The 72,089-nt window shown below is 43.5% G+C and overlaps 1 protein-coding gene across 2 annotated transcripts; it reads right to left on the bottom strand.

The window, feature by feature from the left end:
- Positions 1-25,430: 25,430 nt before the first annotated feature.
- Positions 25,431-62,847, bottom strand: MSR1 (macrophage scavenger receptor 1). Of its 2 annotated transcripts, XM_083169904.1 has the most exons (10): positions 62,710-62,847; positions 62,356-62,472; positions 59,705-59,812; positions 56,585-56,916; positions 45,371-45,557; positions 38,888-38,959; positions 31,765-31,800; positions 29,306-29,422; positions 28,589-28,771; positions 25,431-25,828 (listed from the first exon to the last, which is right to left on the bottom strand). In XM_083169904.1, the coding sequence occupies exons 2-10, from the start codon at positions 62,462-62,464 to the stop codon at positions 25,695-25,697; spliced, it is 1,278 nt and encodes a 425-aa protein (XP_083026030.1). In that variant the 5' UTR covers positions 62,465-62,472; positions 62,710-62,847; the 3' UTR covers positions 25,431-25,694. The 2 variants fall into 2 exon arrangements, with proteins under 2 accessions (XP_083026030.1, XP_083026040.1); XM_083169914.1 differs by lacking the exon at positions 28,589-28,771.
- Between the last annotated feature and the right edge of the window lie 9,242 nt (positions 62,848-72,089).

Raw genomic sequence — 72,089 nt, 5'->3', positions numbered from 1 at the left:
TTATGAATGTTGTGTGATAGATCTGCTGCTCAATCTTAGTATTGATCATCAGTTTGTCACACATTAGTTTTCATTTGATGCACAATATCATCATTGGTGTGGTGACCAGTGTGACCATAGGCAACACAAATACATAAGCAATCCCCTGTGTGGTATCCTTAGGAAAAATCTATCGTTTTTAAGGCACACTAAACACAATCTTTGTAGGGGCTAAAAGAAAAAGCATAAATATATATATATATATATATTTAGTACACCTACCCCCCCCCCCCCCCCCCCCCCTGCGGAAGGAGTCCAAACCGGCACACGAGTAGTGAAGAAAAAATATGTGGTTTATTCCATAAGTACAAGAGTTATAACAGCGGTCCCGACAGCTGTTTCAACTGGGTCCTACCAGTCTTCATCAGGGGCCAGTTGAAACAGCTGTCGGGACCGCTGTGCCGGTTTGGACTCCTTCCGCAGTGGGGGGGGTAAGTGTACTGTATTACTATTATGGACCAGGCACCTAATTCTACTGTTTAAATGATTGGAGTGCCGCCCTGTTACCCAATCCCTTATATATATATATATATATATATATATATATATAGTGCAGCAGAGATGGAGATTCCGCGGCCATTCACTGCAGCACACAGGAGACTGTGTAGCTGCTGACACCTGCTGGGCTGGGGGTCAGGGTGCATTGTGCCCCCCACTGTCATTTATTTATTTAAGCTCCGTCGCAGCCGCCCGCCCACCCACCAAGAGAATGGCAGAGAGGTGACAGCCAGGTAGCCATGCTACATTATAATAGCGGCCAGGAAGACGGCACTAGCTGTATCATTAGTATCATGCTCTTCCCATCCACTTCTGGATGTAGCCGTCATTGGTCTGAGCAAATTTGCTCTAGTACTGAGTGAAAGAGACTGGACTGAAAATAGACAGCTGTTTGCATTCGCTCACCACTGAATAACCGACAATTGAACCTGTGCGTCCACCACAACATGCCACTGGGACACTTATCCTATGCCCATCTGCCTGCCAGTGACATCCACTCAGAAAGAAATAGAAATGCAGCTGAGATGCATGAACTGGCAAATCTAAAAATATGGTAATGGGTAGTTCCAGATTCAACTACTCCTGTAGTAGGGGGTACGACCTCACAAAAAGGGGGTGTGGCTTAGCAGGGATGACGCTCCTGCAAACCACTACCCCGATTGAAGCCTCAGAGTCTTAATCCTGTGTAGATATATATATTGAGACACTATATATAGATGTATATTAATGTGCATAATGTGCATGTTTAGCGTCCCAAGAGTAATTCAGGGTCTATTTCTCCACACTGTCTGTGTATAACATAGAAATAGACCCTGGATAGACTCCAGGTCATTAAACCAAAGGTCCTATCATTGCAAATGACAGCTCTTACCACAAGAGCTGTCCTTTGGGATTTTCTTCAATCATATGGCGATAGCAAATGAAGAGTTACGGGATGCAATGTAAAAAACGTAATGCTTGATGCATCCCGTCCCAGTGAGGTCACTGATTTATGCTAATACAAATGGAGATTTTTAGCAATGTGCTCTTTCCATTGACTATACACATCTGAAATCTCTGTAGCTACCTTGCTACAGTGGGGAAAAAAATATGTTTAGCATTTGCAATTTTTTGTAAAAATATTAATTATGGTTTTTGGAGATATGGGGAAAAAAATGAAAATATGAAGCAGAAGTCTACTCCAGAACTGCAGGCACTGTAAGTGTTAAAACATAAAATATGCAATGTCCAATGAGATGGTGGAATGGGTAGTGTTACTGCACTGAGGGTTTTGAGTTTGATTACTATCATGGCCCTAAAATGTGTAAATTAGGTTCGTTGCATGGTTTTCCACTTGCTGCTCCAGTTGTTTCCCAAAATATATCGGTCCAGAAAAAAATTAGCCCTATTGTGTATCTATGTGTATATGTGTCACTGATTTAGATAAACGTTACTGGGACTAATAGGAATGCCCAAATATTCTCTGTAAAATGCTCTCAGTAAAAAAAAAAAAATATTTACAGTATAGTATAAATAACTATTTATAAATAAATGTCCACAGATATCAGAATTATAATAAAAAGTACTTCAGTAACGGTTTTCAGGCTACTTCAAGTTCCAGGTAAACAATAATCAAACATTTTCAGATCAATCTCAATCATAAGAGGTACTAAATCTTTTGTTTAATATAAAAGTGGTGGTATTGGGGCTAAAAAACAGTGGTTCCCAAACAGATTGTCCCGGTGTGAGAGGGGTGTTGTAGCAGTGCAGTGTGGTGCCTGCTGCTGTGCAGGTGTCGTCGGACCACTTACCTGGCACTGCACCCTCTCACCTTCAGGCCATGACAAACGACGGTCCTGGAATTCTCCGGCACTCGGACACGAACACCTAGGAGGAAGGAGAGTAGGTGAGAGCTGTTCCTCCTGGATGAAGACCCATGCGCCCTTCGTCCCGCGACGTTGCTACAGAGGCACCCTCCGGGCTCCGGGAAACATCATCATCGGCACACAGCCTCAGAGCCCGGAGTGTCACCTATTGGCACTCGTGCACCTACAGAGGGATTCATCTTTGCAGGTGATGGCGATGGCGTTGCCAACCCCTGCCCCGCCGCCATCTGTATGCCGGAAGGGGACGCGCGTGCACTAGTGCCTGTTGGTGGCCACAGGCCTAGTGTCTGACTGGGGAACAGGCTTAGAGGTCTGAATGGGGGCACAGGCCTGGGGCCTGGCTAATGGAGTCCCCTCACCTAGTGCCTGGCTATTTGGGCCTCGGGCCTCATGCCTGGGGCCTGGAGGGCCCAACACTTAGGAAGCCCCCGGGCCTAATGCCCGACCTACTGTGGAAGGGGCCACGGGGAGGAGGGCCTGAAAATGAAGTGGCCATGGGCAGAGAGGGCCCGACTGAAATACCCACAGGCCGGAAGGGCCTGACAGTGCCCACGGGCCTAGTGCCCGACACCCGGTGGTCTCGGGTAGGAGGTAGGTGGCCTGGTGCCGCCTACCTGGTGTTGGGACAGGCCATCAGCTCTAGTGCTTTCTACCCCCGCTGGCCTCTCCGGAAGCCGCTTTGCTTCCTCCTCCAGAAGGCGCTGGAGATCTTCTTTCTTGATCCCCGCATCTTCTGGCCTCTTCCTTGGCCACCAGAACCCTTGTCTCCGCTGCCGCCATCTTCTGCTCTCTCCGGTGTCTTCTCTCCGCCAGCGTGGGACCCTCCTCCTCCTTCGCCTCCCGGCGGCGTCTGATGTCACGGCTCAAGGATGGCGCAGCAAGCTGTCAGCGCTGGGATCAGACATTTGATCCCAGCGCTGCCTGGAGCTTGGTCCCGCTGGGGACGCCACTCTCTCTCCCCCTGACACTGCTGCTCCGGTGCTGGGAGCAGGGGAGCACTCCCAGCACCGGGACACATCATTACATTGGCACCCTAGTCCCAAGCATGTTGGATATGGGAGACTCAACCTATTTACTTTATGCTTATAGTTTTATATCACAAATAATTTTAAAATTTTAATTAAAAAATGTTTCCTTAACATACTGTAACAATATCGTAAACAGAATCTATATATATTTTTCTCCCTTCGTCGTTAACCAAAATCAATAAATGAGGTACTATTTTAACGATTAAGTTCTCCACTTCTGACAAATTATTAATTTATAATTGCACATTGTATTGTTTTTATAAAAATTAATGTAAAAAATTGACTTTTGGGCCTAGAGTTCTTTCCCTGGATGCGTTGATACGGCACAGCTAAGATGATCAGTTTTGCTTGGCTACTCGAAATAGCTACAAATGACCCGGTTCTTCTTTCATCCTACTACAAACCGCCAAACTCTCTAATAAAATGAATCGTATTTTATTTGCATGCTAAATTTTCGCACAGGCCATCTAGTAATATAAATTCAGAATTGAACATTACAACAAAAAAAGTATGTATTTTCAATATTTAAATGGTATTTATACACATAAATGGTAAGACTAGTAATGGACATAATAAAAAATATCTAAGAACATTTGTAAATCTAGCAGAAATTCTCTACTACTATAATACCAATATAAATTTCAATATAAACATAAGTATTTGAGGAAAGGTACAGTTCCTAAAGCTTGATCAGTTGTAATAGATATGATGCACAGGAGACAGGAGAATGACTAATGTTGATCTTTATACAGAACAATCTGATAAAACCAATTCCATTACAGGGAATGTGATGGATAACACAAGAGGACACATTTTTCCTCGGAGAAATTATAAACAAACATGTGAAGAAGAGATACTTAGACCAACTTAGATAATGATTTGATTGATGGCAAAACACACAACTGTTCCTTTGAGCTAAAGTAAAATCTACTAAGAATTATAGACTCAACAAACAATGTTTGTTGTTTATAGAAAGCTTAAAACTTCACGTATTGCTGCTGACAAGATCTGGTAGTATTAGATCTCGTACTCATGGGTGCTGAATAATCAACGCCTGATAAAAGTGCATACTGTACAAAGCCTTGTAAGTTGTGCTTTTATTTAATAGAGTATTCAAACTATTTTCTCCAAGGTTCCCAATAGCATAGTATCATACGTACTTATGAGTCATCCAATGGAACTGTATTGTTGAGATTGAATACTTGCATATGCTGCATGGAATGTGGAAATTAAAGCAAAGTAGTTACTAGTCGGATATTGGGTCTGATTCAGATGTGGGCTGAGGTGCTATCGCTGCTGCTTACATGCAAGACCGGAGTAAGTCTTCGGGGGGCCCTGGTCACTTTAGACAGGTAGGCCCCCTTGCACTGGTCATTACTGGCCGCAAACTGCATGAGAGAATATTACACTGTCGATACACATGGAGTAAAGGCAGTATAAACTTGGTCAATGGGTAACTGCAGGGGGGGATGTTAATTATATATATATATATATATATATATATACAATTGAGGGTTTGGACTCTGTATTGCGCTAAATACTGATGCAGCACCTCCAAAATTCCTCCTGTTAGTGAGGAATAGCAAGAAATACAGACAAAGGGGGTGATTGGAGTGCGCAACCTAATGTCCTTATGGTCACATGTATATCATGTACCACCCAGTTCATCCAATCAATCAATCAATGTACTCAGAAGTCCTTTCTGAAGATGATTTCTGTAAGTCCAATATTGAATATGTTCGCAATAATCATGCAATTTTCATTTTTGAAAAATCTTTTTATTTCAAAACAACCTGACGCGTTTCGTCTTTACGACTTCATCAGGGGTACAACCGATGTATGATCATATGAATGATGATCCATACAGTAAGTATTGCCGATTAAAGTCGATTTTAATATATCAATATGGTATTGTGGGTATAGCCAACCTTTTACAAAAAGTTGGATATTCAATTGTTGGTGGGTGATCAATCGGTCACCAGCTTGGATCAGGGACTTCCAAATGAATGCCTCCTCCTTGCTCACTCTGGTGATATACATACCACATGAAAATCCTGTGTTTGTCCCTCTGTACCTTACTCTGTAGGACTGTAAGAGACCTCACAGGCTGAGTGCTGCCCCCATGAAAACCCTCCCATGATGAGGCTGCTGCTGTCCTCCATGGGCCTGAGAAGCATATAATGAGCTCCACCAATCAGAATTTAGCACAAACCTCTCAGCCTCTGCCCTCTTGTGCAAAGTGTCAACTTCCAGTAATGCACTGCACACTTGTGCAGTCAGTGTGCCTTGGCCCCCGATGCTCAGCACCATTAATCATTGTCACATTGGCAGATAGGTGAAGCTGCAGCACTAAAAAAATAAATAATAATAATAATAATAATAAAAAAACATATCGACCACAGGGGGTGCCTAGATAGAGGGGGGCCCAAGGTTACTGACCCCCTGTGCCCCCCCCTCCCCCTTAATCCGGTCCTGCTTACAGTACATGGACTTTAAGGAATTCAAACATATAATTATTTCCTGTTTATTTAGTGGAGTTTTGAACCATTGAGCAATATTAGTAAATACCTCCCCTTTTAAATCAAAAAGTGAAACCACTGAACATGCTTTATAGGGAGACACGTTTCTATTTTACCTACAGACATGCACAAATCCTGTAATTATGCTCAGGATAGATTAGACAAAACCACTGTTTTCAAAAAATCTGTAATTTTATTCTGTGAAGGGGCATGCTATTTTTAGTCATGCTCCCTCCACAGCGCCCCTGCCAGCTCTCCGGGGGGGGGGGGGGGGCAGTTTGTGCTGCCTGTGTCCCTGGGAGCCCCCCCCCCCACATTCCGGCACGGGCAGGGAGGCTTCCAACTCCCTGTCTGCCGCCGTCCCCCAGCTTCACGTGACATTCACTGCAGGGGTTGAAAAACGCTGTCAGGGGCAGCAAGCCCCTGCTGCGTTGAATAGGGTGAGAGGGAGGGCAGGCAGCGAATGCTCCAGCCCTCCCGAACGCGGCGAATGTGCACCGAATCCTAAACAGGATTTGCTGCACATGCTGATAATGATCAATGAATACTGCCCATACTGTATATGCTAGTTTAAAAAATGTGATTATTATTAATTGAGGTGTTATATGGTCAGCATATAAAAACATTGATAAGGTATAAAGACACAATCATTAATTAGAAAAAGTGTTTTACTAGTAAAATTACATTTTCTTTATGTTTTACAGGTTGAGTATCCTTATCCAAATATCCATTATCCAAATTACTCCAAAAACCATGGTCTCCAAAATGTACTTTTTTCTTATTTACTAAAAACCTGCTGGGTACATCTGCAACTGGCATTACTGGGAAATGATATGTAACTGGCACTAATGGGTACATCTGTGACTGGCACTACTGGGACATGATATGTAACTGGCACTACTGGGTACATCTGTGACTGGCACTACTGGGACATGATATGTAACTGGCACTACCGGGAAATGATATGTAACTGGCACTACTGGGGAAATGAGATGTAACTGGCACTACTGAGGACATGATATGTAACTGGCACTAAATATGTGCAAGAACATGATTGCTTGGCATTCACATTCAGGGCCAAATGTAATAGGTTGAGAGTTTCAGAAAGTGAGAGATTTTGGGAGAGTTTTCCCATGTTTTTTAAAGCAGCAATCATCTACGTGGCAAAATCAACCTGGTTTTGCAAGGTAATTGATTGCTGCTTTGAAAAAAAGGGGCAAACTCTCCCAAAATCTCTCACTTTCTGAAACCTTAACCCTATTACATTTGGCCCTCAGTGTCTGAGATAGAACACAAACTTTATTTGATGTTTTAAATCCTTTTTCATGCACAAATAAAATATATTTGTGTGTATTTCATGTGTTTGATGTGTTTATACAACATACATGCAAGATATCTCATTCAAATATAAAAATGTTCCAAAATAAAATAATCCGTTATACAAAATGCTGCTGGTCCCCAGCATTTTGAATAAGGGATACTCAACCTGCATAAACAAACAGACTTTCCATTGGACATCAGCTAGACACTAATAAATGTGTATACATTATTGATTCTTTGGGGATTACCTACTACTGTATGCTCTAGAGACAGGGCCTGATTAAAGGTTCCAGGTGCCCTAGGCTAATGCACATGTAGCTCCCTTGTCATGCTGCTAAACACACATCTATGGGTGATTAGGGAGTCACCATTCAAACTGCCCATGTGTGTGTAATGAACGTTATACAACTGGCATGTAGGATATAATGCTTGTGGTGTGTGGAGACTTTGGCTTTAGGCTGCCCAGCTGGTGCTGTAGCACAATGTGCATAAAGCAGTGGTTCTATTAGTAAAATTCTTTAGGTGACAGCCATCTGGCAGTTACCTTAAGACTGTTTCCCCCTAGAGTACATCGAGACAGGTGATGGCTAAGAAGATGTCACGCACAAGGCGCCCCCCACCCCCATTCCTGGAGCCCTAGGCTACAGTATGATCAGCCTATTGGTTAATTAGGCACTGCCTAGAGATGTTGTTAATGCCACTAATTTCTACAAGTGGAGAAATGCGTTAAGGGACCAGTGCAACCTTTTGGATCCTGCAATTTTGATTTTTGATAACTGTGAAACTCTACTAGTATTTTCTACAGCTGGTGTTTTATCAAAATTTGAATTATTAGCACATAATCCAAAGCAATGCTGAGCTGTACAATCAGTATATTAGATGGACATGTTATTTTTTATCGTATAGGACATCAGTTTCTAATTGTTTACAGTATGGTTTTTGCCATTGTCTACAATATATGGAAACGAACATGAGTTTTCATATTCAGTACTAGGTACTGTAACTGGGATCACATGGTTTCTGTGAGACTCCACCATTGCTTCAGTTATAATTGAACATAATGAAATTGGAGCGATATCAAGCAACCATGATTTCAAGAAGTATATCTCATCTATTTAAAATTAATACCATACAAAATAAGACAAGTCATTTTCCACAATGCAAGGTCATTATTGGGCTAAAATTACAGGATGAACTGAACGGTACACTTTAATATTTGCAATCCTTTATACTTTGTACTCTATGAAAGTGAAAGCTGATTAATGACTACCCTCAGGAACTGGACTTTTCAACTTTTCTCCTCTCAACGTCACTTATTCTCTTATCCTGATGGCTGCTCTATCAGCAAAGCAGACTTCACAGTGCCACTTTCACAATGCTGCCAGGAGCATATTATGTGCCAGGAGCAGGGTGCATAATGAGGAAGCTGGGGCAATGGAGATGACCCTTCTGGGCTGGCCTCCATTGTTTTCAGTAGTTCAATCATTGCTACCAAGTAGCAATTTGTGATGTTTCTTGGCCATTTTGCACTTTGCAATTGACTGCCTCAGTCTGAGGATATAAACACAAAGGAAGTTAAAAAAGAATAACAATGCTGTTAGCAAACGCTGAATGAGGGCATGTTCAAATCAATAAATTAGTCCTAGAAATGTGAATCCCTTTTAAGCAAGATATTACAGTACTTGGCAGTGAGCAACCTCCCTTACTTACTGCCTACAGTGTAGGAACTATCACTCTTCTTGCTGCTTAATCCAAACATGATTTAACTGCTGCAATTCTGGAGAGCATTATTAAATGCTGACTTTACTTTCACCTATTGTAATGAATTTCATACAGTACATTCTTCTTAGAAATCATAGAAAACAATGTGTGTGTTATGATTCTGGTGTAACCCCACAGCCGTGACCGCTTTTTAGAATGGTCACAGCAAACCCTACTCTGACTCTGTTGTCTTCTCCAAAAGATGGCTGGTACCTATGGGGCTAGATCTTCACCTACAATAGCCACGCTTGGAGGGGAGAATAAATTCCACCCCAACTCTGGTGCCACCAGGTCATAAATGGGACAAAGTACCAGAGATCCATGAGAGTAACAAAAGGAGAGAGGACTAAGGGAACCTGACTGGAACTGATATGAAACTAATGGCTATCCAGCTTAAAAAAACAAGATCAGAAACTAATAGCATAAGCACCACAGGTGACCTAGTCACATACATAAGAATATTACACCACACAATAAGCACACCACATGAAAGCACAAAAACCACACGAACAGGAACAGAACAAAGGCGTTAAGGGCTAACTACCCTTATGGTACAAAAATTAAGATAAGCACAATACTGCAGTAATCTCTGGCAACACCAGAGTTTAATATACAAACGAGAACTGCTCTATATAAAGAGCGTACAGACCATAAAATACAGAAATAAAGGTACAAAACTGAGGTTAACCCGGTCTCCAGAACGGACAACTTATGGCACCGGAACTGGAACAGAGCTGCTGGGAAGGCACTTCAGGAACAGGGGACCAAAGCAAGCAGGAGTCAGAACAAAGCTGCAAAATGGCAGGAGGATTGCTTAAACAGAAGCTATCACTGGCTGGGCTGTGTTGAGCTGACTCCTTTAAAAAGGCCAGTGTGGCCAATCTCCATGGGAGCAGCCCATCCAGCCACCCAGCCCTGATTGCCAGCTGCGAGCAGGCGCTCTGGCCTGGCAACTGCCAAGCAAGGGAAGTGCGTACTCGGTTGCCGGGCAACTGCAGGGGCCTCTGGCGGAAGGTGCACCTGGCCGCTCCATCCCCCAGCATCCCTGGTTGCCGAACGACCGGCCCATCATTCTTTTGATTTTGGCTACAGTTGGGGCTATACTGGCAATCCAATGTGTCCAAATCCTTTTCTTTGCGGGAGTAAAAAGTATATTCAGCATTGGTATAAAAACTTGAAATTCTCTAGTCATGGCATATTGGGAAAAATTGATACATAAGCAAAATAGCGGGTCAAGTTTGAGGGTTAGAGAAAAATAAGAATTAAAGAAAGAGAAAATCTTGTTCCAAAAATCACGAATCTTACAACAGTACCAAAGGCAATGGAAGAAAGTTTCTTCGAGAACTAGGGGGCATATACTCTATATGAATAGATTCAATATGAACCTCCTGTAAATATGCTGAGACCAATAGTTTCATGGAGGATATATGATGGGTTATGAAAGAGTTGTACGTGGAGACATTAGTGATATTCTGTTTCCATCTATTGTTACGTTTTGTTGAGCAAGATTGAGAAGGGAGATTAACCACAATCCCATATATATCTTTGAGTTTGCAAGGGTGAGAGTCCCATTTTTTTGTGAACTTTAGCTAAGGTTGACGAGGGAATTGGAGCGAGTTACAATGGCGAGTCTGTAGGTACATGAAAAAATTAGGATTTGGAAGGGAGTATTTGTCTCTGATAGATGCAAATTTTAGAACTTTGCCACCCGGGTCAAAAACTTGTGAAGCTGCAAATAACACCATCTCCCGCCAAGCCAAGTATCCAGCATTTTGTAAGGAAGAAATGGAAGCATTGCTTCAAAAAATGTTGGTACTTATGTACTAACTGGGCTGCCGATTTTGAAATCGGGTCCATCGCATCGCATCGCATCCGACCATATCGCATGCGATGCGATGCGATGGACCCGATTTTTCCATAGGATTCAATGTTAAAATGGACTGAGTCCATTTTAACATGGAATTCAATGGGAAAAGGGGTCATTTTCATACCCCTACTATACAAGTGGGCATGGAGTTGGATGCCGTCCCCTCGCGGGGCTCGCTTCGCTCGCCACGCTTCGGGCTCGGTGGCTCGCTACGCTCGCCACAGGTTTATATCCAACTCCATGCCCACTTGGATAGTAGGGGTATGAAAAGGACCCCTTTTTCCCATTGAATTCCATGTTAAAATGGACTCAATCCATTTTAACATTGAATCCTATAGAAAAATCGGGTCATCGCATCGCATCGCATGCGATATGGTCGTATGCGATGCGATGCGATATCGCATCGCATCTGATTGTATGCCTTAAGTTAAGGTATACAATCAAAAAATCGGCAGCCCAGATAATACATAAGTACCAAAATTTTTATAGTGAGTAGACTTATGTTCGCTACCCAGTTTTTTATGTATAGCTTTCCACTTGAAATAGGGTGAAGCAGGGCTATTTTTCAGCAGGCTCCAGCAGGAACTGAGGCCCTTATTCTAGTTCACTTTCTGACAAAATATTTCTTAGATGGTCAAACCCATGTGCATTGCAGGTGAGGCAGGTGTTACTTGTGCAGAGATAATTAGATTTGGGTGGGGTTTTACACCTGCCTCACCTGCAGTGCACATGGTTTTGTGCATCTTAAGGTGCGTACACACGGGGCAATATGATTGCTGGCAATATATTGCTGGCAATATATTGCTCAGCAATCATATTGCCCCGTGTCCCGTTTTCATCTGCGACCAGAGATGGTCGCAGATGAAAATTTAAACACTGCTGGGTGAAGAGGCAGGGGATGTCGCTGGTCGGAGGAGCATGTTCCTCCGACCAGCGACCATTCGGGGGCTGAAAACGGGAGCGCGCACCCGGCGATTTATCGCTGGTGCACACTCCAATCACTGGCAATATGGTCGCTCAGCGACCATATTGCCAGCGATTTCAGCCCCTATCGCCCCCGTGTGTACACAGCATAAGAAATATTTTGTCAGAAAGAGTGAACTAGAATAAGGGCCTCAGTTCCTGCTGAAGCCTGCTGAAAAATAACCCTGGGGTGAAGTACACTAAGATGTTGGGGGGCACAGCAGCTTTATTAGTACTGTATGTAGAAGAGCACATAATGAGAGAGACTGAAACATGGTTGAATCCAGAGCTATATTTATTTATTTATTATTTATTTACAGTTTCTTATATAGAAACCAACCAATAAGTGTTCATGTACTATTATAAAAACTGGATGTTCCTAACAAAAATGTACAATGAACAAGCTAGGGGCATATTTATATACTTGTAACTAGAACTTGCACAAACAACACATTTTAATCAATGCCTTCAATCCTTCAGCATACTGTACTCTGGGTTTTATCCAGAGTACATTATCCTTTGCTATTACTTCTTACAGAACCCAATGATTCTATTTCTGGATATACAGAAGTAGGTGACAGTGAGATGAGGTTGTACCGTAGATGTAGAAGGGAGAGAAGAACATAAGAAATAGAATTGTATGTAAGCAGCGGGGGAACTCCTGTAGGCAACGGAGTCATCTGCCGCTGAGCACCAGCTTTAAAGAGGGCATTGGCTACATTGCCCATTGCACTGCGGCTACTCTTTTACTAGAACCAGGAGCTAAAAGTCCCCATGGACAGTGTGCAGTGACCTGCCGCCAGGATCAGCATGTCCGTGTATGAGCTGTACTCCCGGGTGAGTGGCTGTACCTGTTGTAACTCCCAGTCCAATATCATCCCTGGGAGCACTGGTCACACACTGGGGACAATACTGACACAGCACCTACCGTACTAATCACACTAATAAGTCTTTTTCATTGTCTGATCCGCAAAATATTGTAAGTTGGGTCAGGGAAGGGGGGGAATCAGGACTGGGAAGGGATTGAAACCTTTAAATCAGGCATGGGGAGGGGGGCACTAACATGTATCTTACATCTTGGCAACTGTTATGAACTTACGCCACTGTATGTAAGGGTAGTCATTTTAAATTCAACACTTCTAGGGTGCCAGTGGAAGGCTTAGCAGAGAGGAAAGAATGGGAAGAGAGACAAATCTGTCTTGTAGAAGTAGTATTAAGATAGATAGAAGATAAGAGAAGTGAGTGAGATGGAGATCTGAGATAATAATGTTGGTATGGTTGATGTAAGAGATTGTAATGGGGCAGTGTCATTCCATGGTCTTACTGTTCACTGTTGCCAAGAAAGCCTCCAACAGATTCATCTTGCTTTTTATGCAATGCTTACTGGCATATTTGAGTCTGGGTCCTACTAACCTCGACCGGATATTGGTGCTATGTCATTGCTATGACACTATAAAGCCTAGTTGGGTCATGGATTAGATTAAATTCAAGGAGGACAACAAGCTCTGCTTGAGCAGTGATTCTCATTCACTATGAACATGTTTCCTCTCCCACACTTAAAGAATGTTATTAGTATACCTCTATATAACTATGGATAATCTCCTCTTATGTGTAGACAGAAATGATGAGCTCTGTGCTGTCTGGAGGCCGTGGTTAGAGTTCAACACGTCTGTGACCTATACCACTGTCAAATTACCAGTCTTGGTCAAAGCCGCTGTTTTTATATAGAACATAAAAACATATCTTGCAGGGAAAAAAAATAATAATGTAGTGGGAAAGTTTTTGGGTGGTACAGGGGAGAGGTTGACTCTTAGTGATGTTCTAGAGTTGGAACCATCAAAAGCGGTTTAGTAACTGCATGTGAAGGACTGAAGAGATGGTGGTGTAGAGGTCTCAACTACACAAAAGTCACAAAGTTTTCTACTAGATTCCTATAAGTGCTCGCTAAGCACTGTATGGTATAATGTGAACTGGGGACACTGTGTGGCATGCTTGCTGGTGGCAGTACAACGTGGTATTTTTTTAAATTTAGGACCCTATAATACGGCATAATAAAGCATGCATTTGTGCATTTTATGGTATAATGTGAAATAGGGCACTACTATGAGTCACAACATAAATAGGGCACTTGCTCTCTTCATAAAATTAACTAGGACACTGCTGTGCTATAAAACATAAAATTAACAACTACTGTGGAGATAAGCATCCCCCTAAAAAAGGGTGGAGGCCTTTTCAAAATGTTGCTTTGTGGCCCACAATCTGTATATACCCTTGTATTGATCTCAAAAAAAGAAAACTTAGCTAATTCAAAAATGACTCTGCTCTTGAATATTCTCCACTTTAATCGCATAAATACAGTAGAAAGTATCTAATTGTCTCACAATTCAATCTATAACATGACACAAGGCACAATAGGGGAAAGTAATGCTGCTTTCAGACCGCATAACTGGCTTTGACCCTGTATTTGGAAACGTTTCCAAAAACGGGTCTGCCAGATAAAACCCCTTTCACACCGCAGCACTTAAACGGTATATTACCGTTTAAGTGCCGATTTTTTGACACTGGCAGACCCGTTTTTGGAAACTTTCCAAATACAGGGTCAAAGCCAGTGCAGCCTTCAGCCCTCCCCTCCGTGCAGCTCCCCCCCCCCTCGCGTGTCGACCGAGAGCATGTCGACGCCCCCCGCGCATGTCGACGCCCCCCGCGCGTGTCGACGCCCCCCCCCCCACCCCGCGTGTCGGCGCGCCCCCCCCCCCCGTGTCGACTTACCCCGTGCCGGTACCTCCGTTGTGGACTGCAGCTCAGTATGCTCGGAAAGCACTTATGAAAAAAGTGTCTTCCAGAAAATGGCTGCCCCATAGGAAACCCTGTTTAAAAAAACTGTCTTCCGTATGGGGGGCAGCCATTTTCTGAAAGACACTTTTTTCATAAGTGCTTTCCGAGCATACTGAGCTGCAGTGCCGGGAACCACAACGGAGATACCGGCACGGGGTAAGTCGACACGGGGGGGGCGCCGACACGCGCGGGGGGGTCGACACGCGGGGGCGTCGACACGCGCGGGGGGCGTCGACACGCGCGCGGGGGGTGTCGACACGCGCGGGGGGGGCTCCAGTGCTGTGAATACTTAATGAGCGCTCATTAAGTATTCACTGTGCTGAATTTAGGACCCAGCTCATTGGCTGGGTCCTAAATACCGTTTCTGAGCCGATTTTTGCGCTAAAATACCGGTTCAGAAACGGGTAGGACCCTGCATTTTAACCGGTTAGAAAAAACGGCATTTTCTAACCGGTTAAGTGGGACTGGACCTTTCAGACCGCACACATTACCGTTTTAAAACGGTAAAAAAACGGCAATTTACCGTTTTAAAAGTGCGGTCTGAAAGGGGCATAAGTGAGGTACTGTATGTACTCCTGGCAGAAATCCTCTGCATGCACAATAGACAAACCAAACTACATTTACCATATCATGTTTTATAATAACACATCTTTAGATGTATTTTTATGCTATGCTCGTAGCAGCAGAAATTCTGCATTGTGCCCACTTACATTTCTCCTTACACAGCATTGTTTACCTTTGCTAAGATGGAAACACAAAATAATTTCAAGGTCAGAACCTTTACGGTTATCTACTATATTCCTAGGGGGATGATGGTTCTGCATTAAGAAACAGTGTTAATGTTATCTAGAAAAGTTTGTGTGGGAGAATTGGTTTTACCCATTCTAGGAAACAACTTTTATACAATTGTATAGACAGTAAAACAGAAGGGATCCTTGGGAGCAATGTTATATTTTGAATGCATTCAGAAAGCTTGCATTTAGGTCTGTTCTTCAATCTGGTTTTATTTCTGGATCACTGCATTGTTGTCAGGATGAAATATCTTGCATTTTTAGCATGAAATGTCAAGTTACTTTTCTGACAGAATCTCATATTTTTCAATATACCTTCTCTATTTTCTAACAGGTTTTTGCGCTGACATACAAATGTACCTGGAATTACTTGCAATCTTCCGTACAGCATTCACAACATGGAGAACCATTTGCCTATTTACTCTATGCGCCTCTCCTTAAGAAACAAAAAGACCCCTGTAGATGTTGTATCTCAAAATAAAATAACGCCGCACAATAACTCAGCAGTAACATATTCAGGAATGTTTGTGGTATACAAAAAAAAAAGAAAAATATCAGAAATACTGAAAGAATTTGTACCTGAGACATTTTTACAATGGAAATTAAATACTTATTTGTCGTGCTGCATAAACTAAATATTTGTTAAGCTGCATAAACTGAAATTTAGTTTAATGGCAACTACAAAGAAACTGGCAATCACAAAGTACCCATGAATTCTATGATAAGTGTTATAATAAATGATGTATTAGCAAACTCAAGGCCTGATTCAGAAATGGATGCAATGTTGATTGTGTACGCATGTGCTGCTATGGCGGTGAGGATTTATTTGGTAAATTATTGAAAGGAAGGGAGCAGTTGTGGAAGGTAATGGAGAAGTAGAAACTGAAACGCAGGTATGTTACGACCATTTCAGGGGTGCCAGTGTCGGCACCATGGTTGTGGACACTCAATGCAGCAAACTATACTTCTGGCGTGCTCAAAATGGTGACATAGCCATAAGGAAGGGAGCATGGCCTACTGATAGCCCCCTTTACATTAACCCAGGGTAGGGATGCCGATCCTGGGGCATTTTTCAATTTCTGGTTTCGGGATTGAAAAATGCTCACTCCCAGGATTTCTGGGATTCTGGGATTGGCCTCCCTAATTTAGACTTTCTTTTTAACTCCCATATATATTTTGTACAGTTGCCTCACTATTAACCATTATTCATTTTGCTACCTTCCATTGCCTCTCTATTGATATTATATCATATCACCTATTGCCGCATCTAATCATACTTGTGATGGGTTATTAACACTGGACTGTTGCAATATAAATTTCATGCTTAGAATGTAAGCTCTCACAAGCAGGGCCCTTCTCTTAACAATGTACTTTTCTCAGAAAATATATATATAATTTATGTTTTTACTCCTTACTCCATTTAATGACACCTTAAGGTGGCCATAAACACGCAGATTTATCTGCAGATCTGTCTGGTTGGAACAAAAACATGGTTATGGATGAGAGCAAATGACAGTTGACCATTTGCTTGGAAATGCTGGAAAACTGCCAAACTGTCACTCATCCATAACCATATTTTTGTTCCAACCAACCAGATCTGAAGATAAATCTTACTAGTGTATGGGCACCTTTACTCTAGGTCTCTACCCCCCTATCTGTGTCCAGTCCCCTAATGCCTCTATATTTACCATGTACTTGTTCAAAATTGCCTTGTACTGTAAGTCATTGCTTTCTTCGCTCATTTGTGTACTGCTAGGTGCTGCAGAACCATTGTGGCGCCATATAAATAAACAGTAAGAACAATAATAATAATAATAATAATAATAATAATAATGATATAATCAAATGAATCTATTTCCTATTCCCTTTCTCATCCTCTCCAAGGGAATAACAATAACATTAGGTACTCCAAATCTTGTAGTTGCAGCATTAATCCATACCCTCCAACATGACCCATTCCATTAGGTACAAAATGCTCTGTTCCTGGACTTCCCTGCCAGTGTCAGTTACAGATGTGAGCCTGCAGCACAGTTCAATATTCAAAAAGGGGAGCCACACCTACTGCCACCTCAAACATCACTGTCCTGGACAGTTGATGTGACCCCCCCCCCCCCCCCCTTCCCCTTTGAATATTGTCCTGTGCTGGAGCCCCACCTCTGTAACTGCCACTGGCAGAGAAGTCCAGGAACAGATCATTTTGTACCTAATGGAATGGGTCATGTTGGAGGGTATATTAATCTTGTCTCTGAGGTAAGCCCTTGGCAGAAGGTTCTGGGGTGGTGGAGCTATACAGCTCATAGCAGTATGGAGTCTGCCTCCCTTGCATCCTGATAGAGGCTGTATGTGTGCTGTATTTGTAGACACTCAGCATATTCAATACACTGGATTTCAATACAGACCAGACTGTACTAGACGCACCAGATCAGACTGCGGCACTCCAGGCAAATGGATTAATCCTGCATTTGTATAAACTGTTCAGACTGATAGTGGTGCGTTAATACCAGGGACAGATTAATAATGGGGATGTGGCTACAGCTGCAGGGCTCCACACAGTCAGCCTTAAACATATTATATAGTAGTTCTAGTTTTCTAGCAAAATGATGACATTTCTTTTTTTTTTTATGTATTTTGGGCCAGATGCACAAAGCTTCAAAAGTGATAACATGGAGAGTGATAAAAACAACAACCAATCAGCTCCTAGCTGACATTTTTCAAACACAGTCTGGGAGATGACATATAGGAGTTGATTGGCTGGCTGTTTATCACTCTGCATTTTATCACTTTTGAAGCTTAGTGCATATGGCCCATAGTGAGACATTGGGGCTGAGGCAGGGTGTAGGGGTGTACACTCCCATGTCATTGACCACACCCACACAGTTTTGCTCCCAGCTCCTCCCCTTCTCAGTGAAGACTCTTGAACATTTCCAGCCCCAGGCCCCTGAGGCATATTTAACACAAAATATTCCTCTTATTAATCTAAATGGCACACTGCACAGCCTACAGTTTTGTTTCTGGAAATATGCATCCCATCATGGCCACAGTATACCCATTTTCTAATGACTACTTCACTCTTCATAAAGCACACGTCATATTAAGCTGGTTCCAGGAACATAGCAATGAGGTAATAAATTCAGTGTAGTCCAATAGATAGATATATAGATCTAAGGTTAACGCTCTGTACAGTGTGACAGGATTCAAATAGAGTGGGTTAAACCTAAGAGGCTGGGGGTGGGCCTGTGAAGGGCATCAGGTTTGTCCTATGGATATGGAGGGTGTTGGTTTTGCTGTACTTGAGGGCCTGTTAGGGGGCTGGGTCAGCCTCTTTTGTTTGTGTCTTCCCACCATGCTTCCCTATTTTGTCTGAAGTTATTTTTCTATGTAGTTTATTGTTGGTTAAGTCTGGTTTGAGATTGGTTGTTAGCTTTAAGTTACACCCACCTTCATTTTTGTGGTTTTAGTTTGGTTTGTTCATTGTTTTGTTAGCGTGGTATTAGTGTTTTTGTTTGGGCTGATTTTAGCTGTCTGGTCTTTGCCCACCTTACTTTAATTTACTTCTTGGAGTTATTAAAGTTCATACCTCATTTAAATAAATAGGTGACAATTTCTACCAAACTAATGTCTCTGTGTTTGTATTTTAATAATGTATCTGTTACAGGTTGAGTATCCCTTATCCAAATATCCGTTATCCATATTATTCCGAAAACTATACATTCCAGAAAGTGGGAAAAAATGTATTGGTAAAACCACTACTGGGGACATCTGTAACTTGCACTACTGGGGACATCTGTAACTTGCACTACTGGGGACATCTACAACAGCACTACTGGGGACATCTGTAACAGCACTACTGGGGACATCTGTAACTTGCACTACTGGGGACATCTACAACAGCACTACTGGGGACGTGATATATAACTGGCACTAAATATGTGCAAGAAAATGATTGCTTGGCATTCAAATTAAGTATCGGAGATAGTACACAAACTTTGTTTCATGTTTTGAAACCTTGTTTTATGCACAAATAAAATAGATGTGTGTGTGTATTTCATGTGTTTGATGTGTTTATACAACATAAATGCAAGATACCTCAAGATACATCATTGAAATATAAAAATATTCCGAAATACAGAATAATCCGTTATCCAAGATTCTTCTGGTCCCGAGCATTTTGGATAAGGGATACTCAACTTGTACTTATCACTGATGCATACACAGGGCAATTCTTAGCCATTAGTAGATTAATGTACAGCACTGTATACTATATAGACCACAGACAGACTGTCTGTACAATAAGACAACAGCTTCTTGCACAGCCTTGCTGTAGTATAAATATATACTGCACCAGTGTGATATATTGTACGCTTTCCTAAATCACTGCTTTCCAATTACTTCAGTCCATATAACTGCTGTGTTTTGTAATCCCAGTTAACTTTAAACAGCGATTGCTTCACTAATGATTTTAAATAGCTTAATTATTTCAAATCGCTATTAAACTATTAGCTCAGTATGCTCACTAAATAATTGGAAATTACAATAAGTTAGTGAACCTTGAATAAATAACAATTTTTTTCAACGTCACTGAAATCAAAAATGAGCTTCCTTCGGCAGGTGCTGTAAAGACCGCACTGGCAACAACAGTGCTGTGTAAGCTCATTTTCTGCATTGGAAAATGCAGCTGAGGTATGAAAAACCTACAGTATGCAGACACTGATATTCATATGTTTCCTATATGGGAGTCCATTTGATTGGTTTCTAATATAAACCTTTTGCTTTCTCTGCTGACACCAGCAGTATAAAAGTCCTCTTTGTAAAAATCATCAGGATGTGACCACCTGGCAGTGAAGGATCAAGAGATTTCTAGATTTTTGTTATTAGAATTATTAACCCTTTGAGTGCCAACTGAATTTGTCCAAATAGGTGTTAACAATGCCAAGCAAACACTTATATTCCTCATAATGAGCTGTAAGGTTTACCTATTATCAGGGCCGATGCAAGGCACAGGAGTGCCCCAGGCGAGTCGGGGTGGGGGCGCCCCGGTGCCCGGGGGTGGGGGTTACCTGGTAACTGTTATAAAGCTGGCGGCGGTTGGCGCCCCTGCAGTGCTGGAGCGGGCAGGTGCTGGAGCGGGCAGGGATGTCCGTGCCGCGGGGGTACCTGCGGCGCTGTCACTGTGTATAAAGCTGGCGGCGGGGTCCCTGCAGTGAATAGAAAATAACTAGCGCTATGCGCGCGGCGGCGATGGGAAGCGCTTCTGATTTTGAAAACACTTGCCGCACGCTGATTGGCTGAATCTCAGCCAATCAGCGTGTGGCAAGTGTTTTCAAACCCAGAAGCTCTTCCCGCGCCGCCGTATAGCGCTAGTTATTTTCTATTCACTGCAGGGACCCCGCCGCCAGCTTTATACACAGTGACAGCGCCGCAGGTACCCCCGCGGCACGGACACCCCTGCCCGCTCCAGCACCTGCCCGCTCCAGCACTGCAGGGACGCCGACGCCGCCAGTTTTTTGCACAGTGCGCTAACCCTCCATGCTGGGGGTGAGGGGCGAACAGCCGCCCTCCGGCGTCCTAGGCAAATGCCTAGAGCTGCCTAGTGGTGGCGCCGGCCCTGCCTATTATAGGAAATATAATCTTTTTGTACGCAATATTTTTTGATATTTGAATTTATATAACAAATGTGAGCGACGGTGGCAGTTTTAGTGGATATTTTGAACATCTCTGGCAGAGCTGTTGGCACTCAAAGGGTTAATATCTATCATGCAAAGTGAGTAGTATTTTCATGGATGTGGTTCATTATTTAGACATAATAATGTAACCTTGGTGGTTGTAATGTCAGTATTGAATATATCAGCATGCTCATTAATCTCTTATGCCATGTTGACATTGTTGACATGTCAACACCGTGTTTTGTGTCTATTTCTATCCCTAACCCTAATACCAATTTTATCACTAACCTTAATAGTAACTGTAACACTAACCCAAACACTAATTGAAATTTTGACATTATGACAGTCGACATTCTGTCAACATTTTGCAGCTGTTGACATCAATGTCGACCTTCTGCTGTAGCGATCATGAATGTCAATATTCTGATCCTATTCAGCTTTATCCTTGCAGAAAAACAACATGTCTGAGAAAAGAAGCATGGTTGGCTAACTGGCGCATGTAACAAGGGAGCGCATGTACGGAGGAGAGATAGTGGTTGGTGTCCCACCCCTCGCATTCCCTACTGACTCCCCGTCCCAGGGCATCCAGACACACACCATCTCCAGGGGCACCAAGATAAGGCTTGGGGATAGGAGGACCGTGGAGAGGTTCGTGATATTTTGTATCATAAAAAATGACAAAAAAAAGAAGACGGGGTGCTGGGAAGGGGTGGCATCTCTGGCGGTAGACAGTAGAAAAGTAACTGTGTGACCAATTTGGCATAATCATGCCCCACAGCATCTCCCAGTGTTTGCCAGTGACACGTTACAATGTAGACAGCCCCCAATGGTGTATTGTCTTGCAACCATATTTAGCCACATTCCCCACAGTCAGGGGCGTAACTAGAGCTTTGTGGGCCCCATAGCAAAATCTTGAAAGCCCCCCCCCCTCCCCCCATGAAAAAAACCTTTACCCTTTTACCACCATAATTTGGTGCAGTACAATCATCTGCTGGAGGGGAACGATAGATTCAGGGCAATAGGGAGGAGATAGATGAAAGATGGTAGGGAGGGAGTAGATACACAGTAGGTGGTAGGGAGGTGACAGTGAGATGCAGGGCAGTAGGGAGGTGACAGTGAGATGCAGGGTGGTAGGGGGGTGACAGTGAGACACAGGGCGGTAGGGAGGGGATAGAGCGATGCAGGGAGGTAGGGAGGGGATAGATGAAAGATGGTAGGGAGGGAGTAGATACACAGTAGGTGGTAGGGAGGTGACAGTGAGACGCAGGGCAGTAGGGGGGTGACAGTGAGATGCAGGGTGGTAGGGGGGTGACAGTGAGACACAGGGCGGTAGGGTGGGGATAGAGCGATGCAGGGAGGTAGGGAGGGGATAGATGAAAGATGGTAGGGAGGGAGTAGATACACAGTAGGTGGTAGGGAGGTGACAGTGAGACGCAGGGCAGTAGGGGGGTGACAGTGAGATGCAGGGTGGTAGGGGGGTGACAGTGAGACACAGGGCGGTAGGGAGGAGAAATATGAAAGATGGTAGGGAGGGAGTAGATACACAGTAGGTGGTAGGGAGGTGACAGTGAGACGCAGGGCAGTAGGGGGTGACAGTGAGATGCAGGGCAGTAGGGAGGTGACAGTGAGATGCAGGGTGGTAGGGAGGTGATAGTGAGACACAGAGCGGGAGGGAGGGGATAGAGTGATGCAGGGAGGTAGGGAGAGGATAGATAGACCCTAGGTGGTGGGGAGAGGATAGTGAGATGCTAGGTGGGGGGGAAATAGAGAGATGCTAGGCGGTGGGGCAAGGATAGAGAGACGCTAGGCCCACAGTATTGCAGCACATCTGAAGTCTTGGTCGCCCTTCAAAGAAGTAGGTTTAATAAAAGCTGTGAAATAGTTATGTTACAGGTGTTTTAATTGAATGCAATATTTGTCAGACCATGAAGGATGCAAAAATAGAATGTTACAAGATACAACAAAGTGCAGTGTATGTTACACAGTGGGCGGTATTCAATGAGGCTGATTCGCCATGTTTTTATGGCGATTTTGTGCTGTAAGGCGAATTTTTGACAAAAACGGTGAATCACCCTATTCAATGACCAGATGGCGAATACATTTCAAGGTTTTTTTTGCCATGATTCACCGAGTAGCAATCGCTATCTTTTTATGGTGAAGTGGAATGTGAACTTTTAAAATAAAGTGTTTTGTTTTTTACATTTGGTGTCAAAAAATCAGGAATTTTATTCTGAGGAGGGGCATGCTATTTTTATTCATGTGCTGTATATATTTAATTTAAAAAAAATATATATATATTTTTTTTTTTACACTGACCAGCCAGCAGGGGGCGCCGGAGCCGAGCCGCTCATTAGATATTCATATATTCACTGCACCCGATCGTTACATATGCATGATGTAGTGTAGTGAATATACCTGGTCCCCTGCTGGCACCCCCGAGGGGCAGCCTGTGCTGCCTGGCACCCGGGGAGCCCACCTCCCCCCCACATACGCTCTGGGGCAGGCAGGGAGACTTCCATTTACCTGCCTGCCACCGTCCTCAGGCTCCCTGCGGCGTTCGCCGCAGGAGCTCATATTCGCCGGTCAGGGGCAGTGACCCGTTGAATACCGGAGCCGGCGACCAGTGGCGAATGTGCAGCGAATCCTAAACAGGATTCGCTGCACGTCGCCGGTATTCACATTGAATACCGCCCACTATGTCAGACCTAAGCAGGCGCTATGATCACTGGAGCTCTAGCAATTCACTGTGGGTTCCAGTTCCTATACACACACCACAATGTTTTTAAGGGGGGCGCCAAATTCGAACTTGCCTCCAGGTGACTGGTATAAACTTATATACCCCTGGTTGGAAGTGTAGTATTATTTATTCCCAGGCTTAACGTCTTAAAATACACCATTCGTGATATGCCTGTGATTCCCCATAAACCATTGCTGTGGATAAACACCAACCAATCGGCTCCTAGCTGCCATGTCACAGGCTGTGTTTGAAATATGACAGGTATGAGCTGATTGGTTGGTGGTTTATCACTCTCCATTTTATCACTTTTCGAGGCATAATACAGTACATCTCGCCCTCTGTCTTTTATGCTGTAGTTTGCCTGTAAAGTTTCCTACATTCCAATAGGGAGCGCTGAGCATAACGCTTTCTTATTCTTCACAAGGAGATGCAGTGAGGCCCTTATTCTGGTTCACTCACAAATGCAATTTCCTTCTCAAATGGACAAAACCATGTGCACTGCAGGTGGGGCAGATATATAACGTGCAGATTTGGGTGGGGTTTTACTTCAAAGTGAAATCTATATTGCAGTGTAAAAATAATGCAGCCAGTATTTACCCTGCACAGAAACAAAATAACTCTCTCTATACGTGTAACATCTGCCCCACCTGTAGTGCACCTGGTTTTGCCCATTTTAAGAACAAATTTGTACTGAGCTCAGATCAGAATAAGGCCCTCAGTTTTTTCCCTGCACAGAAGCAAAACAACGCACCCAAATCTAATTCTCTCTGCACAAGTTACATCTGCCCCACCTTCAGTGCACATGGGGCCTTATTCTGGTTCACTCTCAGAGGCAAATTCCTTCTCAATGGACAAAACCGTGTGCACTGCAAAAAAAGTTATTTTGTTTCTGTGCAAAGAAAATACTGGCTGCTTTATTTCTACACTGCAATATAGATCTCATTGTGAAGAAAAACCCCACCCAAATCAAACTCTGAGTGCTCTAGACCACTTGGACATTTTTCCGTTTGAAAGCAGGGATATGGGTTGCAGCTAACAGCCGTCCTACCCCCACACGTGAGTCACGGCTGCATTACCATACGTACGCCCAGCGTTTTCATGGAAACGCCCATGAAACGCGGGGGCCTACGCATATGTTAATGAGCCCAAGCAGCCCTTCACGCCCCTCTCCACCCCCTGCTCAGATGGGTCTGCACGATCCTTTTCTGCACGGAATTCACGACATGTTCGGACGTGCAAGGCGTTCACACATGCGCAGAAACGCATCTGCACATGCGCAAACACCAACCATCGGCTGTCCGTCCGCACTCGGAGCCATCAGACTCAGTCAGAATAAGGGCCATGGTTTTATCCATTTGAGAAGGAATTTGCCCCTGAGGGTGAACCAGAATAAGGCCCATGGTTTTGTCCATTTGAGAAGGAATTTGCCTTTGCGAGTGAACCAGACTAACCCCCTAAGTTCAGTACCGCACTCCTCTTTCAGTAAGGAAAGCATATCAGTTTGTCATGTACAAAATACTGCAACAAAAAAAAAATCACCCAAAAAAACTGTAAATATTTATTTTGCAATTATGTTTAGATCTTAAAATTATGTCATTACCATATTATCATCATATTCATCTTTACTTGTAGATTTCAAATTTGTTTCAAATCTTGTCAGATTTTGATGATATCAGGATTCTGTGTTAATGTTGGTGAGTAATCCTGAACTAGGGTTTTGAATAGTTTTTGTTAAGATTTAGATTTCTAGATTGAATGCAAGATTAGTAAAATGATCATTAATGGAAAAGGGAAGAAAATAAAACATTTTAGTCATAACAGCGCACCCCAGCATCCTCAGAATGGCTGCAATTCGTAATCCCCCAACCTTTGAATTTACATTGTGTGATAGAAGTTTCAGATCCAAGGCACTGAACATCGTCCATCCATATTCGATTTCTTCCTGAAAAGAAATTGTTAAATATTATTTGAGGGATGGAATGTAGAACACGATGCATTTTATAATATAAGTAGAGGGTATGTTGTCATCTGCTGAGGTTCCGCTACTGGCAGAGTTACAGTTTAATTTTTAAAATATGCATGTAGTGCCAGCCTAGTGTTCTAGAAATACTGTTTCTTTAAATACTTAAGGCCCCCATACACTAGGCGATTTGGGCACGATTTCACCCGATTCGACGGCAGACACCCCGTCCGATCCGATGCGCGGTCCCGTGCGCATCGGATCGGGGTCGGGAGGTCGGACGGGATGCACATAAGATTTGCTAAATCTTATGTGCAGCCCAGCCCCGGAGCCGTGCGGGGGATGACAGCGGGCGGGGGATGCCGGCTATAGAGAGCCGAGCAGGGGGAGGCTGCATAGGGAGCCGGGCAGGAGGAGGGTGACAGCGGGAGCAGCGCGCCAGGCAGGGAGGATGACGCTGGCTGCCGGGCAGCGGCGGGAGCCGGGAGGAACACACTAACTTGAAAAAAAAAAAAAGCCCATACAGATGACTAGCAAGCCATTGATTGGCTGAGACCTCTCTCAGCCAATCAGCGATTGGCTGAGAGAAGTCTCAGCCAATCAATGGCTTGCTAGTCTTTCTGTATGGGCTTTTTTTTTTTTCAAGTTATCTGTGTTCCTCCCGGCTCCCTCTACTGCCCGACAGCCAGCGTCATCCTCCCTGCCCGGCGCGCTGCTCCCGCTGTCACCCTCCTCCTGCCCGGCTCCCTATGCAGCTTCCCCCTGCTCTGCTCTCTATTAGCCGGCATCCCCCGCCCGCTGATGACCCCCCCGCACGGCTCCCTCCTCCTGCAGCTCCCCGGGGACCGCATATGATAAATCCATGCGATTTATCATATGCAAACCTTGGCACATCAAGTGCCTAATCGTGTGTCCCCCTCCCGGGGAGCTGCAGGGTGAAATCAGGTCCGACTTGTCCTTAGGACAAGTCGGACTAATGTATGGGGGCCTTTAGTGTAGCTTTGCAAATAAGATATTCTGTGTAAGAGAATTTAGCTTTTAAAGGATACTGTATTTGCCTCTGGTTCAGGTTTTTTAGGGCCTCACCCTGGGATCACCTTTTTCTGCAGTGTAAATGAAGACTTTTCAAGGGTCACTGGCATAACTATAAGGAGTCCTTGGGGCCACTGGGCCACACACCGCACACCTTGCACCGGTTAATTATACTGACTGCCCTGTTGGCCCAGCCTTAGCTGCAAAGCTGCAAACATCACTGGAAAATGGCTGCCATGGCTATTTTCCGGTGATTTGCACATGCACAATAGACACTTCCATTGGTATGTTTCTGGAGACCTAAGCATGCACTGCCAGACAGGAGTGGGTCCAAATTCCAATCAGCTCTTAAAGTGCCTCTTTCTGGGGGGACCAATCTGTACCATAAGCCACTGATAAGTAAAATGTCAAATACAGGGATGCTGAGTGTGTGGTGCTTGTCTGTTAAGGGGGCACAGGTACACCACCAAGGTGGGGTGGCTTAATCCATTCCCTCTTTGAGTTGGTGCACAGCTAAGCAAGGGGTAGAAAAAACACAGCTACCAATTTGTATGCCAGCCACACTTCTGTAAGTAATGGTGACCTTGGTCATGTGTACCCTCACCACATCATTATGCTACTTCTGAGCACAAATAATATGGTATATAGGAGTCCAAGGGAACATTTATTATATGTCAGTTTGGTATTTTTGGCAGCTATCCAGTGGTTTATTGGATGATTAACTAAGACCAAACCGTCAAGAAAATCAATGACGTTAGTAATAACTACAACATTTGTGTACAATTAATGATTTTTTTTTTTTTTAAAGGAATGTCTCCTTCTCAATTAATAACCTGCACCAAGATATGAAATAAAATAATTGTTGGAAAAGAATGGGAGTCCCCAACATTTTTCACTGAACCAGCTGAGAAGATGCCTGTTTCTGATGGATCTCCGGCAAGCAAAATGGGTTAGGTGTATATATCAATACTGATGATTCTGTTAAATACTGCAGATGGAAACACAGTGGGTGGCACCGTTATACACACTTTAGAAACAAAAAAAGATCCCCAATTCTTCACCACTACAAATATACATATAACCAGATTTACTAAGCAACACATCAAAAGAGCTATTCCTGTCCTCTATTTATGCCACCAGCAAGGCTGCCACTAGGAATTTTGGGGCCCGGGACAGATTTCCAGTCCGGGCCCCTCTCCTCCCCCCTCCCACCCTTCACTTACCGCCAGACTCAGCAGGTCCCGAAGCACTGGCTTCTTCAATGCAGGATGCCGGCTGCCAATTAAAATGCAGCACCGGCTGGTGAGCCAATCAGAGCTCATGTACTGGCAACTTCTCTGATTGGCTAATGGTACACAAGCTCTGATTGGCTCAAAAGCAGGTGCAGCATTTTAATTGGCCACCAGCGTTCCTGAATTGAAGAAGCCTGTGCTTGGTTCAGGGCACCGCAGGCAGCACAGCGGAGGGTTGCGGTGGGCAAAGTGAGCTGTTTGGACCCAAAGCACCCCCCTGTTGGCGGCCCTTGCCACCAGCCATGGTTAGTAAAGCCTAGTGCTGTTAAAAGGGGGGGGCTCTTTGTCCCCCCTATATTTACACTATATTGGAACGATATATAGTTGTATTTTTTCTGAAATTAAAGTACTGTAATACATTTAAAAAATGGCAAATGTTTGAAATATTCCACATAAGATTGTTACATAAGATTGTTACCTTGCCCAAAGTAGGCATTGCTATAAATCATAACAAGACCAAAAAATCCCAGCATCCTGCACACCACTTTTCCATCTCTCACATCCCAACGATGGTCACACACAGTACCCCATTCTCCATTGTGAAAAACCTCAACTCTTCCTCCATTACGTTCAATCCTGCCAGCAAGACGGACAATAGATTCTGTGTTCGAGAAGAACAGGTGAAGATACAATGATTTATATTTCTTATGAATGTGCATTTTTTTTTAAATCAATTTTTTATCAACATAAAAATGCAATAACGTGCTAATGTAAAGAAAAGCCTGATATAGTTACATACAGGGCCCTCCTACATTTTGACTGTCTGTAAATACCCTGTTTTGTTGTTTCACTGTCTGCTATTGTAAAGCGCAACGGAATATGCTGCGCTATATAAGAAACTGTCAATAAATAAATAAATAAATATGAGTGATTAAAGACATAAAGAAACAGCACTCAGGGCCTGATTCAGCTTCAGTGGTAAATTTGCCTACTTTCTGAAAATTACAACTGCTGGCAGTTACATAGTAACATGGGGCCTTCATTCCGAGCTGTTAGCAAGGTTGCAATTTTTGCAGATGACAAACCATGCTGCACTGTAGGTGGGGCAGATGTAACATGTGCAGAGAGAGTTAGATTTGGGTGAGGTGTGTTATCAACATTAAAAAGTTGGAAAATGTTGCAGAATATCACATACCATTTCCAGGGGCAGAAGAAGCAAAATGAGCAGAAGGAGTAGAAGAAACCAAAGTAGGTTCAAATAACATTCCTCTTTCTCCTTTTTCTCCCTTTTCGCCTTTACTGCCTTGTAAACCTTTAAAAAAAAGTATCATAATCTAGTAAACATTATTGTGTCAGAAATGTGTATTATACACAGTATACTCTTATGTACATCCAATACCCTGAAAAGCATACTTTATCATACTTACTAATCCTTGGATACAGATAAAGTGGATGAAGCCAAACAGCTCTTGTCATTTTTCAAACACAACCTGCCACATGGCTGATTGGCTGGTACTTTGTCTCTATACTTTATCTCCATCCAAGGTTTAGTACATAGATCCCTAAATACTGTACAATTGTACAGAAGACTCTGTGGCCAGTAATACATGGACATATGGTACTTATATGTTAGTTGGGCGCCCACTATAGTTAGTACGCTCATACCCCCACTGTCCATGTCCACGTGGAGTTGAATTTATATAGTGTGATGAGCGCAGAGAGCCACCGAGCCTGAAGCGTGGCGATCGTAGCGCACCCCGCGAGGGGACGCGTGAAACTTAGAAAATAGCTCAGTGGGTGCCCAACTAACATATTACAGGACAAGTACAGGACATACTAATATTTCAACTGTGAAGGGAGTTCTCTCCTAGATTCCAAGTTTATGGGACTCTTTTTAAGTTCACAACTTATTCTATAACAAAGTTTTAAAGCAAAACTTTGCTGTGGATTCTCAGAAACACAACAGTTCCTAACCTAGGTTCAACTTTTTCTTCAGTTATCAAAGTGCTAAGTATATGCAGGGCCGGTGTGAGGCACCTCAGTGCCCAAAGCAAAGACACGCACCGGGAGGGGGGTTGTACCGGCGCCGTTGACCCACTCCACGGGGCGGGGAAGTGCCGCCGCTGTTGGCCCACTCCAGGAGGGGGGGGGGATTTTACCTCTCAGGAGTCCCACTGTGGCCTGTGCTGGAGAACAAGCACATGCGCTATAGATAAGTCTCCAGGAACGTGGCACGGACACCATATTCTCAGAGACAAACCCATTCATTCTAGACTCAAAGCCTACTGGGCTACCAGAGAGAATGTGACCTGCACAGAGCCTGCACATGGGCCCTCTTCTCTCTTAAACCACCACTGTAAACAATTACTTTTATTTATATCAATATTTTAATTGGAGTCTACACTAACACATACAGGTATCTGACACCCTACTCTGAAATTATGACTGTATTATCTGCTTTTTATTAAATTACAAATAAAATCGTTAAAAAAAACACCTTGGTTTAGTTAATTAAACTTTCTGAGTCCTTCCAACCAGAAAAACTCACGTAATTATCCGATTTAGTACAATTTTATTCTTTAACATAAACACATCATTGTTATTTCCCTCCATTGTTTATTTATATGACACCATAATGGTTCTGCAGCGCCTAGCAAAGTACTTAAACAAATGAGCAAACAAGAAAACAGTGACTTACAGTATAATGCAATGGGGGTATTCAATCCTGGATTCCGACTGTCAGATTGTTCCAACAGTTGGAATCCTGCACTTTTTTCGTCCAGCTCAACAGTTTAGCAGTATGTGAAAATCAATGTTCCACCTGTCGAGTAGCGAAAAGGGGGTATGCCGGTGAAAACGGCCATGGATTGTCGAGATCCGGCCATGAACTGGACAATCCAAAGCTGTTTACGACAAAACAGATCCAACTGGTTTGAAAGTCGGATCTGTTTTGTCAAATTCGGTCTTCAATGTTGTCGGAAACAAAAGCATTGAATAGGCGGCTGGAAATAGCATCTTGGATTGACAAGTAGATGGTATATAAACAAGTAGATGGTATATAAACATCATCATAACTCTGAAATAAGCATCAGGGCGACACCAACCAAAGGTTAGGTGCTGTTGTACTTGTAGGGGGTATGGAGTTGAAGATAGTATAAGTAAGAGAAGGAGAAGCAGATGTGGGGAGAGGGTCCAACTTATGAGAGCTTACATTCTAAAGTACAGTGGCAGAGAGACAGGGGTGACTGAGATGGGTTGGAGGGAGCATGGTACAGAGAGCTAGGATGTAGTAATGTACTGTACTTTACAGAGTGATTTAGCACAAAGACGGGGGAATAAGGCTTATAAAGGAATGGTCTTATATCTGAAGGCAATGGTGCCTAACATGCTGACCTGTAACTTTAACCCTGATATGTGTGGGTGATTACTTCTTTTAAATAAGTAATGCAATAAATAAAAACATTTCAGAATTCTCAAAAAAAATGTAATGCTAAATAAATCATCTATCTATACCTGGTTCGGTTTATTCGGTCTTAAAGTGTCTCGTAGTGGATCACTTTGCAAATAATATAATTATTTTTGGAGGTAACATATAATATTTCCTTATTTATACAAATAATGCATTATTTTGTGCTATACGATAACAGTACTCACCTGGTGATCCTGGCAATCCTGTCTCTCCTCTATGTCCTGAAAAGTAATTTAAGTAATTAACATATGACATATTTATTCTTTGCATGTTATCTAATTATATTCCATGTTGCTATTGTATTTTCCTTTAAAAAAAAGATCATTAACTATGTCTGATTTTTCAGAAATCGTTACTGTATATTAAATCTTTCCTCCTTATTTGTGGGGCAATTCTGCGCTGATTGTAGAATTGCTAAAGTTTTAGCAATTGTGCGCGTACAGGAAATGCGACTGCAGTCTAAGTTACCAGGGGCTTGCAACACGGTTTTGGGTGGGCAGTGGAGCGCTATTTAGGCAGGCACGGATTTCGGACATTGGAAGCGTGTCCATACTGTTTTTGGATGGTTCACATCGGTTGCATGACGTTACACATAGCCGATGCAAGCCAAAACATGGCATCCCTATGCCTGCTTTCTGCAGCTAAGCTGCGCAGGCAGGGGGCTACTATAAATATGTGAACGCATCACATTTCTGTAATGCGTTCGCATTTCTTTGATGCATTTGCATTTCTGCAACGTGATTGGAAATATTTTGCATTCCCATAGCAAGGAGGGAAACGGCATGCTGGAAGGTCCTGCCCATGACCTCCGCACTGTCAGACATTTCACTGACTCCTCACTTAGGGGTTACTCTAGTTCACTCTTTGTGACAAAATCCTTCTTAGATGGACAAAACCATGTGCACTGCGGGTGGGGCAGATATTACTTGTGCAGAGATAATTAGATTTGGGTAGGGTTTTACTTCAAAGTGAGACCTATATTGCAGTGTAAAAATAAAGCAGCCAGTATTTACCCTGCACAGAAACAAAATAACTCACCCAAATCTAATTCTCTCTGCACATTTTACATCTGCCCCCCTGCAGTGCACATGGTTTTGTCCATCTAAGAAGGAATTTGTCAGAAAGAATGAACTAGAATAAGGGCATTAATCTTTTGAATGCCAACATCTGTGTGAGAGATGTGAAAATATCTGATAAAAATGCCAGCGTCTCTCACATTTGTTATATAAATTCAAATACTGTAAAAAAATTGCATAACAAAAAGATTATACTCCCGCACCCACCCCTGTTTTCCAAACTTCACAATCCAAGGTGGGATCATCAGCCCACTGTCTGTCAGATTCTTGCGGGTTTTGGTTAAGTCCCAGCCGATCGTTGCCATCTTCACTTCAGCATAGGAGAGTGTGGGAGAGGGTCCTCTATCTGTCTGTGGGTGGTGGCGTACAGTGGGTAGTTGCTGTGTCTGCTGTCTTACTCCAGGGTGCCCTATCTGCTCTACTCTATCAGTCCAGGGGTGCCCTATCTGCCCTATAATTGGGTGCTGCCTGTCTCACCTAAAATTAGGTGCTGCCTGTTTGCTATATGTCATGCCTGAGGGTTTGGGCTGACCCTGGGAAGCCTCAGGCATAGGGGTAGATGTATAAACAAACCGTGTACACCTCAGGGTATTCTTAGACATGAAATGCAGACGAAGTAAGGCCCGAATGTGTGACGGAGTAAAAGTTAAACAAAGTTTTTATTGAGCACGTCAGGTGATAACAATGGCAGATGGTAATAGTATTAATGAATTGTATTTCCACACAGGCAATCAATAAGGAATAGTCAATAACATGAAACTCAACACGCTGAGGGGGAGAAGATGTTATATTTGACTGATACGGAAAGTCCCAAATACTATACTGTGAATGGGTCTTGATCGGTGGAGGTTTTAAACTATGGGCTGCATGACTGCATGACTGCAGCCCCAGCAGGTAAAACCCGCCACTGTAGTGAAGCCAAATCTGTAAGACTGTACTGGGTTCATTGTGACTGGCAGTGACTTCCTATTGTAAATCCGACCTGCCAGTCACCAAGGCAGTCCCATTGGGAGGTGTTCCCTCCCTCAGGACACCTCTCTATTGGCTGCCAATGAAATCCGAGGAGGTTTGTAATGCGCATACGCCAGTCCTGGTGCCTGTCATCATAGTACAGGTGCCGGGAACACAGCACCTGTGGTGAGGTTCGGGAGGAGCAGTGGCAGCAGGGGGGTGCCTGCATTATGGCCAGCGGCAGCGCTCCCCCTGCCATGAGATACAAGCCGCCACTGGTCTTGATGGTAGGCATGATGCACTGGAAGATACAAAATGTAAAAGACACTCTGGCACCGATGTTGAACGAACAATCGGGGTAATGGAATTTGAAAAGTTGAAGAATAAATACTGAAGAATGCTGAAGTACTGAAGAATGGATGGAAGATGACTATTGATGTTGAAGTACTGATGGATTGAAGAATGCTGAAGTATTGGATAATCAATGGTAATTAACTTTCGATGTTGAAGTACTGAAGAATTGATGAATACTGAAGTACTGATGAATCGATGGTAGAAGCTGAAGAGCCAATGCCAGACGAACAATCTATAGAGAAGCGGAAGAAGCAACATAATAGAAGAATTGCTAAAGCATAGATGAAGTCAGGTGGAACCCTTGAAGAATTTAGGCACTGGTCTCTTTAAGATGGGTAGCTCGCACAGGAGCTGGAATCCTGGAGAGCGGCAGCACACATCCATCTGCAACAAAGACAATTGAAGCACTGACAGGTTACAGGAGTTCCCCCAGCATTCTTATACCTGCAGGTGGAAGGTGATTGGCTAGACGATGATGCTGGAAGAAGGCTGACAGGGATTGGCTGGTCTGGCTTAGGTGACATCAGGCAAGATGGCTTTGGCCACATCCAACTGTGGAGGGAGAGTATGTTTATGAGCATGGCTGCAGCCTAATGCACTGTTGGTGGAGCGTGGTTATGGCAGTGGGCCCGGAGACCCTAAGGGAGCATACCCATTCCCCGGAGGAGCAGGAGAAGACCACCTTAGTGTCAAGCAGACTGGCAGCATAGCAGACACTGGAAGCGGATGCTGTGCGTTAAACGGCACACAGACAGTGCACATGGTATCCAGGTCTGTAACACTGGGACATTCTTAGGAAACATGTGAATAGTAGAAGTAGTAGTAGTAGAAGTAACAGTAGTAGTAGTAAGTATTTAGTTACCTGAATCGTGACAGCACCCTTCCCTTTAGGGGTGGCTCCAGGACACCACTTAGGCTTTCCAGGGAATTTAGCATGAAAGCTCTGGACCAATTTTGGAGCATGGACATCATATGCATTGGTCCACGATCTCTCTTTGGTTCCATACCCTTTCCAGTCTACTAAATACTGAAGATGTCCATAGCAGAAGCAAGAGTCAAGAATCCTGGCAACTTTGTACTCAACACCTTGTTGAGTTTTGGCTTTCAAAGATTTTGGAAGACTTGCATATAAGCGATTAAGGAGTAACGGTTTCAATAATGATATGTGAACTGTCCTTAGAATTTTCAAGAAGAATTTTCATGGCAGGTACTGAAGAAGCAGAAACATACTGAAATTCAGGAACCAGAGGATGGAATCCATAATTTGCGTAGAAAGGCATTGGAAGAAGAATGGCGTTGGAAGAAGAATGGTACTGATTATTATGACAAAACTCCTCCCATGGCAGAATTTGAGCCCAGTCGTCTTGGGAGGAAGAAATATAAATACAAAGAAACTTCTCCAAGTCTCGGTTTACCTTCTCAGTCTGCCCATTTGTCTGTTGGTGGTAGGCTGTAGAGAAGTTCAACTTGACCTGGAGGATGGCACACAAGCTTCGCTAGAATTTGGCAATGAATTTGACCCACTATCAGAGATTATCTCTAGAGGTAGTCCATGGAGTCTGAAGATTTCCGTAATTAATATTTGTACCAGTCTGGAAGCTGATGGGAGGCCAGTGATCGGAATTAAATGAGCCATCTTGGTGAACTGGTCGAACACCACCCAGATGGCAACAAACTTTTTGGACTCTTGCTGGCAGATCTATGATACAGTCCATAAAAAAGTGAATCCAGGACTGATGAGACACAGAGAGGGACCAGTTGACCAGCAGGAGACTGACAGTTCACATTATGCTGGGCACATTTGGAACACAAATAAATAAAATGTCCTTTTTGAGGTCTGGCCACCAGTAAGATCTGGATTCTGTCATAGCTCTTCTAGATACATGAATGACCGACAAAACGTGAGGAATGTGCACACTGTAAGAATTTATTTTGAAGAGAGGCTTTCACAAAACTATTAACTAGCGGAGGAGTAGAGTTCAATCTCAAGGCTGAGAATGCTATAGAATCGATAATGGTCATCCAGTAGCTTCAGACTCTTCCTCTAGCTCCCATGAGCAGGACATCCGTCTTACAATTCTGAGAAACCGGACAAAATGAGAGTCTATAAGAAAAATGAGAGAAGAACAGTGCCCATCTGGCTTGATGGGGCATAAGCCATTGTGCAGATTTGAGGTACAGGAGTTTCTTTTAATCAGTTATGATGGTAATGGTGTGAACAGCACTCTCAAGCAAGAATCTCTGTTCCTCCAAGGCAAGCTTAATGGCTAACAGGTCTTGGTTGCCAATGGCATAATTACGCTCAGCTGGAGAGAACTTTCAGGAGAAGAATCCGCACAGGTGGAGGTGACCATCTTTAGCGCATTGGGACAATATGGCACCAACTCTAATGGAAGATGCATCCATCTTGAAAGTAAAAGGTAATGAAGTATCTGGTTGTTTCAGGACTTCTTCTGACAATTTAGATGGTTTGGCTCCTTTCCAGGTGAGAACCGTAATGGGTGCGACAATGGTTGAGAAACCCTAAGAATCTCTAGAAGCCTTTGAAAGTGGATGGAATGGGCCATTCCTTGATTGTTTGAAGTTTCTCAGGGTCTTTCTAAAGACCAGTACTGTAAATTATATAACCTAAAAAAGGAATTGACTGTACCTCAAAAAACACACTTTTCCAATTTGCAGTAAAGGTGATTGGCACAAAGACGAGAAAGAACTTCCTTTACCCAACGATGCTCTTCCAAGTTTAATAGGCTGAGTTTTAACCTGTCCTCTGCCCACAATGCACCCCAAATACTTGGCTTTCACCTTATCAATGGCACATTTTTCAGGGTTGGCAGTAAACCCATATGCCTGTAGAGACTTTAATACGGCCTCCACTTTTGGTACATGGGACTTCTGGTCAGAGCTAAAAATAACAATGTTGACTAAATATGCAGATGCATATTCCTTGTGGAGCAGCATCAACATTTTCATAGCTCTCTGGAAGGTTGCTGGAGCACCATGTAAACATAGGGGCAGCACTTTGTACTGAAATAAGCCCTCTTGGGTAGAGACGGCTGTTTTTGCCTTAACAGCTTCTGTCAACGGAATATCCTTTTGTCCTTTTGTCGAATGAAGAGTGGTAAGATACTGATGACTCTTGGCTAATTTTCCCACCAACTCATCAACTCGGGGCATAGGGTATGAATCAAAGCGAGAAACTTTCATAATTTACGGAAGTCATTGTAGAATCTTCAATGTGACTGGCAGTGATTTCCTATTGGAAGTCTGACCTGCCAGTCACTCAAGGCAGTCCCATTGGGAGGTGTTCCCTCCCTCCGGGATGTCTCTCTGAGCGCATATGCATGGCAGCCCCCAAACCATGTTCTGAGCATGATCAGTACCGTGGACTATACTGCGCATGCTCATGCGCCAAGGAACCTGATTAAGCCTCCGGGGGCAGCTGCATAGGCAGACCATGGAGGCTTGGGCCAGTGCATGCACAGTGTATATGAAGTTATTGCGCATGAGCTGGCCCTGTGCAAGGGACCGGCAGCCAGGGAGCACGGTGGCTGGGGAGTGCAGCTGCTGGTGAATGCAGCAGTGGTAGCGGTAGCGGAGGGGGCTCAATGCGGCAGCCCCCCTCCTCCAAAATGTTAAGAGCTGCTACTGATTGCAACATACAGGGTACACAGCATAGTACAAACTCTTCAGAAAGATTCAGAGGTCCCTACCATAGCCTACACTATGGCCTATCACTTGGGCAGCTATTCCCCCACCAACAGCAATGCCCCTTTGCACTGGAAACCCTTATATACTGTATATTCCATCTTGTATCTCTTTTCATTGCATTATGTGCTATTTGGGGCATAGTTTTAAAACTGCTATCCTGTGCTCAATAGAGCACACATGCTCAGTAGCACTTGTTTGTCCCAATAGAGGAGTATTTGATGTGGTCACTTCACTTCCAACACACTGCAAGTATGAGCACCTCTTGAAACCCCTGTCCCTGTGTGTGAATTGTGATACATCAGGACGATATATAATTTATTTTTGCTGACTAAAGCGGTGATAAGACATTACACTTATCCGGTCAAAAATCTAATAATTGATAAATATGCCCCTAAGTGCCTTATTTGTTCTTAAGTTCACGGCAACTAGGGGTGTTTCCTTTGTTCATTAATAGACCCTCAGATTAAATTCTCACCAAAAAGTGATCGGGATTGGTGAGCCTGATATTTTTAACATGCCGTATTTTGCTAATTCCAAAATTGATCGCTGATTATTGATGCCTGCCAATTGGGATTGTCATTCGTAGACCAGGGAATTGTGTCTAAGATGTATGGCCTGCTTAAGTTCTGGTCTAAATGCAGTGTATGGGTATGTCAACAAATGTCCTCTTTTATGTATGAAGCACTGTATTTTTGTCTCTAATTTCTAGGTCTTCATAGTACATCAGTTAAGTATTTGATTTTCTGCTGACACCAGCTGATCCGCAGGAGTTAGCAGAAATGGTGATCTCATAGGACTATTTCCGATGAGTGGGGTTTCCTCATCTGCATACCTTCCAACTTTAGAAGATCTGAAGGAGGGACACATTCAGAGATGCGCGTCACAAATTTTGAAGGCGTTGTCCAGCGGAAAGGTGGCATGGCCTATAATCATGCCCACGCCCCATTTTCACCGCTGTGAGCTGCTGACTATGCCCCCCAGACCCTCAGGCTGCAGGAATAGTCACTGTGACAGGCGGGGGAACTCCCAACTGCCCACCGCAGTACACTTCCAGCCCCAGGCAGGACGCGGGAACGTCCCAGAAAACTGGGACATCCCATGGAAAGCGGGACAGTTGAGAGGTATGCCCATCTGGTGTGACTACACATATTCATTGTCACTGTGAATTTCGAAACATTTTAAAAGAATTTTCAGTGTATCACATAATACAGTACTATACCTGGAAGTCCTGGACTGCCACGGGCCCCTACAGTACCTGGGTCTCCTTTCTCTCCTTTTGGGCCAGGAGGACCTACAATATTAAATACGACTTCAGTCATTTAAATATATTATATGAGAGTAATGAAAAAGTAATGAATGAATATTAAATGTAATGCATGTATATTACAATATACTTGACTTGAAATCCCATAGTGAACTGGTACTGCAGACATTTACACAGGCAGCTTTCATCATAGTGTGTTATATCAGTGAAATGTGAAAAGCTGTAAAATACAGATGTGTATGAATACAGCTTTTCTGCATAGAGCATGTCAAGGCCTCCATACACTAGACCGTCTTGTCCTAATGACAAGTTGGACCAAATTCCCCTTGAGCTCTCCTGGCAGGTCCCCGCGAGTTCTCACTTATGATTTATCGCATGTAAAGACTCCCAGGGAGCTGCCGCAGCGGTATGGGGCAGGAGAATGTAAAATAAAAACTGTCAAAAAACTGGCCAGCCACTGATTGGCTGAGAGAACTTAGCGACCAGCCAGTCTTTTCAAAGTGTTCATTTAAGTTCTTCTGCCTACCACCTGGCACCCGCCGATCACTGCTGTCTGCCCCGCCGCTCACCTCCGCCTGCCCCACTATCCGGACTTGCACATAGTCCAGCACATAGTGTCAGCGGTGATGCTCCACTGGCTCACACCTATGGAATCGGACCCGATACATCGCAGGTGCTAAAAAGAACCCGCGATGTACCGCTGATGGGTCTGATCTGATAGATTTTATGTGCAGCAGGTTCAGTCTGCAGAGTCTGATCTGATGTACTCGGGAGCACGCATCAGATCTAATGTGCTGTCAAACAAGTGCGATTTTCTCCGATTAATCAGCCTGATACATCAGAACAAGCCAGAATCACACCAAATTGCACTAGTGTATGGGCACCTTTACTGCAGCAGGATCATAATACCTATTAATAAATAATTTGCGGCGCTGTGAAAAGAGACCTAGATCTGCAGTGGGATGTTCTGTCTGTATGGAAGGCCCGGATATCTTTTGTAAGCTTTAAAATATTAAATAGATGTTACAACAACTATATTTTGATAAAAGGACACTTCTGTCCCTGTCGACGGGCTCATCTGTCCGATTCCACAAAAAATGGGATCATTACTGTATATCTAGACGCTGGCTCCGGTCGATAGGGACAAGATTCTTTGCTCTAATGACTTAATTGCCTGGACCTCTATAGCCCCACCCCGTCCAATCAGGCCCACTATATAAGGACACTTCTTTAAAGGGTTCTTCAAAACTTCCCTGACCAATTAAATTTACCTGATAGCTCACTAAGCTAGAACCGCCACGCAGATTTCTTTGTCTTTCTCCTCCACTCTTTGGGTCTTATTTTGGTTCATTCTTTCTGACAAAATCCTTCGTAGATGGGCAAAACCATGTGCACTGCAGGGGGGGCAGATGTAACATGTGCAGAGAGAATTAGATTTGGGTGGGGTTTTACTTCAAAGTGAGATCTATATTGCAGTGTAAAAATAAAGCAGACAGTATTTTCCCTGCACAGAAACAAAATTACTCGCCCAAATCTAATTCTCTCTACACATGTTACATCTGCCCCCCTGCAGTGCACATGGTTTTACCCATCTAAGAAGGATTTTGTCAGAAAGAATGAACCAAAATAAGGCCCCTTATTTTGATAACATATTCACACAGATGGGAGGTTCTACCTCCTCACACATCATGATGAACCTGTATCTTCTATGGAAGGGCATTGATCCCTCTGTGATGAATAAGTGCAGGATCGATTCCCCCTCCCCCCCCCATCCTCTCCCTCCCCATTCTTCATCCCTTCCCCCTTTATCCACCAATCTAATCCTCCCCTCTTTGTTGATATAGTATTGCTATACGTAGTAGTGTATTGAGATCTGCATAGATTTGTTTATTCAGACATTTTTAGAAGTCATGCATATCTCACTGACGGAATGTTCTGAATGTCATATGTCAACTCTACTATGCGTTGTACACAACTGTTTATTGAAAAAAATAACAATAAAATGTTTTTCCAAAAACAAATATTAAATAGATGAAACCCAATAATGGTGCAGCAATTACAGTTAGAACCATGCTATAAGCAGGGCCATCTTAACAGCATTTTAGTCCCTTGGCAAAGCAATGCACTGTGTCCCCTACTCAGCCATTCATGGGACTAAATAAAAAATAAATGTTAACTTACCAGTTCTGCATACCCACATCATCTCTCCATATGCCTCCTCATTGTCAATGACTGTCACACTCTGATTGGTGGATAGCTGCAGACACTATATTATGTCCCACACACAAAAATGCTCCTTACAAATGATGCCCCGCAGTAAGGGATGCTTTCTGCAGTCCCAGCGTTCCCTGCACTTCCGGGTAATGCTATATGTGCAGTGGAATATTATACATTTTGTACCCCCCTATGGGATTTTAGTGACACTTACACATAATTCCCCTCCAATTAGTGCCAATTAAACATGATGCCCCCTGTAGTGCTACATACACACAAAATGACCCCAATAGTGCAGCTTAAACATAATGCCCCTAGTAGGACTTACCACCATACATGCTCATTGCAAGATGTTCCTTGCTTGTTGCAAGAGGTTACATGCTTGGTGCCAGATATTGCATGCTTGTTGTCAGGTGTTTTATGCTCATTGCCATGGGTTAGAAGCTCCTTGCCAGGGGGTTACACGCTTCTTGCCAGGGATTTCATGCACATTACCAGAGGTTACATGCTCCTTGCAAGGGGGTTACCTGTACATTCTCTTTGCAAGAAGGTGACATGTTACTTGCCAGGGGGTTATATGCTCTTTGCCAGTGGTTTCATGCTCCTTGCCTGAGGTTTCCTACGTTTTACCAATGGGTTACATTCTTGTTGCCTGGTGTGTCTTGCTCATTGCCAATGGGTTACATACTTGTTACCTGGGGGTTCTTGCTAGTTGCCTGGGGTTTCTTCCTTATTGCCAATTAGTTGCATGCTCATTGCCAAGGGGTTGCATGCTTGTTGCCTGGGGTTTCTTGCTCATTGCAAATGGGGTTACATGCTTGTTGCCTGGGGGTTCTTGCTTGTTGCCAAGAGTTACATTATCTTTCCAGGGGTTTAATGCTTATTGCCAGAGTTAAATGATTGTTGCCAGGGGATTCATACCCATAGCAAGGGGTAATATGCTCCTTGCCATGGGATACAATATCCTTGGCAGGGGTTTCATGCTCATAGCAAGGGGGTTCCATGCTCCTTGCCAGTGGGTTTCTTGCTCATTGCCAGGGGTTACATGTTCTTTGCCATGGGGTTACATGATCATTGCAAGGGGATTTCATGCTCCTTGCAAGAGGGTTACATGCTCCTTGCCAGGGGGTTACATGCTTGTTTCCTGGAGTAAGTGCACAGAGTGTGCCAGCACGTCATCACTTCCAGGCAGGGGCGGATCCAGGATAAAATGACAGGGGGGGCACCATGATAAAAGAGGGTTTGGGTGGGGGAGGGGCGGTGTTAGTGGTGCCAGTGTACATGCTAAGAGAGTGGCAGAGAGAGGATGGGAATGGGATTAAAAATAGGCCCTGGCATTTAAAGTACGCAGGCCCACCATGGTGACAAAAGTGAAGGATGTAGTTGTGCGCGCGCCGAAGGAATGAGCCAAAATTCACATAATGCCACACGGATTGAGCCAAAATTCACATAATGCCACACGGATTGTGCCAAAATTCACATAATGCCACACGGATTGAGCCAAAATTCACATAATGCCACACGGATAGAGCCAAAATTCACATTATACCACACGGATTGAACCAAAATTCACATAATGCCACATGGATTGAGCCAAAATTCACATAATGCCACACGGATTAAGCCAAAATTCACAATACGCTTCATAAACAGGGACATTGTCCACCAAAGGCGCGCATTAAACATTTACACCATAATGTCCATTACACGTTAAATTACAGGCCATTATGTCCATTATGTATTATGCCAAATACCATAATGCCTATTAAAAATTATGCTACATAAGTGCTGCTTATCTACATGCTCATTGCCAAGGGTTCCATGCTCATTGCCAGAGGTTCCATGCTCGTTGCCATGTGGGAATGCATGCTCGCGGTAAATGGGGGACAGAAGCCACCAGGCAGAAGTGATAGCCACTGACAGTGGCAGAGCCTGGCTGTATTCAAAGCACTGCAGGTCCCGGCTATTTGAAATAATACCCCTTTCACACCAGAAAATGCAGTCCCAGGTTGGCCCCTTTTACACCAGCCTAGTCCCTGCATTTTCTGGTGTGAGGGGGAGAGAAAACCACCCCTCCCCCCCCCAGTGCCAGATTAAGCCTTCAGGGGGCCCGGGGTACTTTAGCCAGGGGGGGCCCCTTGCACTTGTCATTACTGGCCGCACACTGCATGGGAGAATATTACACTGTCAAAACACAGAGTAAAGGCAGTATAAACTTGGTCAATGGGTAACTGCATATATATATATATATATATATATATATATATATATATATATATAACACACATACACATAAATACATACCATATGAAAAGCCTGTGTTTGTCCCTCTGCACCTTACTCTGTAGGAGACTTCACAGTCCTAATGCTGCCTTTGATTAAAAACCCTCCCATGACTAAGTTGCTGCTGCTGCTGTTCTCCATGGGCATGTAATGAGCTCCACCAATTAGAGCTCAGCACAAACCTCTCAGCCTCTGCCCTCTGGTTTAAAGTGTCATGGGACTCCCAGTAACTCCCAGTAATGCACTGCACACTTGTGCAATCAGTGTGCCTTGGCTCCCGATGCTCAGCACCATTAATCATTTTCACATTGGCAGATAGGTGAAGCTGCAGCACTACCCCACTGCCATGCACAAAACCTTTAGCTAAAAAAAATAATAATAATATATTTTTTTGAAAACATGCCAACCACAGGGGGCCCCTAGCTAGTGGGGGCCATGGGGCACTGACCCCTTGTGCCTCCATTATAATCCAGCCCCTGCTCCCCCCCTTTAACCAGTTATCAATTAACCGGCTATATCTTTGGAACCAACTGACCCATTTACATGAGACAAGTATCATATTGAAGAACTTTTGAGTGGGCTTTGAATGATTTTGGTCCAGTGAAACTGGAACGTTTGGTTCCAGAGTAATCTGCCCTCAAAAAACATGAACAGCCATGAAATTACATTTAAAAAAAAAAAATCGGTTTACCCGCAATATCTCTGGAACCGATTGACCGATATGGACCAGCCTGGTATCATATTGAAGGCCCAGCGATTTGAAAATGAATGAGATGAACCACAAGCTTCTGTGATGCCAGGGGGAACTGGCAGCCATTGGAACCGGGTGGAGGTCGGAATTGACGGGTCCCATATTATTCTATGGGGAAAAAAACGTTACAGCTTTGCCAGGCGATATCTCCGGTTCCCAGGGGGCTAGAGACACGGGGATGGGCTCGTTGGAAAGCCCTGGTCCTCAGCTACAAAATTAAATGACAGGGGGGACACCTGCCCCCCCCTGAATCCACCACTGGTGGTGAGCGCAGTGCACCACCGAGCCCGAAGCGTGGGGAGGGGACACGGAATACATGTGAAGTAATCTGCGTAGTTTATAAAACCAACTCCACGCCAACATGGATAGTGGCGGTATGAATAGGTCGGGAGGACGCGTAACGGGACGCGTTTGCCATGCTTCGGGCTGGCGTGGATAGTGGGGGTTTCAAATGGAGGCATTTGCCAGTATGTAACATGGAGCACTTGCAAATGCCTCCTTTATTGTGCATGAGACACACTTGCGGCCACACCCCCCTTTGTGCAGGAGACGCACGAGCTACCCCCTAACCCCGTTGGCAGGGTTGCCGTACCCTGCCGCAATACTTACTGAGACGCTCAAGCGTCTGAGATGCTCCTGCGTCTCAGACAGATGGAGCACCTCTCCACCGGCGCCTGCATGATCCCCTGGAGTACGGAGACTATGTTAGGCAGCCCAATGGCTGCCTAACGTAGTCAGCGTAGTGACTCCGTGGCAGCCCTGCGCAGTGTCCCCGTCAGGCAGCTAGTCACCGTACTGTCCCCGGGAGCTGCAGCTCTGTCCCCGGCGTCCGTCGCAACCCTAGTGAGCGCCTCTCACACAGCGCCGGCCCCCGATCGCGGCATATAAATGCCGCAATCCGTGGGTCTCAGAGGAGGGGGCGGAGCTAAAATGTCACAATTGTGTCAATATAGTCTCGCCCCTCCACGGAGATCCGTGAATTAGGCTATTTTACATCCTGGGGGCGGGGTTTAATGATGTCACACTCAAGTCCCACCCCCTGAACGGCTGCTGAAAATCTTCAACCCTGGCCTTTTATTATATAGGTTGACTTTCATGTATAGTGGTAGAAGCTTATTTTTTTTTCTAAATACCTATTAAGATTCACTGGTTTTAATTAATACACTTAAGTTGTTTCTGAAATACTTTACCTTGAATGGTTGTTATATTTTTCAGTGTAATTGAATGTTCCCAATCTTTTAACTGCAGTTCATTAGTTATTTTGTTAAGTGTTTTTACTTCCTCTTTCATTGTCTTTTCCAGGATAATGTATTGTTGTTTTACATCCGATATATCTACAGATGCATTCTGAAAGTAGGCACTCGTTTGCAAAACCTCCTTTAAATAAACCAATGGTTAAAAAAGAAAATTAAAAATAATGAAATTCATTTTTAAAAGCACATCTTTGTTTAGAATTTCCTGTAATATGTTGTATAGAACAGTTTATTAGAATTACAGACACTGCTAAAGCTGGGTGACATTTTTAAAGATTTTGCTAATTAGACGGGTCACAACAACACAATCTAAATGTTAGAAAAGGATAAAGGGTATAGAATGGGGGGTGTTTCTAAACGAACACACCCCCTCACACTGGGATCCTAGCGCTTTAAGAGCAATGTATATTAATTAGATATATAATAATTAGATAACTGTTAGCATTTAAATAGCACTGCTATTGCATGACATAAAAGTCTGAAAATCCCGGAAAATACACGGCATTTCAAATGCCGGGTCATTTTGCAGAAGAATAAATTACCGTTTTGAAAATTTCTACCCGCCAATTTACTGAATAACACAGGTATTTCTTCTGTGTGAAATGGTCAACCAGGGTCATAAATCCCGTGTCCTCGACCCTGGTCAATTTCAGGATCAGAGATAGGGATTTACGACACAGGTGAGCCCTTTCACACAGAAAAAGGACCCGTGTTATTCACAAAATTACCGGGTAGAACTGCTTCACCCGGTGATTCGTTTTCTGTCTGAAAGGGGTATAATTTGTCCGTTGCTCACAGATAGGATTGGAAAACTGGAAGGTTATGAACACATTGCGCTACTAAGTAAATATAGTAACTGATCTACACTGCTCAGAAAAACAACGGACACACTGATTCAAATAAATAAATTAATAAAAATAATCTATTTATTAATTATAAACGTAACAAATAAGAATAATAATTGGAAAACAAATATAATGACAAATTCATAACATAATAAATCTAAATGCTGTCCAGTGTTTACGCACAATGGGCCAAATGTAATAGGGTGAGAGTTTCAGAAAGTGAGAGATTTTGGGAGAGTTTTCCCCTTTTTTTTAACCCCTTCCTGACGCAGCCAGTTTTTGCCTTCCTGACAGAGCCCTTTTTTCAAATCTGACATGTATCACTTAAGTGGGGATAACTTTTTTTGCTTTTACTTATCCCAGTGATTTTGAGATTGTTTTCTCGTGACACATTGTACTTCAAGTTAGTGGTAAATTTGGGTCGATACAGTCTGTGTTTTTTTGTGAAAAATACCAAAATGTCGTAATAAAATGGAAAATTTAGCAATTTTCAAAATGTTAAATTGTCTGCTTGTGAGACAAATAATCATACCACTCAAAATAGTTAATAACTAACATAGACCATATGTCTACTTTATGTTTCCATAATTATTTCAACTTCCTTTTAAATTTTTTGGACACTAGGAGGCTTAAAATATGAATAGCAAATTCTCAAATTTTCAAGAAAATTTCAAACACTGATTTTTTTAGGGACCAGTTCAGTTCTGATGTGACTTTGAGGGACTTGTATGTGAGACACCCCCATAAATGATGCCATTTCAAAAACTGCACCCCTCACAGTATTCAAAACAGCATTTTGGAAGTTTGTTAACCCTTTAGGTGTTTCACAGGAATTAAAACAAAGTGTAGGTGAAATTTCAAAATTTCATTTGTTTTGCAGATTTGCAATTTTAATACATTTTTCTAAGGAACACAGTAGATTTTACTAGGGAAATGTGACTAAAAATTGATTCCCCCAATTCTTTTGTTTTCATAAATATCCTATATGTGGCCCTAGTGTGCACGTTGACCAAACCACAGGCTTCATAATAGAAGGAGCACCTACTTGATTTTGGAGCCTCCTTTTTATGAGATTATTTTTTAGGCACCATGTAGGTTTCTAGGCACCATAAGATGCTAAAAGTTAGGAACCCCCCACAAGTGACCCCATTTTGCAAACTACACCCCTCAGGGAATTCATCTAGTGGTATAGTGTACATTTCAAACCCCCAGGGGTTTCACCAATTGTGGTACAACTGGGCAGTGAAAATGAAAAATTAATTTTTTTACACAAAAATGCAGTTCTGGCTCAAAATTTTTCATTTTCACATGGAATGAAGGAGACAAAGCACCCCAAAATCTGTGCCCCAATTTCTCCCGAGTACGGCAATGCCTCACATGTGACCAAAAAATACCATTTGGGTGCATGGCAGGACTCAGAAGGGAAGGAGTGATTTTTGGATTTTGCAGCTCAGATTCTGGTGGAATGTTGGTGGGTGCTATGTCGCATTAGCAAGACCCCTGAAGCACCAATACAGTGGAACCCCCCCACAAGTGACCCCATTTTGCAAACTACACCCCTCAGGGAATTCATCTAGGGGTATAGTGTACATTTCAAACCCCCAGGGGTTTCACCAATTTTGATACAACTGGGCTGTGCAAATGAAAAATTACATTTTTTACACAAAAATGCAGTTCTGGCTCAAAATTTTTCATTTTCACAAGGAATGAAGGAGACAAAGCACCCCAAAATCTGTGCCCCAATTTCTTCCGAGTACGGCAATGCCTCACATGTGACCAAAAAATACCATTTGGGTGCATGGCAGGACTCAGAAGGGAAGGAGTGATTTTTGGATTTTGCAGCTCAGATTCTGGTGGAATGTTGGTGGGTGCTATGTCGCATTAGCAAGACCCCCGAAGCACCGATACAGTGGAACCCCCCCACAAGTGAAACCATTTTGCAAACTACACCCCTCAGGGAATTCATCTAGGGGTATAGTGTACATTTCAAACCCCCAGGGGTTTCACCAATTTTGATACAACTGGGCAGTGAAAATGAAAAATTAAATTTTTTACACAAAAATGCAGTTCTGGCTCAAAATTTTTCATTTTCACAAGGAATGAAGGAGACAAAGCACCCCAAAATCTGTGCCCCAATTTCTTCCGAGTACGGCAATGCCTCACATGTGACCAAAAAATACCATTTGGGTGCATGGCAGGACTCAGAAGGGAAGGAGTGATTTTTGGATTTTGCAGCTCAGATTCTGGTGGAATGTTGGTGGGTGCTATGTCGCATTAGCAAGACCCCTGAAAGCACCAATACAGTGGAACCCCCCCACAAGTGACCCCATTTTGCTAACTACACCCCTCAGGGAATTCATCTAGGGGTATAGTGTACATTTCAAACCCCCAGGGGTTTCACCAATTGTGGTACAACTGGGCAGTGAAAATGAAAAATTAAATTTTTTACACAAAAATGCAGTTCTGGCTCAAAATTTTTCATTTTCCCAAGGAATGAAGGAGACAAAGCACCCCAAAATATGTGCCCCAATTTCTCCCGAGTACGGCAATGCCTCACATGTGACCAAAAAATACCATTTGGGTGCATGGCAGGACTCAGAAGGGAAGGAGTGATTTTTGGATTTTGCAGCTCAGATTCTGGTGGAATGTTGGTGGGTGCTATGTCGCATTAGCAAGACCCCCGAAGCACCAATACAGTGGAACCCCCCCACAAGTGACCCCATTTTGCAAACTACACCCCTCAGGGAATTTATCTAGGGGTATAGTGTACATTTCAAACCCCCAGGGGTTTCACCAATTGTGGTACAACTGGGCAGTGAAAATGAAAAATTAATTTTTTTACACAAAAATGCAGTTCTGGCTCAAAATTTTTCATTTTCCCAAGGAATGAAGGAGACAAAGCACCCCAAAATCTGTGCCCCAATTTCTCCCGAGTACGGCAATGCCTCATGTGTGACCAAAAAATGGCAGGACTCAGAAGGGAAGGAGTGATATTTGGATTTTGCAGCGCAGATTCTGGTGGAATGTTGGTGGGTGCTATGTCGCATTAGCAAGACCCCCAAAGCACCAATACAGTGGAACCCCCCACAAGTGACCCCATTTTGCAAACTACACCCCTCAGAGAATTCATCTAGGGGTATAGTGTACATTTCAAACCCCCAGGGGTTTCACCAATTTTGATACAACTGGGCAGTGAAAATGAAAAATTACATTTTTTTACACAAAAATGCAGTTCTGGCTCAAAATTTTTCATTTTCACAAGGAATGAAGGAGACAAAGCACCCCAAAATCTGTGCCCCAATTTCTCCCGAGTACGGCAATGCCTCATGTGTGACCAAAAAATGGCAGGACTCAGAAGGGAAGGAGTGATATTTGGATTTTGCAGCACAGATTCTGGTGGAATGTTGGTGGGTGCTATGTCGCATTAGCAAGACCCCCAAAGCACCAATACAGTGGAACCCCCCCACAAGTGACCCCATTTTGCAAACTACACCCCTCAGGGAATTCATCTATGGGTATAGTGTACATTTCAAACCCCCAGGGGTTTCACCAATTTTGATACAACTGGGCAGTGAAAATGAAAAATTACATTTTTTTACACAAAAATGTAGTTTTTTCATTTTCATAAGGTATGAAGGAGAAAAAGCACCCCAAAATATGTGCCCCAATTTCTCCCGAGTATGGTAATGCCTCATATGTGACCAAAAAATACCAGTTGGGTGCATGGCAGGACTCAGAAGGGAAGGAGTGATTTTTGGATTTTGCAGCTCAGATTCTGGTGGAATGAATGGTGGGTGCTATGTGGCATTAGCAAGACCCCCGAAGCACGGTGAAATGATGAACCTAATAATCCATAGATGTGTGGTATATTTTAAAACACTCCTTTATACATAGGCCGGGTTTGTCAGGGCAAGTTTCACAGTGGAAAATAGTATCCTTTCTTATTCCCTTTTTATAGCAAACTTTGCACCTTTTTTGTGTCCTGCCCTTTCTTGCAGTGGAGGGGATTTCGTTCGGAAAATGCTGCCCTGGTACAATACGGGGGCCAGTACTAGAAGTACTGGGGCCCTCTGCCTGCTGGTTCCCAAATATTAGGCCCTTTATGACTTCCTCTTGAAAGTGCATAAATGTCCCCCTCTGGCCGGTAGAACGGAATAGCACGTAAGCGTTATACAGTGCCATCTGGATGATATACACGGCCAGCTTCTTGTACCAGATTTTTGTTTTCCGCAGGGGACTGTACGGCTTCAGTACCTGATCTGAAAGATCCACTCCGCCCATGTACCTATTGTAATCTAGGATACAATTAGGTGTTGAGGTGTGGGTACTGGTACCTCGTACAGGGACGGAGGTGGTACTGTCTCCATGAATTGTTGTCAGTATAAGGACATCCCTCTTGTCCTTATATTTGACCAACAACATATTTTCGGTGCATATTCCCCTGCTTTCACCCCTTCTCAGTACTTGGGCAATGTGCGTTTTTGGGAGGCCTCTTTGGTTCTTGCGCACAGTACCGCAAGCTGCTGTACCTCTTGAACCAAGGGTCTTAAACAGGGGGATGCTAGTGTAAAAGTTATCCACATAGAGGTGATAACCTTTATCCAGGAAGGGGTGCACTTAATTCTAAGACAATTTTTCCACTAACACCTACGAGGGAGGGGGGGCATTCTGCCGGTTCAATTACCCTAAACCTGTGGGTGTACCCTGAGGTGCTTTCACACAGCTTATACATTTTTATGCCATACCTTGCCCTCTTATTGGGAAGGTACTGGCGGAATTTAACCCTTCCTTTAAAATGTATAAGGGACTCGTCGATACAAATAAATTTTTCAGGGATGTACATCTCTGCAAATTTGGCACTGAAATGATCAATGACCGGCCTGACTTTGAATAGCCGGTCAAAGGTGGGATCATCTCTGGGTGGGCACTGTGTATTATCGGTGTAATGTAAAAATTTAAGGATTGTCTCAAAACGAGTCCGAGTCATGGCCATACGGTAAAATGGGGTGCTGTACAGAACATCTGTACTCCAATATTGCCTAATTTCTGGCTTTTTTACTATGCCCATATGTAACACCAGACCCCAAAACGTCATCATCTCTACTGCATCTACAGGGGTCCACCTAGCAAATGATGACGTGGGGTTTTGAGCAAAAAACTCAAATATAAATTACTTTGGTCCACCATTAAATTTATAAAATCATCAGAGAAAAATAATTTGAAAAAGTCAATTTCTCTGAGACCTGTTGAATCAAATTGGATTCCTGGGATGGCCAAAAACTCAGGAACCTGGGGCTCAAAATTGTCTGGTGGTGGGGTCCATACGGGATCAATCATTTGGGGGGGGGGGGTCTCAGCTGCTCTACGGGGGCGTCTTTGAGGGGGTCCCTCATCACCAGAGGAGGAAGAGGAGCTTAAGACGAATCCTTCAAATTCCCCGCTTGCATCACTGGCTGTGTCAGAGTCAGAGGCAAGCATGGCATATGCCTCCTCCGCTGAATACATTCTTCTGGATGACTGGGATGACATTTGGGATGACATTTGGGATGCCATTTTTATTTTTGTGTTTCTGTAAGTGTAATGTTTCAACCCGTGTATAGTGTAGGGGGGGTACAAACTTTATTTCAACACGGGGGGTATGTAGTGTGTAGTGTGTATGTAGTGCAGAAAAAAAATACTTTATACAGGAATTTGATCCCAATAAAAAAAAAAAAATTGAAGGGGTTAAAAAAAAAAAAAAAAAGGTCCTGCGCCAAAAATTGAGCACAGATGTTGGTCAGTAACGTCCGTCACTGAACAGCGCTCAAAGGCAACAGGACACCCACAAAAGCAACGTGGGTGTAAAAACAAAAAAAAACAATTTAAAAAAACTGCAGAAAAAAAATTATATCAACCCTGTGCCAAAAATGCTGTTCAGTGATGTACGTCACTGATCAGCGGCCACAGGACACCCACAAAAGCAACGTGGGTGTAAAAACAATTTAAAAAAATATACCACAGCACTCTCCAAAAAAAAAAAACAATTTAAAAAAACTGCAGAAAAAAATTATATCAACCCTGTGCCAAAAATGCTGTTCAGTGATTGTACGTCACTGATCAGCGCTCAGGGGCCACAGGACACCCACAAAAGCAACGTGGGTGTAAAAACAAAACCCCACTGCACTCTCCAAAAAAAAAAACTGCAGATCAGTGATGCCGTGATGCAACACTGATTAGCAGTGAGGGGCAGCAGGCACACAACTGTGGGTGCAACCTGACAGGGTATATATAAAAAAAAAAACCCTGGACCCCCAAAAAGTTGCTGATTAATTAATTTAAACTGATCAGCACAAAAGGGGGGGCAGCAGGGGGGGCAGCAGTCAGTTGCACACGCAGCACAACCTTTGGTGCAACTGACAGGTATATATATATATAAAAAAAAAAAACCTGGACCCCCAAAAAGTTGCTGATCTTAATTAATTTAAACTGATCAGCACAAAAGGGGGGGCAGCAGGGGGGGCAGCAGTCAGTTGCACAGGCAGCACAACCTTTGGTGCAACTGACAGGTATATATATTAAAAAAAAAACTCTGCACCCCAAAAAAGTTGCTGATCAGCTCAGATATAGTGATCAGCACAAAAGGGGGTGCAGCAGACACAAAATATAGCACTCTCTATCACTCTCTGTCACTATCTCTCACTATCTCTGACTATCTATCACTATCTGTGACTCTATGACCCTGCAGCAGCAGCACACAGGAAGTCACAAGATCCAGGAAGCATCCAGCTGCTGGCAGCACGCTACCAGCGGTGATCAGGTAAGTATCAGGCAAGGTTCAGGTATGTATATCACGACAGATTGGCCGGTGACCGCTCTGCACGCAATTCCAGACCGGAATGGCGTCTGCAGCGCAGTCACCGTTAGTTTAAATGGCGCGCCATGGCTGTGATTGGTCCGTCGGTCCGACGGACCAATCACAGCCTTGGGGGCAGGTGGGGTGAGGTGTCGTCGTCACCGATGACCCCCTCATGCCCCCTCACACCCGGCGGTGATTGACACCTGTGTTACCGAGCGTCTGATTCGCCGGTAACACAGGAAAACGCTGCGAATGGCTGTTCACATTGAACAGCCAATCACAGCGATCGCCGACGGGGGGCGGCATGCAGGGACATGTCTGCTGTCAGGGACAGCAGACATCGTCCCTCTGTCCCCGCGTGTATAGACGCGGGGACAGTTTAAAGTCATGACGTATATATACGTCATGTGTCGGGAAGTACATCCCGGCCATGACGTATATATACATCAAATGTCGGGAAGGGGTTAAAGCAGCAATCAATTACACTGCAAAACCAGGTTGATTTTGCCATGTAGTTGATTGCTGCTTTAAAAAAAGGGGGAAAACTCTCCCAAAATCTCTCACTTTCTGAAACTCTCACCCTATTACATTTGGCCCAATGTCGGTAATAACGCGTGCTCCTGTGCATTATCCGTGACATGCAGAATGATGGAGGATATCGCTAGTGAGAACCATGCTGCGGAATGCAGCATGGACAATGCTCTGCTGCAGAATGCTGCATCGAAAAACGCATTGCTTGTCGTGATTGGCATCGGCAATGTGTGTGCGCACTTGCCTATGCCTGCACCCCGCCACTGCTGTGCCTTTACTGGACACAGCCATAAAAACTCAGATGTCATTTTTTTGCATGTATGAACTCACAACCATCAGCAGATATAAGCGCCAAAAAAGCCCATGACATGCCTGTATTTTCCCAACCAATCCCCATAGACACTCCATTAACGCATCCAAATGGTCAATTCCTCTCAAATTATTTTCCATTAAATCCTAATTGTCATTGGGGTCCATAGGCGTGCGCAGGGGGGGTGCCGGGTGTGCCTAGGCACCCCCTAATGGCCATCACACACATCCCAAGGAGCTGCCCAGCGGCTCCCTTCTTGTTGTGACCAGCGGCGCCCTAGGGACTGCTTATTGTAAGCAGCGGCAACCGGCGGGGTGTGCTTATTATGAGCAGCGCCACCCAGCAGAGTGTTTATTGCAGCAGCGGCGCTACGCTCCTCCCCATCACCTGGCTGGCTAGACTCACTGCTTTTACATCCACTGGCTGTACAGCTTAACCAAATGACTTAGGAGCCGGAAGCCAGGCAGAAGACACCATGGTGCAGCAGCTTCCTGTGGCCAGCGAGTTAAGCAGAGGGCAGAAGGCTGTGCTGTAAGTACAGTGTCATCCGCCACCATGGCAAGAGTAAAGCACCTTGCCACCTTGACATTTCTATAGGAGTGAGGGGTTGGCGGTTTGGGGACAGTCACATAGCTCTTACTACTGTTCAAAAAAAAAAAAATACATTACATTATACTGTTTGCCATAATGTAGAAGGGGCATTACTTTGTGCCATCATATGTAAGGGGAATTATTATGTGGCAAAATGTCTAATGGACATTACTGTTTGCCATAATGTGTAAGGGGCTTCACCGCATGGGGAGGGGGCCACCAACATTTATCTTGCTGCGATTGGAATTAACTTAATCCACTGGTTTGGTATTATGTGTAATGTGCATTTTGGTATGTGGAATTATGTGTAATGGGCATTACTGTGCGTGGCATTATGTGTAATGGCCATTACGGTGTGTGGCATAATGGACAGTAAAGTGTAAGTTTTGAGCGTGCCTACAGTGCACCCTGTCCCTATTGCTAAGTATGTGGGAAATGATTCATACTGAACTCCATTTACATAAATAAGTCACCTATTTGCTTTGCATTGCTCCCCAGTAGGCGACGATAGACATGCCCAGTAGGCGGGGATGGATATGCCCCTCCAATAGTGCACCCCCTAAACAGATAGACTGCGCACGCCTATGGTGGGGTCACAGTGGCCTCTTTGTGATTGAACTTTGCAATTGCAGCATAAGCGCAGTCTGCCAATAATCGTCCCATTGCATGATAATCAGTGAGTGCGTACAAACATTATCAGTGAAATGCAGGATGATGGAGGATATCGCTAGTGAAAATTATACCCCTTTCAGACAGAAAACGAAAATACCGGGTGAAGCAGTTCTACCCAGTATTTTTTTGAATAACACAGGTCCTTTTTCTGTGTGAAAGGGCTCACCCGTGTTGTAAATCCCTATGCGCTATGCATTGATCAATGTGGAGCTGTCTGCGAGCATAGGCCAATTTTGTGCCTGGCCCAGGATGTGAGGCCACACCAGGGAGTCACCAGCAGAGGGTTGACACCAAAGTACCAGATCCCGCTCAGTGACAGGAGCTGGGTGATGCACTGTAACTTACGAAGAAAACACCCTGTTGCTGCACTTGTGCCGCCTGCTACCCCACACCCACCCACCTGAAACCCCCCCCCCCCACACACACACAGACCCACTTGAACCCCACACTCCTGCCACCTCTACTAAGTTTATGTTTACCTTTAAGAGGAGTTCAACTCCAGTGAGCTCCTCTTATTGCTGGAATCCAGCTTTGTGACCCCAGACATCTGATCGGTGCTGTAATCTGTGATTTAGCAGCATCTCAGTTCACAGCAGATCAAGATGACAAGTTCACCTTACCAGATCACAGATCACTGGATTAAGCTTTTTTTTTACATTTTTTTTCTTTGCGATCAGCCTGTGATCTATTTATACACAAACGGCAGATCACAAGCACCAACTCCAAACTCTACCTGCCAGAGCAGAGCAGAAAGAGTAGGACTGGAGGCAAATGCTGTATAACGCTATCCTGTATTTTGTTACAATTTTATTTTAGTACATTTGAGCAGATTACATTGTGCATTAGAATATTGAAAAATGTGATCGGATTACTAAATAAGGGCCAGATTCTCTAAGCTTCAAAAGTGATTAAATGGTGAGTGATAAACAGCCAGCAATCAGCTCCTGTCTGACATTTTTCAAACACAGCCTGTGACATGGCAGGTAGGAGCTGATTGGCTGGCTGTTTATCACTCTCCATTTTATCACTTTTGAAGCTTAGAGAATCTGGCCCTAAATGAGAATTGAAGGGATTGGAGGAGAATTTTAAGTACCTTCATGCCATACTAAAATAATGTGAAAAGGGTGTGCAATCCCCCATTTTGACATTGTTTTAGAAAAATAATATGGATAAATATGCCAGGTACAGTAGATATCAAAGGAAATAACAGCTCACTGTAATGCAACTAAAATATAAGAATTCAAGATCCTCCTTTCTATATAAAACTTTGGGGCTGCTTTGATTTACTGTAGTTATACATGCAATGCCTGTATTGTTTTCAAGCACAATATTAACTTTTCAGTATGAAAAACTTTAGCAGTGCTTACCTCCTGTAATATATAAACATTTTCAGTAAATGTTGTATTTATATATTCCATTTTCACTTGATTGTCATCCAGTGTAGCTGTTAAGCGCTTTAACGCTGTCTGGATGTCTTGCAAAAGTTTGTCCTTCGCTTGACTCTCTGATTCTCTGTTATTTAATTTTTCATTTAACAAGCGCAGTTTTTCTGAGTTCATTGAAATTTTTGATTTACAGTCTGAGACGTTTCCAATAAGCTGGTTTAGAATAACAGTGCTATCATTATGTTTTTTTTCTTCTTCCACATTATTATCTCGAAGTTTTCCACCCACTTGTTTTTCGAAACCAGAGATATGACCTTCAAAAGAAAGATAAAATGAAAAACATTTATACATTTCACCTGCATACACAAAATGTACACATAGGTGTGCGCACATTGAGTGTTAGGGGTGCACAGGCCCCCCCAAATGCTGTGCCCACCCTTATGAAAAACTCCCTGCCGCTAGCAATACCTTTTACCAAAGTCTTTTGCTTTTTAGACCTGTATTCCATTAAAATTAGTGCCCATCAATCAATTGTGTATTTTGCATTGTTAATTGTACTAGACCGTTGTCATATCACTACAGACCTGCCAAATCCATATATTTTTTTTATTTTATATGCATTTACTGTTATACAGAGTAATAAGAATATTAAAACTGAAATAGGCCGGAGATTATGTTCTGGCTGAGAGACATTTTATATTTTAGCGAGTACCAATAGATGATGGTAAACATGCATGATTGGCAGTGTTAGACACACCCAATGGGCAATGCTAGGCATTCCCAATAGGTGGTGCTAGACACACCCCTTTGACGGTGCACCCCCTAATAAAATTATGCATGTACATAATATCACTCAGTCCGCAGTTTCACAATAGAAATCCTTTTAATATCACAATTGCCTCCTTTGTTAATGCATGTTAATGGGCCAATTTCAGTGATGATACAGTCCCTTTTCACATAAAAATATAATTTTCAACCAAATTAAATAGAGCAGGGATTATTTTGCTCTGGTACCCCATAAAACAGTAATAATTAATACAGGACCTCAGGAAGTTAACGTAGAATGGCCACCACAGGAACATTGCATAGGCACAAAAAAGTGAAGTGGCTGATAAAGCGACGGGGGAGGCAGTGGGTAATGGGGAATGGAAGAAGGTGACAGGGGAAAGGAAGAAGGAGGCAATGAGTATTTATTGAGTTTTTCCCTGTAACCCCTACTCCACAGACACATACTCCTACTCCACAGACACATACTGTACCATAAAGTGCTCCTCTACTTCCTCCTCATGCTGCTGCTTTACAGAACCAGCTCTCTCCCCGCTGAACACCACAAACTACCGCCTGTCATTATACAGCAGAGGCGCGGGTGAGATCGAGCTGCCGGAACACCTTCTGCCTCTATAACAGCGGGACCGCTGCCGGGGACACTACAAACATAAGGTTGTATCAATCACTTTCCCCAATACGGGGTTTTCTGCATTACATACCTGTGGCCGTGGACAATTTAATTCACAATCACTCTCCTCAATACGGGACACATTGCACTTTATAGCCGCTGTTGGAAAAAACTGCGGCTGTGACATCAACTTTTTAATGAAGTCCGGTTCTTTTTCTGGACACTGAATTGTGACTGTTATTATCAGTACTGATCTATTTCTTTCAAAATGAAATCCTTTATAGGCCAACCCTCACCCACCAGTGACGTCATCTGACTGCGTCCCGGCCGGGTGCGTGGTCCCGGACCGGAAGCGCTGCACACTGGTGGGTGAGGGTTGGCCTATAAAGGTATGTGTATGTTCGTTTTTATTTTGTGCTTGAAAAAAATGTATTAAACATTGAAACGTTGCAGAGTACCTGAGGAGTCAGCCGTTTCTTGCTTACTAAGAGCCCAAGTGTGCAGTCGAATTGGTCGATGAATTGGTCGATATATATATATATATCTTTATCAAGGTAGATATCGATTAAACTCCGAAACGTTGGCTACAACTGCTGTTGTCCTCCTTCTTTAAAGAAATCAGAGCAAGTGCCTTTTTCTCCATTGCTATCTGTCTCCCTGATTGCTGCACCCCGGTAGTTACTGTCTCCTCTCGTGGAGTGCCGTTCAACGTCGATCTATATATATATATATATATATATATATATATATATATATATATATATATATGTGTGTCAAAAAAGAAGACAGGAGGGGCGCTCCATAGTGCATAAAAGACAACTTTTTAATAATATGATAGTAAAATCACAGACATGTGGAGCAAACAAATGCTCGTACTATAAGAGTAACTGCTGTGGACTGGGTACCACAAAGTTTGTATATACAAATGCCAGGCAACCTCCTACCAGCCTTTTGTAACACAATCGCCATCCACTGATCACCCGCTGGGAATACCAAGGCAAGAACAGCATGCCGATGAACACCGTGAGGACAGAGGCGTGCAGGGGAGCCGGACCAAGGAGAGCAGACGTCACAGGCCCCGCCCTAACGCGTTTCATAGTAAAACTTCGTCAGAGGGCGTCCTCAAAAACGATAAATACCATTTCAAAAACTCCCTGTTGCTGCCGCCTATGGGGCATGGTTTCCAAGTCAATATAGTAAGTGTTTTCCTAAAACCTATGTGCAGTGATTCAGCTCTAAAAATAATAAATCTAGTAAGAAGCCAGCCTAAAAACCTGTATTGTAAATATGCTGATCAGTGCAACTCTGCATGATACAGAGTATTTTCCTCGAAGTTTCTAATTTAACAGTCGCACTGTCAGAGCATACATCTTCTATGCTGGTGAGACAGCCAGTTGTCTGTTTCAGCCCTTGTGTCTATGGTAACCAGAAATGATTTAATAAAACAAATAATGATATATCTTACCTCTATCTTGTAGATGATCCAATAGTAATTACAATGAGGTATGTTTAATAACAATGGTGACAATGTTTCCATCACTACAGCCAATCAGCCATTTTATTTAATTGGTATATGTTACATGTTATTACACATTCATTATTGATTGATTAGTTGCTAAGCCCTTAAGTACTTCTGTATAGCACCTACATACAGTAAATGACCCACCAACAATAATGATAAATGACAGGTTATACAGTTGGTTTACCTTGTTGCCTGAGTGTAAATATTAGAAGACCCAGTACAATAAAATACAGAGGCACAAGTGCAATAAATGCAATCTTCACTTTTCTCTCAATGGTTGCTATAGGTTTACCTAAAGTATAGGAAATAGGATATTATTTTAGTGTTCATTTATTAGTACATATGTTATTTTAAAGTTTAACTTTAAATACAGACATGCAATGTTCAAATAATAATCACATTATAAGGTAGCTTGAGAAAATCCTCCAGGTATTTTCAAACCACAAAAACAATGCAAAGGCTACATATATGGGGTGTCCAGCTGCCCGGAAACCCGCCTTTCACAGCCGAGCCAGCGACAACTACATGCAGTACTGTATAAAGAGTGGACTAGAGCTGCTGCACATGCCGGTGGCGGTAGATTTTCCTATCAAGACCGCTGTATACCTGTGGATCTGAGTACCCAATTATAGCACCAGGGAGTGAGCCTCATAAGCAGCTTACAATTCTCATTGGGCCTACATATAGTACGCATTCTTTATCGCTGTAGTGCCAACACAGCTGTCACCCTCTCACTGAGAATACCATTGGCACCCCTGCACTGCTGACACAGCCCCGCTCTGAGGATACCACCCCCCCCCCCTCCACCCACACACACACACACACACACTACTGATACAGGGGCAGATGTATTAAGCCTGGTAAAGAGATAAAGTGGAGATAAAGTAGGAGATAACGCACCAGCCAATCAACTCCAAAATGTCATATTTCAAACACAGCTGATTGGCTGGTGCTTTATCTCCTTCTACTTTATCTCCACTTTAGCTCCAGTTTATCTCTTGGCCAGGCTTAATACATCTTCCCTATTGTCAGCAACTTCTGCTCTGATGACACAGCCAGCACTCCCACACTGCCGACACCGCCCACCGCTGGATACTGCCCCACACTGTATCCAAGACGCACTGTAAACCTGTGTGTGTACTCACGCAGAGCAGTGTAACCCTGTGGTGTGCTGCTTGGGGGAAGGAAAGGAGGAATGATGATTAGGGATGAGGAGTGGATCTACCTGGTATAATGGGTATAAGTGGCTCTACTGTGGGATAACATGTATAAGGGTACTCCTGTGTGGTGTAACAAGTATAATGATACTGTGTGGTGTACCGTGACTTATGGACAATACTGTGCATTGTAATGTGCTGTGCATATGTGCCGCTGCTCTGTCACTTAGTGTCACCTGCAAACTCAATACCGCCTTTGGCCAATATTGGTGAAAAAATTTAAAACAATATTGTGCCATGTGAGGTAGATAAAATCTACTGCAAATTATAACCCTTTCACACTCGCAGAGCCGGGTCATAACTGGGAATGTGTTCCTGGATGCTTCCAGGGACTCTACCCGGGAATGTACTCTTTCACACTGCACTCAGACCTGGGATCGACCAAGTACAGCCCCATTCACACTGATCGCGGGAAATCCCTTTAAATACATATGCCTGTCATTAGAAATGGACTCCAGGGCTCTGAAAGATGACATCAGCATTTGTGAGCCCAAGAAAGCTCCAATCTGCAGCTTTTTTAAAGTCCCGTGTACCCAATCCCGGGTATGGGACCAGTCACACTGACCGCATCCCGGGTCGATTCCGGAATCTACCCAGATCAGGACTTGGGTAGAAATCCCGGGATGTTCATCCCGGGATATTCTTTCAAGACCCTTTCACACTGAGCTAAATACCGGGTTGATGCGCAGTGTGAAAGGGGTATTAGTGGAATTTAATGTCATTGAGGTTAATAATACCATAGGTACAAGAACAGGCCACATTCTGTGATTTTAGCAGTTTTTATGATATTTTTATTAAAAATACAGATCTAAAACCAATGACGGAGGCTGGAGAACATCCCTAATATAAATGTTTATACACCAATAGTAGTATACTGTATGTGAAACAATACACTTAAAATGTGCAGCTAAGTAATACAGAGATTGGCAAATACTATGTATAGTCGTAAAAGCAAAAGGGAATAACAAAAAGGGAAGACAAATAAAAAAATGTGTATATATATATATATATATATATGCTTGTCTGTGTGAGCTTTCTTATTGAATAAGTCCGAGTGAGTGCCACAGTCCCCCGCTGTCTACCCATTCCACGTGCGCTGCACCCCGGCCACAGCTGTCTTGGATGCGAGGAGTGCCCGCCCCTGTCTTATATATATATATATATATATATATATATATATATATCCAGGTGCCCTTCCCATATATGAGGTATAAACCTCATACACACACTTCCACAATAAAGGATGGCACTCAGGAGACTTGAGAAATAGTGCAAACAGTGCTGTATGTACATGTTAGCAGTCTAAGTTTAGGGGAACGTATACTACTTTTTCAGAACATTTTTTATGCTGAAAAAGCCCCCCTCGGCTTATACTCGAGTGAGGGTCCCACTTGAGTCAATATGTTTTCCCAGTTTTTTGTTGTGAAATTAGGTGCCTCGGCTTATATTCGGGTCGACTTATACTCGGGTATATACGGTATATATATATATATATATATATATATATATAGAGAGAGAGAGAGAGAGACACTGAATTGATTATACTGTAAATCAAGATTATTATAGTATAAGTCATTAAAGTCAATAATTCAACTAATCTCTGTATGTCAGTACTTACATGGCAGTGTGGGGGATTTTGGTGTCAAAGTATCACAGTGTGAATTCTCAAGATACATAAGGGAATCCATGTCCTGCTCATTTTCAGACGCTTTTGACCACTTTGCCATTTATCAAGCTGTAATACAGGAATATGCTGTGATTTCACCTTTGGGACAGCTGCCCGTCTTTAGAATTCATTAAGTCCCAGACTCCGCTAACAAAGCATTGTTCTGTTTTTGTGCAGCCCCAAATCTTTAATTTCTTTAACTTATAATCAGCACAACTAGTAAGCAATACAGATCTATATTCTTCTGTCACATTTAGAAATGGTCCAAAATCAATATAAAGCAAATAGAAATATTAAAACTCTCACCTTTATTTCAAGTTGAAATAGAGAGATTGAAGAAATGCTTAAAGCGTCTTAAACTTGTATACAAAAGTACCACTTTCCCTGTGACTTTCTTGGTATATGTGGTGGAAATGACTCAGCAATGGTCAATATGACTGAGCTTTAGTCACATTCATTACGCAAGCTCTAGGAACATTTAGTTAGTACATTAACAAGCATATTTATTCATATTTTTTTCTAAAATAATAATGAAAAAGTTTTTATACTCTTTTCACAGTCTTAGTAACACCTGAAAGTACTAAAGGGCAACAGGAGGAGAATTTGCAAAACTCACCTCCAAGCCCTTAATTCTTTTTTTTTTTTTACTAATAAGATTGCATTTCCCATACTTGTAATGGGAAATGCAATCTGCCCATATTTACTAAGATTCAAATATAAAAATTAATACAGGGAGTCCTGTGATAACAATGCTATCTCCAGATAGCATTAATAAGGCTTCCCCCTCATTCCCTGACTACTGCAGAACATACTTGCCTACTTTTTAAAACTAGTTTTAGTTATGACATCTCCTTCACCACAACCCCTGAGTGGGCACATTGGGATATATACCCAACCCCTTACACTATTCACCAGTCAGCGGGGCAGAGAATATTTCAGCAAAGTTATCTGCTATAATGTGCAAAACCATCCTATCACAATGGATATTGTCTAATACATTGTCCATTACGTTATTGTTACCAAGGATAGCATACCTCTTCCAAATGGATTGACTGGAGAAGTCGCTAAATAAAGATGCAAAAGCGAAGAAATTCTTCGCAGTATGGTTACCCTATATTAGATCTCTGTCCCCATCCACTAAAACTAGTCTCAGAAAGGCTGTTCAGTTAACATCCTGGTATAACCTTGCAACTCTACAATTTAATACACCTCCCTTTTGAATCACCTCCCCAACTGTGTGCCTAACTCTGTCTCCTTATTCATACTTGCTGGGAACAGGCCATGTGATGTATAGTGTACTATAAGATGGATAGTTTAAGTAATGACAAAAAAATCAACCACTCGTTTACTAAATGTATTAACCATGTCCATTGTATTTATTTTTCGTTATATTCTACATTTGATTTACTAATGCATACTCTTTGTATTATACAGTTCTTTAATAAAATATTTGAAATAAACACACAAAAAAACTAGTTTTAGTGAGATTATAATTGTTAATAGAATTGAAATGCATTGTAGCGCAAGAACTACTTTACTGTACATTACTGGACTGCTTAGTGTAAATACAGTTACATAGACATGCATCATAACGGGCTATGGAGATTTGTGAGCAAGTATACAGTACTTTTGCAGAGAATGGGACGTGCGTACGTGTGAAACACTCGTGCATCCCATCCAGGGCCGGCGCCACCACTAGACAAACCTAGGCATTTGCCTAGGGCGCCGGCCACTGGAGGGCAGCATTTTGTGCCGCCCGGGTACCTGTCCTACGGCGCTGTCTATTTAAATCTGGCGGCGGAGGCAGCGGGGGTCCCTGCAGTCTATTAAAAATCACGAGCGCTATCCGCCGGGCTATGCGGAAGCGCTTCTAGTGTGAAAACTCTGGCAGCACGGCGCACGCTGATCTCAGCCAATCAGCATGCTGCCAGTGTTTTCACACTAGAAGCGCTTCCGCATAGCCCGGCGGATAGCGCTCGTGATTTTTAATGGACTGCAGGGACCCCCGCTGCCTCCGCCGCCAGATTTAAATAGACAGCGCCGAACGACAGGTACAACCCCCCCCCCCTGGCACCGGGGCGCCCCCAGCCCGACTCGCCTGCCCTGATCCCATCCTCAGCAAATGGCGTGCCGAGATGGGTCATTGTGGAGTGAAAGCAGCAAAGACAACTACGGATCCATACTTGTGTAAGGGCACTGCTGTCCATGCGTCTCTTTAGGCTATACTGGTTAAACACAGATTTACACTACAGTAGGAATGTCATACAGTACAAGCAGGCCAGATTTGATCGGGGGTCAACAAAATGGCTACCGGGTGCCATCCAGGGCTTCGTGGGAGTCCACAACTATAGAGCACAACTGTGGAGCTAGCAATGTGCTTAAATGCTTGTTTCCAGATATTTCTAGATAACAATATTAACTATATATTAACTATTAATTATTAGCAAGTATTGATAATAACATTACTGCCTGCAACATTGGATACATTTGTTTGCAACTATTTGCTGTGATATTTATTTTCTTCTAACTCAGTATAATATATGTGATGCCTATGCAATAAATTCCAAATGCAATTTAACTGTACTTGTCTACTTTTAAAAAGGCATGTCAGGGAGATTGTCACGTTGACATCTAGAAGTATGGACATGTGTGCTACATCTGAGAAGCACCTCATAAAGGGCCAGATTCTCTAAGCTTTAAAAGTGATAAAATGGAGAGTGATATACAGTCAGCCAATCAGCTCCTACCTGCCATGTCACAGACTGTGTTTGAAAAATGTCAGGCAGGAGCTGATTGGCTGGCTGTTTATCAGTCTCCATTTTATCACTTTTGAAGCTTAGAGAATCTGTCCCAAAATCCATTACTTTCATACCTGTACATAGATGAGCCCCTCAGCAGTTAATAAGATCTACTGTACCTGAAAAGACACTGATGTGTGTCAGGGCTTTTTCGTGTATTGTATTTTAAATGTGGCTCCATATAAGTGGCTACAAGAAACCTTATTTAAAATGCATGTAGCCATATGGATCATTGTGCTTTATCATATGAATGTATATAATATCTGTTTCTTTTTTTCCACAAAATGTAACATCGGTATAATGTGTTTTAGGGCAAATCAGGGAATCCTCCATAGAGACAGATAGATTGCTACTATTTCAGTGACTCTCTTGGAGAATGCAGAAGGGTAGGCAATGCTGCAAAGCCTTTCATTTCTGCTGGACTTGAACTTGGAGCCAGTTGATAGGACAGGGTTGCCGACCCTCCCGGAATTTCCGGGAGTCTCCCGAAAATCGGGTACCTCCTCCCGGCCCCCGGAAGGGTGGGCAACCCTCCCGGATTCAGGGGGGACCCCCGCTGACCCCCGGATCGCGGCATTAAAATGCCGCAATCCTCGGGTCTCAGAGGAGGGGGCGGAGCTAAAACGGCACAATCGTGTCATTTTAGCCCCGCCCCCTCCACGGAGATCCATGAATTAGCTGCTTTAACAGCATGGGGGCGGGGCTTAGTGGTGTCACTCGCAAGCCCCACCCCCCGAGTGGCTGCTGAATCTCTCCTCTCCGGGCTTCTCCCGGAGAGGAGAATCTTAAAGTCGGCAACCCTGTGATAGGATCATCCGGAATCGGTACATCTGTCAGACCACACTTAGGTCTACAGTCATTAGGTCGACCCCACTAGGTCGACTGGCAGGAAGGTCGACCTGACTTAAGGTCGACATGGGCCAAGGTCGACATGACTTAAGGTCGAATTTGCATAAAGGTCGACATGAGGAAGGTCGACTGGTCATAAGGTCGACATGGGTTTTTCACTGTTTTTTTTTACCCGAATGTCAACACAGTCGACATGGACACAGTTGGCAATGAGAATCGGACCCTCGCATCGCTCGCTTCGCTCGCAATGCTTCGGGCACGGTGGCTCGCTTCGCTCGCCACAGCTGTAATAACCTTCTCCACGCCCTAGTGGATGGTAAGGCATGAAATACCGCCTGTCGGCACATGTCGGCTCAAAAAACTGTGAAAAACCCATGTCGACCTTATGACCAGTCGACCTTCCTCATGTCGACCTTTATGCAAATTCGACCTTAAGTCATGTCGACCTTGGCCCATGTCGACCTTAAGTCAGGTCGACCTTCCTGCCAGTCGACCTAGTGGGGTCAACCTAATGACTGTAGACCTAAGTTCATTCTAATAGATGACCGCTTTCCGATCATCCACGCGTGTCTGATAGACCCACAGTCCGATGGTCACTGTGAAAGAAAAAGTTCTAAAAAATATTTTAAATGATTAGGTACCAGCACCAAGGACCGATGATCAGTGTTTTGTTGAGGGCATCTGATTGCTTTGCTCCTGCTGTGAATTCTGATGCAGTAAAGTGATACTGTGAAGCCAGCATCTTACTTAATAGCACATACCGTATGCGCATGTGCAGACGCATATGAATCAAAATAAAGTCCTAAGTGTGTTGGCGGCGTGTATGTATACTAACTGTGTTTATACTATGAGTGTGTGTCTGTGTGTATTTATACTGTGTGTGTGTGTGTGTGTGTGCATACTATGTGACATACTTGCCTACACTCCTAAATCTGCTGGGAGGCTCCTGAATATTGGGTACCACTCCTGGCCCACCAGAAAGGTAGTCAAGTCTCCCGGAGCTTTATGTATATATTCTGTGTGTATTTATGCATGCTGTGTGTGTGTGTGTGTGTATGTACTGTATGCTGGTATGTTTATGCAACATATGTGATTTCATTAGGGTGCCGGACGACTCACCGACAGTCGGGATTCCGACAGTCATTACCCCGACGTCAGAATCCTGACTGCACCTTCGTGGGGTCCACGACCCCTATAGAGGGAGGATAAAATAGGTGGCGAGGGCACTCCCCCCGCTGTGCAGTCGGGATTCCTACGTCGGGCTAATGACTGTCGGAATCCCGACTGTCGGTGTGTTATACCACACCCAATTCATTATTAAGATAATGATGGTCACTGTTCTTGATGAATGTATGTAAAGGGTGCACAAATTATTATTAAAGTGTTTTTTATAGGATTACTGCACCCCTCCTATTAATGGCCTCACCAATACAATGGTTGGGCATTGTTGGAATTGGGCCCCTACCATTACAATTCCTTGAGGTGTGGATCAGTTGGTCACCAGCAAGTTGTTAGACAGTCATTAGGTCGACACCATGTCGATGTGCATTTTGGTCGACATGAGTTTAGGTCGACAGGGTCATAAGGTCGACAGGGTCATTAGGTCGAGATGGGTAAGGTCCATAGGGTCTTTAGGTCGACATGGGTAAGGTCGACAGCGGGGAAAATCGACAGTATTTATTTATTTTACATTTTTTTACCCTTATGTTGACACAGCCAACATAAACACTAAAACGCACTACACTCGGCACACTATTTTATTCTCCCACCACACCCTAGGGGATGGCAGGGCATGAAATACCACCTGTCGGCACATGTTGGCTCAAAAAAAACAGTAAAAAACCCAATGTCGACCTAATGACCCTTGTCGACCTAATGACCCAGTCGACCTAACCCATGTCGACCTAATGACTCTGTTGACCTAACCCATGTCGACCTAAAGTCTTGTCAACCTTACTGCATGTCTACCTAAAGTCATGTCGACCTAAAATCATGTCAACCTATCTGCATGTCGACCTATCTGCATGTCGACCTAATGCTTGTCGACCTACTTGGTGGTGACCCAAACACCGTATCCCATTCCTTGGTGGTATTAAAAGTGCTCAGATCACATTAGTGTATGGCCACATTTTGCTTTCCTCCTGGCAATTGTTGCTGCATGGGGAATTTGGCTGCAGATGTAAACATATTGCATCAATTGCCTTGATTGTGTAACAGTTGTATCTGTGAATAGATTTAAGGAAGTACAATAGATTGTTGGTGTGTTAAGGGAGTTCCAAAAGTGCAAATAGGCAGCACATTATTGCAATCCTGTGCAGAGTAAAAGTCCACACACTGAGCGGCTTTCCCCCTGCCCCATCAATGGCGAGAGGACGACTTTGCATAGCACAGCCCTATGCAAAGCAGTCCTCAAAGCCACTCATTTGCTGGTAATACCAGCAGATGAACAGCTTTCCGGCGATGTTGCGTGAGCGCGCAGCAGCGCTCATCGCCGGGGCATACACACTGGGTGGCTTTGAGCTGAAAGCCGCTCAAACAGGCTGTTTTGAGTGGCGTTCAGCGTAAAGTCGCCCAGTGTGTATGGGCCTTAATTGTGAACCAGAATGTACTGTACAAAGGAAGTGTTAAAACTTTTGAGCAAGTGTTACAATGTATAGACCATAAGAGCAGAATAAGAAGGCAAGGTTTGTCGGGTTACATAGACATTAACTTCTGGGGGCCCTACTAATAAATTGTCAGAATTATATACTGGTGGTTATTAAAAAGTATAATGTGTAAATACTTCCAGATCCACAAATGTGTTGAACACACTCTAGTGCCCCCATTTTATGTTTTGTTATTCCGACTCCGTAAAACCTACATGAATGGACCTGGCTCCTCTGTAATATTACAGGGACTGATCAACACCTGCCAGTGTGAGGTGCACCTTATCTATCTACATACACATTGTAAGCTATCGCTCTTTTTCACAAACACAGTGGCAGAACTGGCTGTGCCAGATTCAGTCATCCGGCTGGTTCCTGGTAGCGTTACACTTATGCTGTAAAGATTATGCAATGGTGCCTGTAAGAGGAGCAGGCAGCCAGGCAGAAGATAAGAGGGAAGTGGGAGGCCTCTGTACCACCTAATGGTGGAGTACAGAAGAATGGAGCAGAAGGCATGATCTAATTTATGGACATGCCAGCTACTCCTGCGCCATCACACTACTGCACAAGTAAGGATTCTGCCAACCCCTTAGGCGTTGCAGTAATTGGGTCAGGATGGCAATCAATACCAGGATACTGAAGCTGAAGACAGACCTACTTATAAACTGTAACACCGCATCCCCTGGTTGCACTAAGAAACCAGACCCTTATACTATTCCCTCTCTCATCCACATGCACCACTCACTCTCTCTCTCTCTCTCTCTCTTTTTCTCCCTCCTTTTTTTCCTCTCCTTTCCCTCTTTCCTACCCATCTCTCTTTCTATCTATCTACTCTCCATCTGTCGCCTATCCCACTCTCCTCTCTTCCTCCCCTTTCCTCTCCTCTCCGTGCACTCCCCCGCCCTCTCTCCTCTTCTTCTCTCCCCATTCCCTCCCTTTCTTTTTGTCACATCTCTCTCCACCCCCTCTCCCTCTATCTCATCTCCTCCCCTTCTATTTCTCTATCTCCTCTTTGTCCTCTCCCCTCCCTCTTTCCCCTTTATTTCTCCTCTCTCTCTCTCTCTCTCTCTGCTATCCCTCTCTTTTCTCTCTCTTTGTGCGGTATGCACTATCATCCACCGCCCCTTACCACCCCGGCTACCTCAATAATACTAATCACATGTGCTCTAACATATGCGATTAGTATCCCAAAGGGCAGCTATCGCAATAAGAGCACCCTTTTGCAGCAAGTGCGGGTGAGCTGGTCCCCAGTGGCTCTCCCCTCTCTGCTACGGAGCTCCGCCTCCTCCTCCCTAAACCTGGAAGGTGCTAGGGAGAAGGAGGTCACTGGTCTGGGCAGCACAGCGGGAGGCTGCCCAGACACAGGTGACGAGAGTAGAGTGGCGGGGGTCAATGCAGGGCAGCGGGGGGGGGCGTGTGGGGTGGTGTGGGATGCAGTACAGATGGAGTCTTCTTCACCTAGCCTTCTCTGGCGAGCCATGGCTCCCCACAGCTCCCCACAGTTTATTATCATCTATTGTAAGCGCCATTTACCCTAGTTACGCCTCTGTTCCTGTCTCTGGTAAATTCCATTATTTTAAGTGCTAGGAGTTAAATTGATGAATCCATTTGACTTCAGAAAGATGCTTTCTGATATGACCTCTACCATTGTAACACTGAGACCAAATATAAATTGCTTTAATGTTGTTTCATAATTTATCCTAGAAAATAAAGTGAATGACAAATGGACGAATAGCTTTATAGAACTTAATGCTTTGTTTCTGACTTCAGCGCTTTATGTCTGACAGCCGGATTATAAGTGAGGCAATTCTCTTTCAATAATTCAATATCACTATTTAAAAATAATATTAGGTAGAGACTTCCTAATGAGAATTAAACTAGATTTGCAAAAATAATAAATAAATTCAATTTCAAACATAAAAGAAAATTATGAACCGAGAAAGATAAAAATTCAAATTTTAATATCCATCACTTATTGGGCATAACTCAGCATGGAGCGCTAATCAAAAAAAGATTGATTGATTATTGAATGATTGTGCATTCATACCATCTGCAATGTGCACGCATGAGGGAAAATAGCAACTGAGAATGCATGTGACTGGTAAACGCAATTTAGCCACAGTTTGACTTACAAGAAGCTGACATTTGAGGGCAGAAACAATGGGAGTGAGATGGTGCGCTATCAATAGCAGCTGGCACTGGGTTGTCACACCCAAAAATATATAGGAAATAAATAGGGGGTGTGCCAGCGCTAGCTGTTCCAATAATTAAGACGGTTCTTAAAAAGTATTATTTAATAATTACTAACATAATTGATGTACACCTAACATATACCATAAAAACATATATGAATAAAAATGAGCAATAGGGGAGAAAAACAACTCAGAAATTTGAGAATTTGAGCAAATTGAAACCTCCAACTTTTGGAAATGACAAGATTGTGTGATAAATTACCATAAATTACCAGGAACATGCACAAGTCCCAAAATGGCAAGAGTCCAGTATATACAGGTGTGGAGAACGTCGGTGGTAGAGTGGACAGGTCACTTTGGATGGATGGGTCCAAATGTAGTTTAATTGGCTCCCAATTAAACTACATTTGGACCCATCCATCCATCCAAAGTGACCTGTCCACTCTACCACCGACGTTCTCCACTCCTGTATATACTGGACTCTTGCCATTTTGGGACTTGTGCATGTTCCTAATTCCAGCACAGAAAGGAGGTACCAATACGCCAAATTGGGAGGCTTGAGCCCTTGGACATTTGGAGTCACCCTATACTGGACTTACTTATTTCCAGCCGATCTAAACGGATGGTAATTTATTACACAATCTTATCATTTCCAAAAGTTGGAGGTTCCAATTTGCTCAAATTCTCAAATTTCTGAGTTTTTTTTTTCTCCCATATTGCTTATTTTTATGGTATATGTTAGATGTACATCAATTATGTTAGTAATTATTAAATAATCATTTTTAAGAACCGTCTTGTCTTAATTATTGGAACAGCTAGCGCTGGCACACCCCCTATTTGAGGGCAGAAACCTGCCATTTTCTCGGCGTACCCAGCCATTTTGAAATAGGGTCTGTAACGTCAGCGATGACCACTTCCACCCTGTCTCAGTTAAAGATTAGTGGAGGCCAAAGACCTACTCATGTTTGCACAGATGACAAAGTATCTTCGATGTCTCAGGAATTGCAGATGGATTTGCAAATGGATTTGCAAATGGGCAACAGTTAGATATACATTAGCAATTCATTCACAATTTTGCGCAGGGTTTTTTTTCCTTTCAGACTGGGCGGCGGCTTTCTGCTCACATTTCGACAAATTCAATGATTATGGATCCATGCTGAATTAAGCTCATTGTGTGAATGACAACAAATTTGGATTGCAAC

Source organism: Crinia signifera, chromosome 1 (genome assembly GCF_055691185.1).
Source record: "Crinia signifera chromosome 1, ASM5569118v1, whole genome shotgun sequence".
NCBI classification, from domain to species: Eukaryota; Metazoa; Chordata; class Amphibia; order Anura; family Myobatrachidae; genus Crinia; species Crinia signifera.
Note: the sequence above shows the minus strand (reverse complement) of the source record. Positions and strands in the feature narration are given on the sequence as shown.

What these genes read in the sequence shown, in the direction of transcription:
- MSR1 (XM_083169904.1), bottom strand. Translation starts at nt 62,464, where the DNA reads ATGGCAAAGTGGTCAAAAGCGTCTGAAAATGAGCAGGACATGGATTCC. An exon ending in TGGCAGTCCAGGACTTCCAG is followed by an intron (nt 31,801 to 38,887) that starts GTATAGTACTGT and finishes ATTACTTTTCAG; the next exon opens with GACATAGAGGAGAGACAGGA. An exon ending in CAATGCCTACTTTGGGCAAG is followed by an intron (nt 25,829 to 28,588) that starts GTAACAATCTTA and finishes ATTTCTTTTCAG; the next exon opens with GAAGAAATCGAATATGGATG.